Source organism: Melanostigma gelatinosum (assembly GCF_949748355.1).
Source record: "Melanostigma gelatinosum genome assembly, chromosome: 6".
Lineage (NCBI taxonomy): Eukaryota > Metazoa > Chordata > Actinopteri > Perciformes > Zoarcidae > Melanostigma > Melanostigma gelatinosum.
Genome location: NC_136639.1, coordinates 18028049 through 18096667, shown reverse-complemented (window position 1 = coordinate 18096667; position 68619 = coordinate 18028049). Strand labels below are relative to the sequence as shown.

At 42.5% G+C, this 68619-nt stretch overlaps 4 protein-coding genes across 6 annotated transcripts in view; all 4 read right to left on the bottom strand.

Moving 5' to 3' along the window:
* pdlim5a (PDZ and LIM domain 5a) overlaps positions 1–3861 on the bottom strand; it is a gene marked incomplete at its 5' end in the record, with an annotated part of 27480 nt that extends 23619 nt beyond the window's left edge. Inside the window, 2 exons of the mRNA XM_079270785.1 lie at positions 2989–3178; positions 3602–3861. Coding sequence (XP_079126911.1) covers positions 2989–3178; positions 3602–3861 — 450 coding nt within the window. The remainder of the gene's footprint in view (positions 1–2988; positions 3179–3601) is intronic.
* A 5710-nt stretch (positions 3862–9571) lies between these two features.
* On the bottom strand, positions 9572–39940 carry LOC306778663 (PDZ and LIM domain protein 5-like). 2 transcript variants are annotated; one of them, XM_079270277.1, is made up of 4 exons: positions 39831–39940; positions 32446–32703; positions 21152–21303; positions 9572–10842 (listed from the first exon to the last, which is right to left on the bottom strand). In XM_079270277.1, exons 2-4 carry the CDS (start codon positions 32542–32544, stop codon positions 10824–10826), a joined length of 270 nt encoding a protein of 89 aa, XP_079126403.1. In that variant the 5' UTR covers positions 32545–32703; positions 39831–39940; the 3' UTR covers positions 9572–10823. The 2 variants fall into 2 exon arrangements, with proteins under 2 accessions (XP_079126403.1, XP_079126402.1); XM_079270276.1 differs by lacking the exon at positions 39831–39940 and adding an exon at positions 32895–33044.
* Positions 39941–41087: 1147 nt separating this feature from the next.
* On the bottom strand, positions 41088–43917 carry opn4xb (opsin 4xb; the record flags this gene model as incomplete). The annotated part of the gene is made up of 7 exons (XM_079270784.1): positions 41088–41134; positions 41680–41941; positions 42029–42166; positions 42430–42592; positions 42733–42840; positions 43517–43678; positions 43820–43917. 7 exons carry the CDS (start codon positions 43915–43917, stop codon positions 41088–41090), a joined length of 978 nt encoding a protein of 325 aa, XP_079126910.1.
* A 1149-nt stretch (positions 43918–45066) lies between these two features.
* egflam (EGF-like, fibronectin type III and laminin G domains) lies at positions 45067–67871 on the bottom strand (the record flags this gene model as incomplete). 2 transcript variants are annotated; one of them, XM_079270067.1, is made up of 26 exons in its annotated part: positions 45067–46169; positions 46275–46378; positions 47020–47103; positions 47500–47643; positions 47784–47862; positions 47976–47999; positions 48690–48870; positions 49147–49263; positions 50131–50242; positions 50346–50589; positions 50994–51119; positions 51443–51632; positions 53400–53544; positions 53758–53858; positions 53944–54044; positions 54280–54467; positions 54905–55152; positions 55242–55354; positions 55952–56017; positions 58133–58299; positions 60376–60511; positions 60624–60741; positions 60992–61018; positions 61670–61756; positions 63053–63162; positions 67766–67871. In XM_079270067.1, 26 exons carry the CDS (start codon positions 67869–67871, stop codon positions 46018–46020), a joined length of 3270 nt encoding a protein of 1089 aa, XP_079126193.1. In that variant the 3' UTR covers positions 45067–46017. The 2 variants fall into 2 exon arrangements, with proteins under 2 accessions (XP_079126193.1, XP_079126194.1); XM_079270068.1 differs by lacking the exon at positions 55952–56017.
* Positions 67872–68619: the final 748 nt, after the last annotated feature.

Sequence of the window (68619 nt, the reverse complement as noted above, 5' to 3'; positions counted from 1 at the left end):
GTTCCTGTTGTCATTTAATTCAATACACTTCATCTGTTTTTTGTCTGAGTAGATGCGATGGGGTCATATGGTTAGAGGGATGAAAATAAAATGTACTCAGAGGCTTTCAAACCTTTTGTCTTGGGATTTGCATATTTCAAAAGGTCATTTTAGGCTTTCAAAATGCAACCATACTGTTAAAATGACCTTTATGTTCGCGGGACTTGGCAAGTAGTCTGTTACAAATGAGCCTTAGACAACATGATTTGATAAAAGTGCTGACGCAGCATTGTTTGTGCACTGTGCACATTAAAGCAGCAGTGTCCAAATTCGTTTTTTCAATTCATTTTTTTAATTGTCCAAAATAAAGATATGTGCATATGGGGCTTCTGCTGGGTGCTGATATTCCTTATAGAAGAGGAGCAACAGGACCTAGCACCGCTTCAAACACTTTGCCACAGGAATGTCTGTTTTTCTTGAACTATGTTTCCTGGTCGTGGAAGTTTTATATCATATATAACAAAGTGATTGGTCTGTTAAAGTTTTTCCCCAGCAATTCTTTAAGGCGACAGACATTCAGATTTTGCTTTGATACCTCACCACATCCGAGTGCATGTTGTAGCTACAGTGGTGGAGCTTAAAGATATCCCCAGATTATGTCAAGTATAAGCAAGGACGTACTGGGACTGAAATTCGGCCCGGGGATGGGGAGGCCTTTTATGCGAGTGCCTGCAGGCACGAGCAGAACATTTTCCTTCAGTAGTGTCAACACTAACACAGCACATCACCATCGCACTGAATCAAAACATGACCAGCAAATAAGCCGAGGTGAGCTGGAACACCAGTCACAGGTCGACACGTTCACGATGAAAATGACTGAGCCAATCAGATTTCAACAAAAACGTCAATCAGTCCAAATTGGACTCAACATTGAAAGTATTAGATTGCCCCCTTTCTTACATACAGTAACTACTGACATATAAAACTTAAAAATAAAAACTCGATGACCATCGACCGGTTCAGCCTCGATTGGATCAGCCATTCGGGAGTCTTCCCAAAATTCCTGATGGCCAGTCTGCCCCTGAGTATTTGTCATTTACGGTGATATTTATTCTTTCCTTTGAATATTGCACAACAGGATTTGTGCGGGCATACGTATTTTGTATGCTCTTTTAGTGTCTTGATTTTTTATGTTTTACAAACAAATAGTTTCATGGGAAATACATAAGCTTTTACATAGCCCTGACAGCATGCTTTTATGGGGTATTACAATTGCTCAGTTCTGTTTCCACTCATTTGTAATTTGAAGGGAATGAACAAAGCAGCAGGATATCTTACAACAAAATGCCCTCCAGCCCTGCAGTAAAGACTGTATGATGTAAAACGGTTGAGTATGTGAGAAAACAGCATTTAATATTTGACCGCATTTTGTGTGGTCTTGAATTGCATTTTATTGTAGAGTGTATCTGTTATTTTCTCAGGAAACTGTCACGTCCAACTTGAAGGTACTGAGTGTAGATACAAAACGCCGAGTTCAGGAGCCAAAAAGAGGTAGACTTTAATAAGATATCCCACAGAGGGAAAACACAGGAACAGACGTGTCAAGAAAACATGAGGCTCGAACGAAGGGCAAGGTACAGACACGCCTTAAATACACTTGAGGCAATTACACAGGTGAACCCACTTAAGGTGAGCCAAGTCCAATCAGTCCACAAAACCTAATTAAGGCGCACTCTGCCACCATCTGCTGGATGTCCTGGGGTCCTACGGCGCAGTCCTGACAGTACCCCCCACCCGACGGCCACCTCCAGGTGGGCCAGGCTGGAGAGGGTGTGCACGGTGAAAGGCACGGATGAGGGCAGGATCCAGGACGTGCCGTGAGGGCACCCATGAGCGTTCCTCTGGGCCGTAGCCCTCCCAGTCAATCAGGTACTGAAGGCCTCGCCCCCTCCGCCGGGAATCCAGCAGCCTCCGGACGGTGTAGACAGGACCACCAGCGACGACCCGCGGAGGCGGCGGCAGTGGGGCAGGCCTGGACAAGGGCGAGGAGAAGAGAGGTTTCAGCAAAGAGACATGAAACACTGGTCTCACCCGGAGAGTCCTAGGAAGTCTGAGTTTGTAAGCCACCGGGTTGATCCTCCTCTCCACAGGAAACGGACCGATGAACCGGGGAGTGAATTTGGAGTCCGTGCGCAGAGGCAGGTTCTTGGTGGAGAGCCATACTCTCTGTCCAGGGCGGAACGTCGGGGCGCGCCGTCTCCTGCGATTGGCCTGGATACGATGGGTTTCGGTGGCGCGCGTAAGCGCAGCACGGGCCTTCTTCCAGGCCTGGCGGCATCTGGCCACCGCAGCATCCGCAGAGGGGACCGCAGACTCGGACTGCTGAGAGGGAAAAAATGGCGGGACATATCCGTACTGAACCTCAAAAGGCGACATACCGGTGGAGGACCCACTCAGTTGGTTGTGGGCGATCTCAGCCCACACCAGCTTTCGACTCCAGGCACCCGGATTGGATGATACCATGCAGCGTAGGTATTTCTCCAGCTCCTGGTTCACGCGTTCCGTCTGTCCATTACTCTCCGGATGGTAGCCTGATGAAAGACTGACAGACGTTTCAAACAAGGACCAAAATGCACTCCAGTACTTGGACATGAATTGGGGCCCTCTATCAGAGACAATGTCACTAGGGATGCCATGGTGACGCACCACCTCTCGGACCACCAAATCAGCGGTTTCCTTCGCAGACGGCAGCTTAGGTAGTGGGACAAAGTGGCTTGCTTTGGAAAAACGGTCCACAATTACAAAAATCACTGTGTTACCGTCAGAAGGTGGTAGGCCAGTGATGAAGTCCATTGAGATGTGGGACCATGGCCGATAAGGAACCGGCAGGGGGTGGAGCAGGCCCGCCGGGGCTTGGTTTCCTGACTTCTGTGTAGCACAAACAGAACATGCGTGAACATACTCCTCAATGTCAGTTCTCATGCGTGGCCACCAAAAGCGGCGGCTGACTAGCTCCATCGTGCGGGCAGCCCCAGGATGGCCCGTCACTGGTGAGTCATGCCCCCATTGTAGAACCTCAGAGCGGGCGTTGAGCGGGACATACAGACGGCCCGGGGGTACTCCACTAGGACCTGGATCCTCCTCTTGCGCACGCAGGACGGCGTCCTCCAGGGCAAGCGTCACCTGTCCCACCACGCAGCTGGGGGGAATGATGCACTCAGGGACAGGGTCAGTAACGTTGGCGTCATACTGGCGCGATAAGGCATCAGCCTTGGCATTCTTGGTGCCGGGGCGAAACGTGATGATAAACCTGAATCTGGTGAAAAACAGGGCCCACCTGGCTTGTCGGGGGTTCAGGCGCTTGGCCTCACGGATGTACTGGAGGTTCTTATGATCCGTGATGACTGTGAATGGGTGGCGCGCTCCTTCCAGCCAGTGTCTCCATTCTTCAAGTGCCCTTAGGATGGCCAACAGCTCCCTGTCCCCGGCGTCATAGTTCCTCTCAGCGTCACTAAGCTTGCGAGAGAAAAAGGCACATGGGTGCGTCTTGTTGTCCATACCTGATTTCTGGGACAGCACAGCTCCAACACCAGACCTGGATGCATCCACCTCCAACACAAACGGAAGGGCAGGGTCCGGGTGCCTCAGCAGTGGGGCTGACGTGAACTGAGCCTTGAGATGCTCGAACGCCGCTTGCGCCTCCGGGGTCCATCTGAGTTTGGTTGGGGCTCCCCGGGCCACTGCTGTGATAGGTGCCACTATGGAGCTGAAGCCTCGAATGAAACGGCGATAAAAGTTAGCAAACCCCACAAAACGCTGTACTTGCTTGAGAGTGGCGGGAACCGGCCAGTCCAGTACAGCCTGCACCCTGGATTCGTCCATGATTACTCCATCGGGGGAGATGACATACCCCAAAAAGGAGGTGCGGGTAACGTGGAACTCACACTTCTCCAGTTTGACGAAGAGCTGGTTGTCCAGCAACCGCTGGAGGACCTGCCGGACGTGCTGGCGATGTTCTGTGAGGGACTTGGAAAAAATTAGCACATCATCGAGGTAAACGAACACACTGCGGTTGAGGAACTCCCTGAGCACTTCATTTACAAAGGCTTGGAACACAGCAGGAGCATTGGTCAGACCAAATGGCATTACCCGGTATTCATAATGTCCACTGGGGGTGCTAAAAGCAGTCTTCCACTCATCATTCTCTCTGATGCGGACCAGATGGTAAGCATTCCGCAGGTCTAGTTTAGTGAACACTGTAGCTCCTCCAAGAAGATCAAAAGCGGAAGACATGAGTGGCAACGGATATTTGTTCTTTACTGTGATGTTGTTCAGTGCTCGGTAATCTATGCATGGTCGTAGACCACCATCTTTCTTGGGTACAAAAAAGAATCCTGCTGACACTGGTGAAGTTGAAGGGGTAATAAGCCCGTTCTTAAGAGACTCGCTAATGTAGTCCTCCATGGCCTGAGTCTCGGGCCTGGAGAGAGGGTATAGTCGTCCCCGGGGGGGAATAGTGTTAGGCAACAGGTCAATGGCACAGTCAAAAGGTCTGTGAGGAGGAAGTGCTGTAGCTCTAGTCTTACTAAATACTTCAGCTAGGTCATGATACTCTGCAGGGACTGAAGAGAGCTCAGAGGATGAACAGGCAACAGAACACTTCATCACAGGGGTAACATGTTTGGCTGAGATACACTCTGGGCTCCATGATAAAAGTTCGCCAGTGGACCAGTTGAACTGGGGATTGTGTTTCTGAAGCCAGGGAAACCCTAGTACTACTCTATCATGTTGGGATTGGACTAAAGCCAAAGAAACAGTCTCTGTATGTGACCCAATCTGCAGTAGTAAGGGGTGTGTCATGAAGTCAATTTTACCGGAGCCTAGGGGTCGTCCGTCGAGCGCCTGGATTCTCACAGGATTGGGAAGGGCCTTGGTAGGTAGACCGAGGCGTGTGGCCAGAGCAGAGTCCATCAGGTTTTCCTCTGAGCCTGAATCGATCAGCACCGTGATAGGGATGTTCTCCGGGTTCTCTGGGGTCCAGGTGAGTCGAGCCCTCAGGCAGAGGCGCTTAACTGGGTTGGGGTACTGAGAGTGGACAAAATTGCTCACTACGCTGTCCCCTCCTCCTAATGAGCATCCTCGTTCTGCAGGTGTAATGCGGTACCTGCCTACCTCCATTGCCTCCGCTTGAGCGGGCTGAGCAGTGGGGCCCGACGCGCCCAGTGGTGAATGCGCTTGGGGAGGTGCCGAATTGGGAAGCCTGCGCTCACGCCTCCTTTCGCGTATGCGCTGATCGAGGCAGATAGAGGTGGTTATGAGCTCATCTACAGTGACCCCCCACTCCCGACTAGCCAAATCATCTTTGACCGCCTCCGACAGGCCATTGTAAAAAGTGGTCAAAAGTGCTTCATTGTTCCATTTGCACTCAGCTGCCAAGGTGCGGAATTCTATGGCATATTCAGACACAGGTCTAGCTCCTTGGCGGAGCGAGCTGATGCGGCGTGCTGCTTCTCTGCCACTCACTGGGTGGTTAAAAACCTGGCGTAGTGTCTTGGAGAACTCTACTGCATTAGCACAAAGTGGGGAATTTGCCTCCCATAGGGCAGTAGCCCATACTAGAGCTCTACTGGTTAGCAGCGAAATCATAAAAGCGACCTTAGCTTTTTCTGAGGGGAACTGATCAGGCTGCATGACAAAACACAGGTCACACTGTGTCAAAAATCCCTGACAGGTCTCTGGAGTGCCGGCATACCGCTCTGGTTTCTGTAGGAACGTCTTGGCAGCCGGGGGGTTCGGCTGGTGCATTTGCTGGGTTATCCAGGCTTGGATCTGCTGGATCGAGGTTCCCTGGGATTCCACAGCGCCGAGCACCTGGGCTAGGCTGACGTCTCCTCCTTCGGCGCCTGTTACACTCATGTTGGTGGTTCGAGCCTACTGTCACGTCCAACTTGAAGGTACTGAGTGTAGATACAAAACGCCGAGTTCAGGAGCCAAAAAGAGGTAGACTTTAATAAGATATCCCACAGAGGGAAAACACAGGAACAGACGTGTCAAGAAAACATGAGGCTCGAACGAAGGGCAAGGTACAGACACGCCTTAAATACACTTGAGGCAATTACACAGGTGAACCCACTTAAGGTGAGCCAAGTCCAATCAGTCCACAAAACCTAATTAAGGCGCACTCTGCCACCATCTGCTGGATGTCCTGGGGTCCTACGGCGCAGTCCTGACAGAAACATTTCGTCTCCTCATCGGATATTATTGTATAATGCACTGCATCATTAAAGACAGCTAGAGGGTTATGAAATGTATCATTTTCTTGTCATAGCTTTCTAATAGCAGTTTTTAATGCGCACCCATGTGTTGCTTATGCTGCTTGGAGTCTCTTTACAGTTTTTTTCTTATACTTTTCAGTAAATAAAGAGGATGCGGCCTCTTGCTCATCTCCTCTCAAACACCCCGTACTCTAGCGGCTGTTCTCTGTCCTCAGTTGTGCATTTGTCTTTAATCTCTCGGGTCTATTCATACTGGAGTGAGATCATTGACCGATGTTTCCAGGGCTGTGCCCTGACATGCCATCAGCTTCACCAGCGAGCAGCCAACCAGAATGAATCAATAAGAGATTGTTGCACATTCGTGTGCGTGCGTGCGTGTGTGTGTCATTTTATGTCTAAAAAGGAAATAGGTCAACAACAAGAGGCTGTTTATGGGAAGGTGACACTGACTGGGATCTGTTAGTAACACCAGTACAAGCCAAACACACATACCAAACTCCACAAACACAGATATATGCATGCACATATAGCTCCTCTCAATCCTATCTGTCGGCCTCGTTTACACAGCTGAACACATCATTGTATTTCAGCATAAAACAGGCCTTTAATGAATTGTGCTGCCAATTGGATGACAGAATTGTTAAAAAGTAGTGATGGAACAATGGCCCAGTTGACATACACCCACACAAATATACACACACACACACACACACACACACACACACACACAATGTTGTATTATGCAGGGGGTGGTGACGGTGATTTAGGGCATGTGGTTTGTCCCAGGAAATGTTACCGGGGTATTGCAATAACACAAGGACCAGTTCATGCTCTCTGCAGCATCTGCACCTGCACACAGGCTCTAAATTAATTCACACACATGTAGACACGCAGCATGTGTGTCCAGATCTATTTTTAGATTTACTGCACCATGGGCATTTCCAAATATTTATATGTGTGAAAAACTTGATCGAGATCCGTTTTCAATGGCTTGGTTTTCTTTCACAGAGCTGGTCCCGTTTACCTCAAATCCTGTCTGGTTCTTTATAATCCGTGATCTTATCTTCGATTTGCACCTAATTTGAATAAATCAATCCAATATTTTAAAAAAGAAAAAAGAAAAATGCACGGGTTACATGCCTGTGCATCCATGTGTGCAATAAGATCAAACTTTTCTCGTCTTTCCCAAGGGATCCAGCAACAGATGAAACACATGATTCAGAGCGGGGGAGACAGGAGAGAGACTTCCTCCCTCACTGTAAATTAGGGACTTTAGCAGTTTGGTCATTTATGTGCAGGTATATGTGCCCCAGGGTCATTAACGTAAAACACTTTGTTTTTTCAGTCTTAACTAAATAAAAGTAATTACCCTAACTGTTGTTCCCATTTCTTTCTCTCTTCTCACTTCTTGTTTCCTTTTTCGTTCACTTTTCCATCCTTCTCTGTTGTGTTTTGATTATCTCCTCTTCTTACTTACTTCTTCCTGCCTTTCATGCTTTTGGCTGCTTTTTTCTTTTCCCTGAGAATGAGGTCACTCTTCTTCAAACAAAAGTGACGATGCTTATTGAAACAAAGCCCTCTAAAATATATGCAGTCGTCATTCCAGAAGGTGGGACACACTCACTGAGCCTTTGTCTATTTCTTTCTTTTTCTCTGCCTTATTAGGAAGAAAGGCTGGTTTGGTTTCAATTTTTTTTTTTGTAATTTCACCTTAAACTGAAGCAGACAGACCAACATGACGGGGAGAGAATGCCAGGGCACCAATAAGAGCAGAGTGACTGTCAGGAGTATTGCCACGTGTGGTTCAGCATTTGAGTGTCAACAGTGTGTACGTGTGTAGTGTGGTGGTGGTGGTGGTGGTGGTGGTGGTGTGGGGGTATAGCGGCAGAAGGAGTCAGTGTACAGTGGGTGTGATGTAGCTATGAGTATATGAGACAGAGAAAGATGATGACTGAACAGAGACTATAACTCCTGATTTCACTAGCTGGTGAAACATTCTTTTGCTGGTGTGATTAAATCCAAAAACAACTGTGATATTTCTCTGCTATTTCAAGACAGTGTGAGTTTATCGAGAGCTGGCCCTTTAAATAGATCTGGACCCTGAGTCTGCCCGACTTTATCAGTCCTCACACTGGGCAAGTCCATAGGAGACGTGTGTGTGTGTGTGTGTGTGTGTGTGTGTGTGTGTGTGTGTGTGTGTGTGTGTGTGTGTGTGTGTGTGTGTGTATCTGTGGGTTTGATCCTCCTCATTCCTTATCCACTACCTCCCACCACTATCTCCATCGAGGCCTCGACAGGCCATTCAGCTGAGTATGACGTCACACAAGATCCTAAAAGAAGCTTTGACATTGACCAGACCAGAGGAACAAAATATGTTAAAAGTAGCACAGTTTCACTACTATACCATAAGTCAATACAAATCAACTTTGAGAAGATTTCAAGTGTGTCAGAATGATCTGCGATTGTTTCAAAGATTGTGTTTCCATCAGTTTTTCTCATTCAAGACAGACTACACATCATACAGCCTGTGTTGGAATTCAGGTGTTTTAAATAGTTTCTGTGATGTTTTTGCTTCTTCATCTTCTGCCATAGATCAATATGGCTCGACAAAAAGCCTGAGGGCACAAGTCAACTGTTGTTTTTATGAAAGAGGCTCTAACACTAGATGCCAGTTGTCTGTACTCAATGCAGACTTGACCAGACCCTCACATTTAGGTCAACATCTCTTAGTGTTTAACATGGATATTCTGGTGCTATAATGTGCTCATAAAGACACACTTTCTATCACTTTCATTTGGCTAAATCTGTGAAAATCCGTTGATAAAGGCAGGAGATTTGATAACAACTACACAGAATGTCCTTTTTTGAAATGTAGATTACCACAGAAGAAAATGTCTTTACATGCAACACAGCCACTGTGTTTCCTGTGGTAACATAGCAACAAACAAGCACATTTTATAGTACCGGTAGTTCACTTTCTAACCAAAACACACAGCAGTGGACCGGTACCCTAAGGAGACCATGAGAGGAAACAGGCACATTATTAAGTCCCCACCAGAGCAGGAGAAAAGAGGCAATGTCTCCAACAGCCTGAAGGTCAACAGTACTGCATCCAAACCCCAACAGAGCACAGCAGCAGGGGGAGCAGCCCTCCTCTGACTAACGTGCACCACTCCACAGTACGAGGAGGAAGTCACACATCACGCATGACTAAATAAAGGTTGGAAAACAAAAACAATTGGATGAAAGTAGATTAAGTGTGAGTGTAAAAGTGTAAAAATAAAAATGATGAGGCACAGAAACTGGGAAGACACAGCTGCTGTACATATTTTTTACTGGGTTTGGGCATGACAAACATTATACAGGAGAAGACATCAATTTAAGACAAAAAGCTGTAAAATCTTAAACGATATATGGACATTTTTAAGAAGGCAAAGAAGAAGGGTTACAGCTCTAACATATGTATCTAGTCGCAAACCAAAATTCCCATCATTTCAACAGATAAACTGTCTACGTGCTTTTACAGCATACAATTCTTCTTTGATGTTTTCCAAAGATCATAAAAGTAATTTTACGTCATATTAAAGGCAGCTGGAGGATATAACTCTTGACCTGATAATGTCCAGCCATACCTCTGTGAACGCGTCAAGGCAACGCCCACACTTAAGTTTGCTAATGTTGTTCCAAATATTTCAAAGTGTAATTGAATAAACTAATGACTCAATGGACCTAAATCGGAATGTGTGGCCAGCCTGTTTGTTTTGAAAGACGTACTAAACATTTCCGCACTGCAACCAATATAGACATCTCAAAACTGAGCTTTCTCTCTCTCCCTGCAGCTGATTGACAAACAATCTTGACCAGAACCATACAACCAGAGGAGCGGAGAAACATCGCACAGATCTCCAGGGCAAATCTGGGTTTATCAAAGGCATGTCGGTGCTGTCAAACTCATTTAAAGTACATCCTAAAGAGTGTTCCGGAAGTTACACGGGTCAAACCCAACACGACCAAAGCCCTGGTGTCATTTCATGAGAATCGGATGAAGATTGCATTGGTGGGTCCTGGACAGAGGAAGTTTAGGAATCACTGCCTCGGAGGCAAACTCGGTACATGCTGAGGCTCCGTAAGGGAAAGCAGTGGTACAGGGGGGCCCAGACTGGATGAGGAAATCCATGTGATAGGGGGCCCCACATGGGAAGATTTAAAGCAGAGATTGAAGATTGAAGATTAATGAGTCTTTGTGCTGCGGTTTTGTTAGCTCGGGCCCTGTATATGGTCTCAAATGATGTGATGTCGTGCTACATCCACCATGTGTGTATCCGGCAGAAGAATAAAGAGTAACATGTGTATTTTATGTGAGCGAGAGAGGCAGATAGTGAGTTTTATTTTCTGCTGTCTACTTTACAGTTTATAGTCCGCTCTCTGGAAGCTCACAGTTATTTTTCAAGGCAGCAGAAACAGAAACAACGCAGTACATCAGAGAGACAGCGCTCCAGCTGGGTCCAGTGCTCAGACTGCCTGCCCGGCAAAATCATCCGCAGCTGGATCAGGTAGTGCTTTCCATAGTCAGCCTCTGGCCGTAGGTCTGTTGAGAGGGTTGTGAATATCAACGTGCGTCAGTATCACTTCCCTCAAGTTGTTCTCTGAGTGATGCTGAGAGTCTCATTAACTTGGTCGGTTGTGACAGTGATCATAAAATGATCCTGGCTCTGACATTGAACAAATACTCTATAAAGTTATGGAATTCCTTCAGCTGCTTTTTTTCTTCTCTATAAAATCACAGTATTTTCAACAGATGAGCCTGAAGAGGATGATGGTGGAAAGTGGTCGGGGATGGACGAGAGTGCACGAGGTACACGCCTCATGCATCAGTATGTGCATCTATATTCGTTCATGCATATAGATGCATAAATATATAATTATGCAACGAGCATACAGTAGATTGTGTTAAAAAGTAACACAGCCTAATAGGCACATACTCATGCTCCTAGGATTACACTCTGCCTCAGCTGAACATGCAGGTCATCTGATAATGTAAATCCATCTGGTCAAAAACAAATACAGTCATGAGTCAATTGATAAAATGTATATATATCCCAGGTCAATCTGAACTGATAACACAGTAGATTAACGCTCAATGTGAGAACTCCAAGAGAAGATGGTGAATTGCGTACGGGCCATGAGTGTATTTTCTTTCAAAAGATGTTGATTACAATGTATTATTGAGTCATTTGTAACTCTGCTGAGTGTACAGCATATGTTCCGACTGACAGTCATGTATAGTGATTACTCAGCGCTTATGAAATCTAGCTTTGTGTTTTTCCTCTTCTAATTAGTCCAGATGATTCCTTGCACTGTTCCCGCGGTCCGTTTCGGGTATCATTCAACGATTGCTGGCTGTTCTAAAGATGAGTGTTCTTGGCGCCTTACACTAAGATATATTTGGCAAATAGCAGAGCGGAATTTTTAAAAAACAACACAGAGACAGATGAGTTTAACACAGTGTTCTTGGCCTCAGAATATCCGTGGGCTACCTTCACAGACCCCTAATGTTCTTGGGATTTGTATTTCCTTTGGCGAAAACAACAGACTAGCAAGAGACAGTCAGAGACAGGTGTGTCTCGCTGTAGCTGCATTGTCTTGGTATTAGGATATTACAGGCAAATACTAAAAGCCGAGCCAAAGATGACGGTCATCAGTTTTAAATGATCTTTGGCAAATACTACTGACCAGTGAAAGACAGAGACAGGTGGGCCCAGTTTAGCACTCTTGGCTTTGGAACATCTTTGGCAAGTATCAGAGCCGAGTAAAGTGACAATGGCAGCTGTGTAGGGGGACTATGACAACGTAGTTGATTTTTGGAAAGAAGTGAGAGCTCATAACTGTAAAACATCTTTACCATGCACTATAGATGGAATCTCAGGAACAGACAACATTGCTGAGTTATGGCGACAGCATTATAGCACCTTATTTAACTGCATCAAAAGTGATTTGTACAGCGTGGACAGTTCTGAGAGTAATGAGTGAATGGCACTTACATCATATGAGCTGCATCAAGCTATCAATAAACTGTCTGAAGGCAAAGCAAGTGGCTTAGACCAGGGGTTCTTAACCTTTTTGACCTCGGGGCCCAACTTTTCAAGTACAAAGTGTCCCGGGGCCCATTCTGACTATATGCATCAAAAGTGTCAGACAACCTGCAGGTCATACAGAAACAGAGCAGTGGGCCTTTGGAGTCAGTAAAAATTTAAGATTTTTGTCCGCATAAAATAAAAAAGTATGTTTCAGTATAAATAACTGCCGGTGGCTGTATCTGTACAGGTAAAGGACAGTATAGGGCTGTAACTACACTATCAGTGAACAACTGGCTCACATTTGAAGAAGATTGGACAAAGTATGACCATTCTACAGAGTTTCTTCATGAAGAGATCCAGGCGGAGCTCTAAAAGGACATTTGGAGACCCAAATGGACACATGGTAACCACATGATATTCTGACACACTAAAGGTGTTTCTCCCTTTATATTTTGATATTATATTATTTTCCTTTTATTATTAGCCTTTGCAAATTGCAAAAACTATGTATATATGGTCGAAGACATGGTGTGTGAGTAGCGGACTTGCTGTGCTTAATGGCTGCGACCGAGCGCACGATCGAGTATGAGAGTAGCTCAGTTACGCAAACGTTGGTTGACGGTTTATGGAAGAGGAGGATAATGTTTGTACTATAAGTACTAGCGTTTTCTGAAGCCAGTAGCTCCATGGTAACATCCGCTAGCACGTTGTCGGGACTGTAATGTGTCTTTTTCCGTCGAAATGCTGCAAGATACGACTTGCAGCGGTTATGGCGACTTTGGACAGTGTGTGTGTGGGCTCCTTTTGTGGAGAAACCATAAGAAATGAAAGAAAATCGATGATGTTTTTGCAAAGATGAGGATTTTGGGCATGCTGGGATACCAAACACGAACATGTTTTGTGACGTGCTTGCGCAAACAAGCCGTAGGAACGGAAGGGGAGGGGATCGAGGATGCCGGTGTTGAACAGGCAAAACCCTTGTTAAATAAATGAGATGATAGAATGTGATGATCACAAAGACATTTATTATCATGTGTATGTAAACCTGCATACACAACAAGAAGCCCAACAGGCTTTCCCACGAGCGTTGGATGTTTCGTCGCTACGTGTCGCTTTATTTTTGAAGGCTCCAGTGCTTCGTTTGATAGCATTAGCCCACATTCCACACACTGAGCCTTCGGCTCTGCCTCGTTGCCTCCGTTCACAAAGCCGTACTTAAGAAAGCCAGGGTTGTACTTGCGCACACATTTAGACTTTTGGGGGGTATGGCACCACTGTCGTCTTCATTTTTTCTTTTTAATAACTTATCCATAACTTTCGCTACAGGCTAGCGGCTAGCTGAGTGTCTTCTTCTGCTTATTGCAGCTTGTTAAACAACTGACTGACGCATTACCGCCACCAGGTGGTGGGAAGCTATATTGTAACTGAGCGTCTCATGGATAACAGTAATATCTCTGGTGTCTTCAATTGATAACCTATGCGGTCCCGCGGCCCTCGCGGCCCACAGGTGCAAAACTGAAAGTTTTTCGCGGCCCTCTAGGTGGCGCTCGCGGCCCAATCATGGGCCGCGGCCCAATGGTTAAGAATCACTGGCTTAGACCATATTACTGCTGAACACCTTAAATATGCTAGTCCGAGGTTAGCTCCTCTCCTCGGTATTTGTTTTACTGGCTTCATGATTCACGGCTTGTTACCAGACTCAATGCTGTCTGTTCTCTTAGTGCCAGTCATTAAAAACAAAGCTGGTGAAGTATGTAGCCTAGAGAATTACAGGCCCATTGCTTTGGCCAGCGTCCTGTCAAAAGTCCTAGAAAGAATTCTGCTGGACAGAATACAGGACTTCATCACCTCCACAGATAACCAGTTTGGCTTCAAAGCCAAACATGGCACTGACTTGTGTATATATGCCTTAAAGGACATTGTAAACAAATACAGAGGTCAAAACTCATCAGTGTTGATGTGTTTCATTGATGCCGCCAAAGCTTTTGATCGTGTTAATCATAGTAAATTATTTTTTAAACTGAGCCAAAGAGGTGTCCCCACATATATAGTGAGAATTCTGGCTTACTGGTATGCGCAGCAGAGTATGAGAGTAAAATGGGGTAAAAGTGTGTCAGCCCCATTTGGGGTTAGCAATGGTGTCAGACAAGTTCTGTTTAATCTGTATATTGATGATCTGTCCAAGCAACTGAAAGCCTGTAATACTGGGTGCATGATGGGAAATACTCTGGTTAATCACATCATGTATGCAGATGATCTGGTGATCTTTAGTCCTTCTAGCGCTGGTCTTCAGCAGCTCCTCACTATATGTACTGTGTACGGTGTGGAACATGACATCAAATACAACGCCAGTAAGAGTGCTATCCTGATCTGTCCAACTAAAGAGGACAAATGTCTAAACTTCCCTGACTTCAAATTGTCTGACAATAATCTTGGTGTCTGTAGTGAAGTCAAATATCTTGGTCATTTTTTAACAGAACACATGATGATAACGACATTTCCAGGCAATGTCGTATGATGTATGCACAAGCAAACAGTCTCTCACGTTAGTCTGGTCTGTGTACAGATGGAGTGAAGATGTCTCTGTTCAGAGCATATTGTACTCCACTCTACTGCACACTTGTGGTCAAACTACAAAAAAAACACGCTGTTCTTGTTACACGTGGGCCAGTTCCAAGTAGGCATGCCTTCCATTCTGGGTTTCGTTTCAAAGTGAAGCTAAAAAAAGGCAATAGATTAAAGTATCAGTATAGTCTAAAAATACGTGACTGGCACATAAAACAAATGACTTATTTTGTGATTCTGATACAATGAGAGGCCATTAGTCATGTATTTCAGATGTGAGGATAACTACATTTCAGAAAATGACATAATTACATTACACATGAACCTCTGTGCTAGAAGTAGCCAGTGACCAGGCGAATGTATCACTGTTTGTTGGGCACGTGGCTGTGCACAAGCATCAGCATATCCACGTACATCTCGTTGACCTCTATTCAGAGAACACAATGTAAACAAAATGAAAACGTATACCCCGACCCAGCATGTTATTCTCTCACTCAACGCTTTGCCCAAGCACCCAGAGCCAACTTCTAGACTCAAAATAACTCCAGCAGCTGCCATGGGATCTGTGTGTGTGTGTGTGTGTGTGTGTGTGTGTGTGTGTGTATGTGTGTGTGTGTCAGGGTTTCTGTGCATGTCTTCTTTGGGCACATTAAAGTGTACCATGCCATATAGTCTGTAGGTCCTCAGATTCATTTTGCATGTACTGTAACATGTAAATGAAAGTGATTGGGTGTGCAATAGTGCTGAGGTAAGCTAAACTTCCTTGCTGACTGATGTGATGTATGCATGTGTGTGAGTGTTTATAAATCAGTGCCACCACAGCCAAACAACAACACCAGTGTTGCAATTCCGCTTTTCATGCTCAATAAATCTAAAAGCTGATTGTGTTTGTCCATGACTTATTATGTCCTGTCCCCGTGGCTTTCTGCATGAGTACACATACGACTTCACTATTATAAGTGTGACGCCTCCACCACTGAGACTCTCAGTCACAGACAATGGGCCTGTCAAACACTGTGATTATCCTCCTTGAGATCTTTTAAACAGGGTTTGATCTCCACTGTGATGAAAAGAGAAGTGGAGCACAACAAAAGCTGCTTCAGAAACTTTTCTTCTTTGTGCAATCACTTGTTTATTCAAATTGTGCATTCATTTGCAGCACTCCGTGATGTGCCTACAGTACGTACTTCATATGTGGGTAAGTGCATCAGGTCAACTGCATTTCAGTTTGGACCTTTTAGCTCCCTCGAACACATCGACATCTTGAGACTGTGCCATCACTGGTGAAAAGCATTCAAACACACACACATGCACACAGGCTCATTAAAATAGCTTAACTGTTGGGAATAAAGCCTAAAACCAGACACTGGCAGCTCAGGGGCATAGCAGTGAAATACAAAGGTGGTTTTGCTGAGGCACGGGTTGATTGGTTGTAATGGATAGCTTAATACTTTGGTGTACCTCTAAAGAGAATAATGACATCGCTTAAGAGGCTCGTTTAAGTGTTGAGACTTTGTGATTGCACTATAGTGGGACTGCTTAATGACAGTCATCGGCTTGGAGAAACAACTTCCCTCTGAGGTTGTAATTCCTCAGCAATTTACCTTAAAGTTGAAGTTCTAATCCTATTCTTCAACAACATCCTCAATGTCAGCTTTTCACTCTCCCTTTTTGTCCCTTTCCTGCCTTCTTTCTCTCCCTTCTTTTTCCTTGTAAACCTTCTCTCTGCCAATCTTTAATTATCTTCTCCACCACACCTCCCTCTGCTCTACCTCACAGTTCATCTAACCTAATCCTGCTCTGCTGACAAATTAGGTTTATGCAACTAAAGCACTTTTGGCTGATGTGGCTAACAATGGTTTGGTTTGATTAAACGTTAATACATCGATTGTTTAAACATAACCATAAAAAAAATGAGTCGTGCTTTAGTTAATAGGATATTCAGGTATGGTAGAAGATCTGAATATTTTCATAATCAACATTTTGTATCACGAGGGTTTCTTTATTTTGTTACCAAGAAACATATTTGCTGTTGCAAGTTAGTAGTATATAAACATTGTTATTAATTATTGTTCAATATAGGTTCAATGTTATGTACTAAAACATTACCTGATAGTCTTTTTGTGTGTGTCCATTGTGTGTGTGTGTGTGTTAAGAACACATGCTCCACACGTGTCTACATCCCCCTCACAGTAAAACCATCCGTCTAGCCAACATTATATTTGTTTTTTTATATGGTTCTCATCTAAATTAATTCAGTTTCAGCTGAAGAAAAAAATGATTCACCAACAAAAGAAATTCCCAGAAACTCAAGAGCACTTTTTCCACAGTCATGCACAAGTACTCACAGTCAAATAGTATGGATATCTATGAATCTAAACATGGAGCAGTGATGTTTTAACGTTCTCACCTGGTGCCATCGAGCAGGGTGATCCATGGTTTACAGAAACTGCAGATGTTAACCGAGTTTGTCGGCCTTAGAGAATCCATCTCCACCATTGTTTATGTGTCTCTTTCATCTCTTTGCCATGCTGCGTTACTTCCACTGGCCTCCCTTGACTTCTTTTAGCTTTTTTCCATCTTTCTGTCTTTCCGGTTTCTTTCAATATTTAACCCTCTCAGCAGGAGAGGTGGAGACACAAACACTGATTTAGTTTGACAGAAAGCTCTGAAGGCTGAACAATACAGAGTGCATTCCTAGACAGAAGAAAAACCCAGGCAATGATTGAAATGACAAGTAAAACAACCAACACATTTCAGATTAGTAACTATTTATTCCCTTACCGCTATTCCAGTTATGCAGGAAATGTATCTAATCTAATGTAAGAGAAATCGCCTTCAATACAATTTACACAGATTTGTAAATAATAAGAAGCTGGTAGACAGTTTCAAACAATTAACTGAATCATCGTATGTGACACTGATGATACTAATCTGTGAAAGCCTACAGAACCTCTTCCTCAGTCACACTGTGATAAAGCGACACACTTACAGCCCTGTAATTCAATTTACACTCTGCATTGCCAGCAACTTGCTGCTGTAGCCAAACGCTGAGATGTAGAAGTGAAACTCACGCAGATCTAGAAAATGTTGTCTGTGCACTCTGCACATACAATAATCATTGAAACAAACAGTGAAGCCAGTGAGATGGAATCTTTGTAAGTAAAAAAAACGAAAGAGAAATCAATAAAAGAGGGATCATTCCTGGATGGAAGAAGCTGATAAAACAGCCTTTCGCGTATGTGAGATCTGGTTTTTAAACCTGTGTGATGTAAAAATCCTGCTGTTTTAACAGGGAAACCAGTTGATAGAGTGACTGCCAAAGCCTATATAGTGCATCAAGAGTTTGCAAAATGAGCAGCAGAAAATCAGCTGGATAAACTGGAATGAGTGGGACAACAACAAACTTACCCTGATGTGATTTTGGCACCTGCTACTAGCAGTTTCAGCGCTGGTTGCTTTACTGCGATGGGTTTTCCACTGTAGACATCAGTCTCACAGATGGCTAAATGAATGCTGGTGAGTGTTAATTACACTGGTAACCATGGTATTTGCATTCATGCATTTACCTGGCTTCACCTTTCAGGCAATGAATCCCAGTTCTGTTCCAGTCAGTGACAGGATAATTTGGCCCTCTTTACATCTGCCATGTCATCCTTAAAAAAATAATTAGAACCTGGACAAATTTAACTTTGTACGAGTTTAGGTTTTTCCTGGAGAAACAACTTTATTCTCCTTGTCTTGTCCACACATCTGCTGTCCATCTCTCCTCCCCATCACTCGTTTATTTGGAAAAGGAATAAACACCTGTCTCCTTTTAAAATACACACATGCAGACACCGCATGAATTGTTAACATTTCTCCGTATCTTCTCGCTATTATCATTCCTGTTGCTATCTGACCCAGTGACAAACCCAATCAAAATGTGCAGAGAAGAAAAACTAAAAGAGAAGCCAACGACGCCTATAAAAACTAACAGAAATGAGGGACGAGATTGTTTCTTTCCATTACGCACGTAAACCTATTAAAGTCCAGATGTTGACCTAGGCATGCCGCTTTTTGAATATACAGCACTGTGTGTCTAACTCACAGTGCCAAAGAGTGCCAAGCAACAAACAGAATGAAACCTTAAAACTCTGATCTTCTTTCTTATTGTTAATGGAGTCTGGAGAAGGCCCAGGGATTACACGGTCAATCTCCTGGACCCTAAAGTATCCCAGTAAAGCAGAACCTGGAGCCAGCTATCCCCAAAGCGGCTGCCATGGTCACAAACAATATAATACTGCCACTTGATGAAAAAAGCTGTTCCATGTGTTTCCAATAGGGCATGAATCAGCCCTTGAAGGGCTGCTGTCTGCCACAGACAGAGCGATGCAGAACAGATAACCCTTTAACTGGTCCCCAAACAAGCGCACCCTTACATGAGATGTGTTCAGTTACACTGGGACTTGGCAACTCTTTAGGAACCTAATTGGAAATAAAAGTATTCGGGGGAAGATGCTTAATCGCTTTCTTGTTGATAGTTAGATGATGAGACAAGATTGTTTTAAATCCACCAACCATCTCTAAAGCTGACTAAATAATATATAAAATCACATTTGTTTGATTTGTACGAACAATGAAGTGTAAAAACAACAGGTTGTGGTTTTTACGGAAGGTTGGGTGCGGGACTATTTCTTGGCGAGCTTCTTGTAGTGCAGCAGTTTGTTTTGTTGTACCTTTGGACTGTAGCTTTATATTAAACAGACTGGAGAGTGGTTTCAATCCTCTGATCTAATTCATGCAGAGAAAGCAAACAAGCATATTTCCCAAACTATTCCTTTAAGAGAATGGTGTGCCAGACAGGCATAATAATAAATCAAATGTTTGGCAGGTTTGAGTTTTGAGTCTTGCAAAGCGCCATGCTCACGTCGGCCTCTTTCGCTATGTGCCAAACGTTAGATGAAGCACAGAAATGTTGAATCCATTAGTCGTCTCATCCCCATCTTTAATGCAGCTTTAGGGAGGACAAACTATCAAATCAGATGCATGTGCAGAAGTATTGTTCCACTGTGTAAACCATGAGGCAAACTACACTTTGCTTAAAACTAATCATTGTAATAAGCAATCAGTAAGAAACCTTTATCTTGATGTTTTTGCAATATGCTGAGAAAGGCTGTCCGGTGTAATTGAAACAGCTTAAAGGGTATAAATGAAACGACTGCCGGACGGATGGGTTGTATATCTTCCACATTGTTGTCAGCCAAACCTGGTTAACTTTCTTCAGAATAAAAAACCTTTGTAATCTTTGTGATCTTTAGCCAAATGTGATTGTAAGACCCGCTTCACTCATAAAGAGGAGAGTTTGATCCTGGTCTCTCTTTCACAGGAACCCACACACTAAATTACTATAAAACCTGTGGTATTACAGGATGTGTTCTCTGCCTCTCAACCAACAGCAAACATCTTTGGTCTGTCATCATTTGGACACAAATTAGAAGACATGCTCAAAGAAGGGGAGTGGTGAAAGAAAGATGCAAGTCATGGAGGGAGGACAGAATGTGAAATCCAGACACCGACGAAGAGACAAATCAAAACTCACAGAAGTAAAAGAAAACGGAGTATTTCAATACTTCAATTAAGTTCATTTTGATTTCAAGAACCGTAACAAAATCGATTCATTTTACCTCTGTGTGTACTACTGTAAATCTACAAGTGTAGGAGCCTTGAACATTTGTGTTTAAATGAAAACACACGCTTGCCTACAGGTGCTGCCAAGGAACCGGACAATTCAAACCACATGAGAACCAATATAAAGCCACACACACACACACACTGCAACACAAGTGCTTGCGAAAAATCAGCTCCACTGTACAACAGGATTCCAGCAAACAGAGAGGAGTAGGCCTTGGGGAAGAGGGGGTGGTCCACATGTGTGATGCTCTAGCTGGGAGTTGAGTTATTCCTCTTTCCTTCAGGGAATGGGACTTCAGGCAGAACTAATGGTGTTGCTGTGTTAGAGCGAAGATTAACTTCTACAACAACAGTGAACATCTGCCTGTATGCGGGATGTCGAGGTTCAAAGGGGAAGCATGGACTTTAAATGTGCAGAGACGGGTTGTTTGGGAGTGTTTGAAAGGGAATATATGGCTCATGTGCTGTCATGGAGATAAATGGCTTCCCACTTAACTTCGGATATTAAATCATTCTAAAGTGAAGTGCATTTACAACTACTACACACACACACACACACACACACGTGAGCTCATGGCTTACTTCTGCAGGTTGAGGCGGAGGTTGCCAGTGCAGCACTTGATCTTGTTCTGGGCCTCCAGGTGGTTCATGCCCTCCGTGGCGATGCCGTCAATAGACAGAACAATGTCTCCGATACCAATGCCACCTTTAGCCGCCTTTCCACCGTCCGTCAGCTGCAGAGACACAAGAACCACAACCGGCTTGAATTATCTACGTAACCAACAGCATCACAGTCAGGATTATTAAGCAGGAGGGTGGGAAGAACACATTCACCCTGTATTCATCACGAGATTTATGGATCCATTCCGTTCCAGAAGTATTTGGGCAAAGCGAATGAAAGACCTGGTCCTCTACCGCATGATGACGGTTCTACTGTACGTTCACTGATGTGTGTCTAATGGCAGAAGCCTTCATCTTTGAGTTACCTTTGTTTCTTCTTTATGACTCGCTGTCTACTGGGCTGACAGCTTGTTAAGAGAAAGGTTCAAAGTGACTCTTAACCACAGCATGTGTGGGAAGAAAGATCACAGCCATAATGCAATCCTTGTGTCCAAATTCTCCTCTATGTAGCCATTTTTTATTGATAGGTTGTTGAATGAAAATCCAGACTTAGAGATTGCTTAATCAGTATACAAGTACTAAACATGTATCAGAAAGCTAAATGGCCAAACATGTTTTGTTGAACATTGAAAGTTAAGTTATATTACAAAGAGCAAAGGGCAACATCAGCAGTGTAACCAAGAGGTTGGAGTTGTGTCATGTCTGCTTCTATAAACAAAAACAAACGAAGCGTATCTTGACGCACACTTAACATCAACTAAAGTGAATCTAGTGCCAGTAAAAAGCAATCATGTCATTATACTCGGAACAAAATGCTGTTAAAAAAGTTGACAAATAGCTAAAGGTGCGACGCTGCACGTTGCAGACACATACCAGTTTTATTGGCTTCCAGGTAACAGCAATTAGAAGCCAGACATCTCTTAGTTTGCACGCATCATAAAATATGCTCTCCACTTGTCTCTGGTTTTCAGTGTGTCCCAGGATTTTTGAGGTATGCTTCAAATATCTGCCTCCAAACAAAGTTTAATTGCTGCACTTCCACTCTGGGGGAAGCTGGTTAATTTGACCCAGACTCAAGCCACACGGAGGAACTCATGTTGAACAACAGGGCTTGTATTAACACCAACCTTGTTGGTCAATACGGCTCCAACGTGCACAAATGCTGTACTGTATCAATTCAGCTCTCGACAGAAATGTTAAATATATAACTATAATTATGCTGGGAACAAAAATAACATTCCATCACTGCTGTTGTAGTCCATCTATTTGTGAGCAATGCTGAACAGATTTAGTAAACAAGTGTTTGAGAACAGTTGCGAGGCAACTAACCGCTTAACAGGCACACAAGTGGAGCCCACACCCAAATAAAATCCAATTCGATTAAATGTGTAATTGTGTTCTATATTTATGTGTTGTAACTCACCCCGTTTCCTTTTTGGAAAGTTAAAGTATGTGAAGTGCATTTATACAGGTGAGGCAGATTGTTTCTAAATGATTAAAGTGATGGTGACACAAATATAACGTTGTCATTGATAGAAAAACAGGAGAGAGTTTAATTGTGTTTCATTATATAATATAACACCATGTAAGGAGACCTTTTTGTTTGTGTCTGATAGTTGACTTTCTGAACTGAAATATTGTTTTAGCATCCGTCAATTTTTCTTTTTTTATTACCGTCTTGAACTCAAAGTCGCCGTCACCAACGAACATGGCGATACATTGGTGGCAGCATGTGTCATATCAACCAGAGACGTTCTTATCAGGAGGCTGAGGGAGGACGGGGACACATTTGAAAATGTCGGTAGGATGTTAAACTCAGTATCTCTCGTCTTTTTCCCACGATGCCAAAGCACTGTATCCAAGTCCCATGTGAGGGTATCACTGCAAAATGTCTTTAACAAATATCGATATCATATTGATTTTTCTAAGAATTTGGTAAAGTGTGTTTATTATACTGCTGACAAAAAGGTGCTTAGATATTACTGAAGCCCTTGGAGAACAAAAAAACGCAGCTGCCGCTGTGATTCTGACCATTCTTGGTCCGACAGAAGGTCCACCTGTGACCAAAGGGGACTGAGGTCATTTGTTTCTTTTGACACGGTGGAAAAAAAGACCCCACACACACCACTCCACCGAACACACACACACACACACACAGCCCACTTTCTGTGGTTGTTCTATATAAAGTGGCTCTTACTCTTACCCACCATACATCACGTGCAGCTATTGTATTTGGAGCTTCTACAAGAAAATCTGTTTCAGCTGAATGAGAAGCGACAGTCCAGGATGAGGAGGTGTAATGTGGGTTCAGTGGTCTTTGGTGCGTTACATCCCCCTCTGTGTCCCTTTCCTCTGCCTCTATTTGTCTCCCGCTCACACTCAAAGACAGACAGACACAGGCAGGGCTAATAAAAGAGACTCTGCACCCGGATTAGTGTTAAGGCTCTGCGGCCCCAACCTTTTATAGTCATATTATCCCAACGCACGCAACATCACTCACCACCACTCACAACCACGGAGGGCAGGAAGAACAGAGTAATGAGGGATCGACTTGACACTGATTAGAATTGCGTGGATGGAAAGGAAGGCAGAAACAGAGGGGAAGGAGAAAAGAAACTGCTGAATCTGTGGGCTCTTTCTTCTCTGTGCGTTTTGACCCATCTCAAGGGATGTGTTCATGCTAACCACTCTGGCACCGTCAGGGACCAAATGCTCACCACAAAATGTTCAATTACATGTTTTCCCCCAATTAGTGCTCGGTTCCTGCCCGCTGTACAGGAACACTCAACCTAACTTTGCACAGTAACCTGCATCCATACCAGAGAGTTCAGCGAATTCTGAACAACGGTCCATACGACAAACTGAATAAAAAGGTTGCATTGGTGTTGAAATGAATCTGTATGTCCACATTCCAAATAAGTCTGAAGAAATGGGTCGTGCTGGCAGGATGTCCGTTTCCAAAAGGAAACATTTGGTTTCAATCACTATGATTTAAAAAAAGGTTTCTGAGCTCACAGTAGTTTCAATTTGCATATCAAAGACAGTGCAGCAAATCATTGAGACAATCAGAAACAAAAAAAATGCAAATAATCTGTCTATGCAAAAAGCCAAGCACTTCAAGTTTCCCGGGGTATTTGATTTACAGCTCTGTTGCTGTGGCCATGACATGAAAACAGCAGCTTTAACACTACGCACAAATCCACTGGAGACCGTAATACAGTACAAGATATATCCATGCGCTCCGACAGCAGCTGAGCTCTGCTCCCAATGTGCAGGGACATCAGTCAACACTTGACCATGACTTATATGAATAACCCTCTGAATACAAACACCCCAACACTGAGACAACTAAACCAGATGAGAAAAGGGAATTACCGTAACAGTGTTGGAATTTTCTAATTTCCTGTCAGGCTGGGACTTGTTGATCTCACTATGACAAAAAGGTGACTTCAGTTGCCATAGAAGCCTGCATTAAAATCCTTCTCATAAAAAGCTCACTGTTATGCCCTGATAAAGATTTTCTCCATTAACAGTGGAGCATCAAGGTAGTTAAAGACTACCTGATATTCTGCCTTTTCAACATACACTACCTTTGTGTAGAAGTCCCCTGCCTTATTATATATTAGTTCAAAAGCGAAAGGGTCAATATTTGTGTCAAAACACTCAAAAGAATGAGAAAAACACATGCGGCGTGTTAAAGCTTTCTCAGATGAATTTGCCATTATGCTTCCAGCAACGTCAGTTTTCAACACATACGCACGTCTGATTTAAGTGCTCTGAAAAAGTAAGCTGGTTCCAACACATAGCAATAAGGGCTAGCCGTGGTGCTGAAACACTGTCTGGTTTGAACATACGCTGACCAGTTAGAGTGCTCTGAACAATGGCTGCTTTCAGCACAAGGAGTGACAGATTGACTCACCCTATGATCGAAACACTCAGAGCAGGAGACACTAACACCCAGATTGCTCCTCATAACTCAGAAATCGACAGAAGACGCAACCAGATGCCAGCTTTTGGAAATACTTATTCCTCTCAGGCCGGATATTTTCTTTTACTGTGATCATACATGACAGGAAATGTTCCTTTATTGTAAGTAGGAACAGAAAAATGTAATCAGGAAAAATGGTAAAATATTTCCATTTCCTTCATGAAACATTTTTTGTTTATGGGCCAGCTCGTTATTTATGACCAGAGTATTGATATCGGAATGAAACGTGTGCGGGGGAAATAGAATTCGGTGCTCTGCTAAGTAAACAGTAAACTAACGACAAAACATTACATGAATAAACTTAAATGGATTTGAAGGGTATGAGACAGTGGAAGAAATATAGTGGTGAGTGACATTTATGAAGGAGACATAGAGATAGAGATGGAAAAAGTTAAAAGAGAGGGAAGGGAAGATTTAGAAAGTGCAGGAGACAGAAGCTGAGGCAGACATCACCTCAACGAAGCGGGATCCATCAGTAACACATATTAAACTGTGTCAGGCAACGTTTGATTCATAATGTATGCTCCTGAATGAGGTTAATCATGCAGTAATATCAAGTGCATCATGGGAATACCTGAAACAGGATATATTTTTATCCAACAAAATCCACTGCTCTTTTTCAGCTGTTATAAGGAGTCTGACGCTGGCAGATTGTTTGCTTCGGGGTTAAAAGTCGAGTTTTTGAAAATGATCATCAGTTGAAAGAATCTAAAAGAGACCATTGCATTACTAATAAATAGAAACATACATCAAACATGACTGCTGGCTAGTCATATGTCACCACAAAATGCCTGAAGTATGAGTATGCCATACACGTCACATGGAGAAAAGAATAGAGACTCTGGGTGTCTAATAATCACTTCCTGACTTGTATGTGAATGTGAGACCCTATTAAGGAAAGGCCATTTGACATGATAGCTTACTGCAGCAACAGCTGCCAAAACCACAAAAACACATTGTGTACATTAAACAAAGCTTTGTACAACGGACAGAGAGAGACAGAGAGAGATCTGTCATTCTTACAAGAAGGCCCCATTCAAGATTATGCTTGAATGGGGCCTTCTTGTAAGAATGGCAGATCTCTGCCCCATTCAAGCATAATCCACCTCTGATACGATCTGATAAACCGTATTAAGATGAAGCTGCTTTCTCTTGATATTATTAGATACAATGATTCCTCTGATATGGGATTTCAAATAATTGTTTCACTAAAAAGGTTACAGATAATGTCCATCAAGGTGCTGTAAGTCTATTAAGCTGAGAGTGCATGCTTAAAGGTGCCCTGTGGACTTTTCTTGTGGACAAAGTTTCTGTTTACATTCAGTGTTACTCACCTAAGCACATCGTGTATCTGTGCGGTCTAACAAATGTTTCGAATGGATTTACTTCCTCATAAAACCGTTGCAGAAATAACTTTTTGAAAAGTTTGAAAGCTGCATTGTTTACATGCACATTTAGTCTTCTTCTTCCCTGCTTTTGCTGGGAAGTTATTGCATTTCTTGACACTTTACTGCCACCTGTAGATAAGTGGAATTGTGTGACACAGCTGGCAGGAATGCGTATGTATGTCTAACACAGCAGGGAGCCACTCTTAACAACATTGCTTCATAGCAATAAGGATCAACAACTCCACAGGGTACCAATGAATCAATACATTTTGGGAAAAATAAGATATAATTGACTCTATGAGTAGTTGTAGACAAGGCAGATCAAGCAGAAGTTGACGGCTGGATGTCTCCTTCACATGTAGATGAAGTGAGGGAGTTACAGTAACAGTGTAACATATGTAACAGAGGGCTATATTATTATACCACACACAGGACCAGAATCAACAAATCCACATGACATTATTTCACGTTGTAAAAAACGAACTTCACTTTGTAAACTAGAAGCGAACGAGCCAGTCTTCATGGCCAGACTCAATGAGGTGATCGTCATGGCGCTGCGGGACTTAGCAATTGGCAAGGCTGGTGAACACACACTCAGGAATACAGCCATAATAACGCGAGACTGGATTGTTGTTATTCCATATTCCATACCCAGAGTGTGCGTCATCAGCGGCACACACTTACAGAGGCTGTAATTAATCGTGGTTTTAAGTTACAGGTTCAATCATGTTGAACTTGTTTGTAATATGTTCTAATTGGAACGCTATTAGTCAACATCTGAAAAGAAAAACCTTGCCAAAGAACATTAAAATGATATAGGGTAACAATTATTTTCCGATATTTTGAGTGTTATTACGCAGTGTGTTTGAAATCAAGTTGTAGCTCAGGGGGTGAGAAATCCATTCAGAGACTGTGGGAATGAAAACTGCTTGAATGTTTAGTAAGGTGTGAAAATCAAGGGGTTTCTGGTCAATGAGGCAGTTGAACAATATCTTAAGATTGCGTATTTAGAGAAGCCTCATTGCAAACACAGCAGTGCATGCATGTTCCCTTACATAAGCCATTCATTGGAGAACCAAATGGCCAACTTTGTCTTCTATTCTACTACTACTTCAATTCTTCTCTATTCTGCCAGTAGGATTTGAGACTTCAGGGTCTAGAGTCCACTGAACAACGTCCAAACAAAGCATCAAGAGAAAATACCTAAAAGCCAAAGAGGAAAGGGGATAGCTCCAGCTGTTTCCCTTCTGCTGAACCCCTAGCCCACAGCCATTAACAGTTGTCTATCAGATCTTGTGGTCAACCAATATTATAATGAATGAACATGATACCAGACATGAGGCCGGTATCCTGAGAGGAAGGCAGAGGAGACACGGCCAGATTAGCTACTGTGGAAAATACATTATAACCACATTAAACAACATGGTATTCAAGTCTCTTCAATGTGAATTCACTGCAGTGGATGTTATGACCTGGCTGTGCTTGTCCGTCACTGTTAGGAACGTTTTCTGGCCTCTTGTATTTCTGTTCACTCCAGTTACGGCACACTAAAGCAGCACCCTTCAAAAAACATCCTTTAAAGGATGATTCTTTCAGTATATGTTTTTGCCATGTCCTTCAATTGACCGCTATAGTAAGGTTTGTTCACTTACATGAGTCATTTCAACGAGTGTAAGACAGTGTGACCCTGAATGAAAAACTGTATCAACTCCTGAGAGGATTCACGGCGTGATTTTAACTTCAGCACGGTGTCTGTATTGGCACGCGTGACACCGATGGGGCTTTTTACGATGGATTCGTCAGCACCATTACCGGTGAAGACAGAAATGTCCTGGTGAGGTCACCAGTAGGACCAGATAACAGTCAACATACAATCTGAAGGTATGAGCGTGTTTTCATAAAGTAATCCTCTTTTCTCTCAACTCATCACAGCTATAATGATGCCAACCAACCTCACAAATGCTGATAGATAACTAGTAATAATAAAATATTCGTGGCATAAAAAGAAAAGCCACAAAAACTGAACACCAAATCTTGGAATGCAACATCAGGGCTCACAAATGTTAAGGCGTGTAAGATTCAGTATCGCGCTGCAGTGAAGGCAGAAAAGTCCAGTCTGTTACATTCTCCAAATATAACAAATGTGTGCCAACAAGTACACACATCAGCACTGACAGGTTGATTTGTGGGAGAGGAAATGATAAGTTGTTGATTCTGGCTCTGGCTCTATTTTACGACGATAGATAGATACTCGGAGGGAAGCACAGGACTTGTTTGATTAAGATAGATTGAGGTATTATAAGTCACATGGAGGAGCGGTCATCTGGCTCTGGTGGTCTGGTATGAAAGGTTAAGGCACAAAGACCTGGACAGTGATGCCATGCGAGTGCAATAGCAGGTATTGTAAGAGGGGGAAATAGAGGCAGGGAGGCAGTAATACAGAGAGAAAATACAGAGACTATGTATAGAACTGAACACTCTTTGAAATAGACCCATCACTGTGGTCAGTTGTTATCATCGCCTGTTGAAGCATTGGAGGCAGGAGGCAGCCATAGCTGAGTTCCAAGAACTGCATTCTTCCATGAAAAGGTATTAATATAGATTAGCGGGAGCTCGTAACACAGGGGTACAGATCCAAGTTCAATTTGTCTCATGAGTGGGAGCTGACCTGAGTAACGACGCGTCTATTTTCAGAGTCTTAATGCACTTTCTCCCCTGGGTTTCCTTCCCTTAATAAATTATTTTAGCTGGGATCCTGTAAGTGGGCAGAAAGGTTTAAATATTGATTCACCGTGTTATAAATTGAACTGTGAATCGAAGGCAGCTATTTTCTGCCTCCCCACATGAGAGACCTTGCTCTTGAAAGTCCTTTGAAGTGTTAAACAAGTAAACGGATTGCAAGATAAATGGTTTTAATGAGGATTTACAGGAGTACTTCTGCAGGCCATTTTCTACTCAATCTTTTCAGCAGCATATCCATTAAAAGGTTGCTTCACAAAAAGGCAAGGTATTAAGTCTGCCGCCTATTGAGGCAATTGTGTATCTAAACTATTACAGCTTACACATCTATTGCTCTCTTTAAGTCCATCATCAGCCACTTGTCTCTGAACAAGACTCTTACTTGTTTTGCACCAGTACGTCCAGCTGTTCTGCTGAACAGTACCTGCATTACAATGTACAGTATTGTAAATAGATTCATGTGGAAAACTCTGCCTTCAGGGTGATGCAGGCCATCAATAAATATGTTAAAGGACAACTTAGCAACCCCACTCCCTCACTCAGCCTGCTTTTGCTGAAATGTTTTCCTTTCTTCTCCAAATATCTCCTTTCATGGACAATGTCAAACTATGTTGCCGTGTTAAAACGTTTCATTGGCACTTTGAGAAGCAGTATTGTCAATCTTGGCCAGTTAGACTGTAAAAAGACACTCAGGACGTACAGTTGTGGCTTCACTCGACCCTCTGATGCAGTACCGGTACAATGTGGTTATACCATGGCTATGACATATGCCGTAAACAGCACACACCGTATATCCACATACGTACAGAGCTTAGCAACAGCAGCTGTGAGGCTAAGTGTGGTTTGGCAGGAGTGCAGCGTTCCCGTATTACCCCTTCGTGGAACCAACTCCATGGTTGGACTGGCAGAGAGCAATGTGTGTGAAACACAGAGCAGAAACAGACAGTGTTTATGGGTGATCAGCAGTCAGAAGCACTGCCCTTCATCGACCATAAAAAGGATTTAACACGATTAGGTTTGGTTTGATTATTGAATAGACTGAAAACTGTATTGTTTGTCAGAAGTGAGTCATATCTTACATTAGATCTAATGAAAAAGAGAGAGACAGAAACAAATAGGAGGGGATGAAGGATTGATAAGAATGAAGGGGGAAAATCTCGATCGATGACCGGTTGAGTGTCACATAGATTGGCTGTCGTCAGCCCTCAATACCCTTAACGCTTTGTATACAATGTGTAGATGCATTTCCATACACTGCCTATCAATATAACCTTGCATTTAGTCACATGCTCGCCTTATACTCTACTAGTATACATTTCTCTCCTCTTAAAGATCCAAAGTTAAATAATGGCCACACTTCATTCAGGTGGTCTCCCCAAACCAGATGCACCGCTGTAGGGTTTTCCAATATTCTTTATTTTAAACTTGAAAAAATATATATATTGTGCTTCAAGAAATAGCCACATGTTACAATGCGTTTGATATAATTGGCCTTTATTTCACAAAGACTCAATCAAATAGCATATTGGGACTTTTAAATTCAAAACAAGACGGTGAGTTAGAATGTAAATAAGGTCTTCATAACTGTGAACCAATGGGATGTCAGTTGGCTAAAGATGAGGGCAGAATTTGTCCGTTGGTTTCATTAGCTGAAGCTTTTGTTTACACCTTTTGATGCATACAATGAAGTAAACAGTTACAGAGATTGTTCTTTAATTCTCATTTCACTTTTGGAACTTTCATGGAAAGAAACTGGAGCTGGAATTTTTAGACATGACGTGATTCTGATCGGGAATTACCTTTAAGTATTAAGGCATACTCACAAGTCACACAATCCACTTACGGTGCACTTTACAGTCTTAAGCCTGCTGAACAAACTTTTATTTGAACTGCACCAGCGCTTGCTCACACTGCCAATGTCTTGAAACCTCAAACCATATAACGGTCATTGTGATACTGCAGTAAAGGTCAGAGTGGGATGCTGAGACAATTATAGTTTAGTTACAGCTAACTTCTTGGGAATAAGAAAACCTTGACTGACCAATGTCAACATCGCCATTTATTTCCATTTATCATCTATTTTGTATCCGTTTTATCAACATGATTTCTTCAGAATAATTTTTTTTGCGATGCTGAATATTTTTATCAGAATTAATCTCCTTTGTTTCCTTTGTTTCATTTTAGTTTTTGCTGCCTTCTGTCTATCGTTTTTTTCTCTCTCTGTTACTCAGATAGCCTCTTCCATCATTTTGAGTCCAGGCACACACTCCCGTAGACAAACACACACAAACACACAACTGTGGTATGAATCCACATGGCTTCAGTTAGTGGGAAAAGTATCACATCCAAAGTAATAAAACAAACATGGCAACCCCAAGCGGCCCCAAGCACACGACCTGGCAAGCCATTCATCATCAGTCTCATGTTGTCATCAGTCTGTGCACTGCCAGTTCTCGTGATTTGTGAGTGTGTGCGTGGGAATGCACTAGAATGGTGTATGTGGGCGCAGCGCATGCATGCTCCACTGTACTTTGTGTGTGCCAGTGACGCTGCACTGTCCAAGCAGAACGGAACAGAAGCCCGAGCGGGATTATCCGTTTCAGGATCATTAGTTAAAGTGATGGGGGAAACATATTTGTGTGAACTTTAATGTGTGAATGAACCGCAGACTGGGAGGGCAACGAGAGGTAACGTTGGGAGTAGACACCGAAAGGCACAGAAACCAAGGGACCATCAAGTTACTTGTTGGAGCAGAGGGGCTGAAGCCAAGATTTGATTGCGGCACTTTTGCCACAGACACTCCAAAGTGAAGTGGAATGCGTAGCGAGAAAAGGTTTCCTGTGTGGTCGATACATGACGGATGGCGAATGATTCGGCTGAGCTTTGACAAGTGGGGTGGGGGGGGGAGGTGGTGAAAAGAAGGAAAGGAGAGGGGCGGGGGGGGGCTGCTCACCAGTGTTCATCTTTTTAATCACTTATAGGCCATGTGGCATTGCTGGGATGTCATTCTGCAGCTGCACTATGATGAAAGAGTTTGGAGATAAAACAGGACATGCGCTTTTATCGCATAGCAGATAGCGTGTTGGAGCAGACGTATAATCACGGGTGTGTGCGTCAAAGTGTGCGTGTTTTCGTCTTACCCTGGAGATGGTGAGGGGCATGTTGAAGTCCTTCCCTCCCTGCAGCCTGAAGCCCCAGGGGGCCGGGCCAAAGAGCGTGACGCTGGAGTTGCTGCTCATGGTCTCCTTGGGCGATGTCAAATTAGCTCGCCGTCGACGTCACTGACAAGCGATGATGGTGACGGCAGGAAAATGTGTTGCAGATCAGGTGATAGTGGTAATGTCAGAGGGTGTTGATGATTGGTAAGAATATGGCCGTTTAGGGTGTTGTTGCAAGATCTGAGGGAAGATAGGAAGGAAAAGCATACATCGGATTTGTCATTGTATGGCTTACAGTTCAGGAGCATAAAATACTTACAACACCCCCCAGGAATACCTCACAAGAGCACAATTACACAGCTAACATTCATTTAATTGCATAACAGTTCCTACTATTTGGTGTTGTTAAATTGTTAATGGAAATGCTGTACCTTTTTAATGGATATTCCAGAGAGGAAAATAATTCCTTCACAGGCAGGTAGACAACGTAATCTCTAGTTTCCCCTTGACTATCCCCTTCCCGGCAGACACACTGTATGTGTGTGAGAGAGGCAGAGAAGGATGCAATGCTCTTATATACCAGCTAATGACAGAGGAGAGGGGAAAGGTGGAGGAGGGGAGAGAAGAAGAGGGAGGCGAGAGGAAGAATGGGTAGAGGTTAGTTTGGGAGGAGAGAGGGAGGAGATAGAGGAGGGGAATCAACCGTGGGTGGAGTGAGTGGGACACAGAAGAGGAGGAGAACTGAGGGAGATGATATGAAGTGGGGAGATTAGGGGATGGGAGGAGACACTTTGAAAAAAATGAAGGGGGGAGACGAAAAAGGGGGGGGGAGTTAAGGAAAAGAGCGTGGGAGCACTTCACACAGAGAAAATCACAAGGGGAGGGAGAGAGGGGCAAAGGAGAGGACAGTTTATCTTTCGTCCAGATATTTTGGGAACATTGACTCAATGCTGCAGGCTGCTTCATTTGAGGTGGAACCAGATCGTGACCCGAGGACACATCCAAAGGCTTTGATCCAAATGTCTCTCAAAGGTTATCCTTAAATGATACACCGGGGTGATGGTGACTTGATACAAACTCAGGATCACCTTGTTCAACTCCTATTACATGGTCGTTTCACTACTGCTGCGCCGATGCCCCAGTATGAATAAGACAAGGATGAAACTCTTCTTCAGTTGATGTCACACTGACTTTTTAAACATTTGGCATTAAATTGACTGTCACCTTATTTTTTTAGATGCTGCTTTCTATACCATAGCTCCTTTGTCCTAAACTAACCAGCTTGAGTTGCTTGATACTAGATACATCTGTTTTATGTGGTATGCCTCTACCGCTCCCTCTTTAAAAATCTAAGTGGCAAGGATAACCCATCTCTTCCTCAATATCTGTACATTTTGCTACAGAGAAGTAAGCAATCAAATGCCTATATGTGCAGCACCATCATTTCCATCTTGTTTATCAGTTTCCTCATTATTTGTGTCGAGACAGCTGGCAGTTCTTCTCCTTCTGCACTTCACTGGCTTTTGTCCATTCCCGCTTTTGGAGCCCAGACAGATCAATATTGACTTTAGACTGTAGTGGCTCAATCAAACACTTATCCCATTCCTTTCTTGGCCCTGACCAAACTCTCTCTCACACACACACACACACACACGCACACACACACACACACACACAGTGCCTCTAGACAAGTCACAGCTCCGCACTGTGTTCACTGCACTGCTAGATCGAAATACTTGTTCAGCAAATATCAAAGAGGAGATGGATAGCTTGAAAAATAAGTTGCACATGAGCTTAGAGGAGGTGGCTGGACAGAGACTGGACGGTCTTCCAGACAGAAGAGAGAGAAAGTGCACACAGAACTAAGACGGAGAGACAAGAGGGAGAAGCAAGCAGGCTAACTATCACATGGAACTTGCCTCTAACACTCTTCATAAGGCAACATCATGACGGATACACAGTGTGAGAAGATTAAATACACAAAGTCACACGCATAAACACAGGATGCTCTTCATTAACCTGCTAATGGACGTTCCCACAGTGAGTCTAACACAGACAGTGCACACTTCTCCAGCACGGCCAGGTTTAACAACAGCAGAGCAATAGGAAGGAGCAGAGACGGTGGAGTCATTAACACCGTTTCCTCTACCGAGCTGAGGGGGTTGACTTCAATTTTACAGCTTATGCAATTACAAAAGGCAGTGTTTATTGAAAGCTATAGCACAGATAGTTGCTCATGCCTGTTGTAAAAAGGACGAACCACATCTTTATACATGGAGGTGACTTGGATAACGAGTGAGCCCTGGTTATCCTCGGTTGATGCTATGGTGAACACCATGGGAGCTAGCCTTTAACTGTAGTAACCAGATTAATGGCAGCAGTCTATCCTGTTAAATTAATCAAAAACACACTGCTGATTCGTCACAACAGCAGTTGCTATAACATCCTGTCCTTTCCTCTCTAGATGAGGTCCCACATTTTAACATTGTACGCCCTAAGGTCAGGGGTATCCAAGGTAAACAGAGAACAACAGGAAACCAGAGGGGCGTACCACAAAGCGAGATTAGTGGGTTAGCAAGGTATGTTCAAGCCAGAGTTTTCCGTTTACGAAGGTGGCTCTCTTTTAACCTGGCTAGATCACTCGATAGCCTGCTGGAGAAATGACAATCTGGGAGGCGAATGGTCGAAGAATGAAACTGTTTGAAATTGATTCAATTGTGTAACAAAAGTCCAAACATGAACTCTGAGATTAATATGAACATTTTTACAGTGTCATCGGGAATTATATTTCCTTGTATATTTAATTATTAAACAACACTTGCATGTTATGTATTCCCCAAATAATAAATACATTTCAGCCAAACACTGTTGCCCAACACCAGAGTATGGATGCGATGCGTCGTTTGTAAAAACATAATTCCTTCATACCATACCACTTTTAATTTGCTGAAGTCTGCTGGTATTGCAGCGAATGCATCAATTCTTTATGAGAATGCGCTCGGAGCTTGAAGAAGAAACCCCCCTTTAACAAAAACAGCTGATAACCACCATCATGGTACCCGCCATCTCTAGCTGATGGAACTACAGCAATCAAAGCACGGCTATGTTAAAGGAAACCAACATTGGCTTCTCGAAAGGCATCCAAGTTCCTCTACTTTGTCCTTTTATTTTAGGCTGTGTAGGACAGCTACTGGTACTGAGTATAAAAGTTTTGACCAGTGACATCAAGCTAGAAAAGCAACAAGTCTCCACAGACGAACACCTGTATCAAGGTGCTTTGTCATTCTTTTTGTGGATTAATCATACAAAATGCCCCTTTAGGGTAACATTCAGCTGCTTTAGTCACTATAGGGACTAATGTTGTGGATTTAGCGCTAATTGTACCCGTTTACACTCACTTTTATAACAGTACTATACTACTACTGTTGGGTCATGTTTCAATGTCCATTCCCATGTGACAAGAGCACTGGTTTTGAGTCTCAAGAAGATAACATTTCTAAAATATGGGCCCTCCCAGGGGCCCACCAGTCTATTTCACTGTCTCAAAACATTTGATCAATTGCTTGTATTGTCACAAGTGGCCAATGGCCAAAAACTGCAACAGAGACAAGAAAGGAGATTTGTGGTCCACAGGATAATGATATCAAACACTAACAATAGAGAGTGCGCTCTAGCTCAAAACCTCAGACACCCTGCCAGTCCTTTGTTCTGTCAAATGGTCTATTCCAGTCCCCATATGCTCACCTCTCCACATGCTTAATGATCACAGCTTAGCCCCGTAGGGAAAACACACACACTCACACGCACACATGCACACGTTGAGACAAGCCCCACCCCTTAATGCTTTGACAATCTGCCCGTCTGAATGACATTTAATGCATCATCCACGTGAATAAAAAGGGGGCCCCCGCCACCCGCATATTCTGCCAGCTGCCCAGACACACACACACACACACACACACATGGGCTAAAAGGTCCCAGCATACAACCAATCTCTCTTGTGTATAAATCATATGTTTCAGGTCAAAGCGGAAGACAACAGCTGTGGTCTGAATAGCAAATATTCTAAATTAGTTTAAATCCTTTCAGTCAAATTCAAAATATAAATGATCGACTGTGATAATTTGTCACTCCCAGGTGTGAAGTGGCCATGCTTGATGCTGAAAAAGGTTATGATTATGCTGTAAACCATCTTGCATACTACAGTTTAAAAATGTACTGAAAAATAACAGGTGTTTTTGCAATATAATCTACCAATGGAACAAAATGCAAATTCGGTAAGATTTCTTGAAATACGATGATATTTAGTGATATATTGTTTATTTTAAAATAAAAAGAGATCTATAAATGTGCTAGAAAAACTTGTTTCAAGCTATATTTCACCAGTATTAGGAAGTGTTGTAATACGCCTGTAATGCTCAAAAGTAGAATCACTTAAGATAATACATTGTCTAAAAACAAGTCCCTGTATATCTCACAGAAATGTTACTCGTTCGGTGATTATGTCTCATATTAGGTGAGATATCTTGACTAATAATTAGACAAATGTAATTTGTAAGAATTTGCATTTTTGCAGTGTAATTCTGCCTTCTGCAAGATGACAAAGCAAACATACACGAATATAAATAACTGGCTTTAGAAGACCTTAAGGCATGTTTGTTTAATGTGCTATTTTTCTGTCTCCTCCAGTTAGACTGATGAACTTGGAGGAAATGGGCAGCATGCCAGACCTAAATAACCAACAGTGAGAGGACTCACAGACATTACAGAAGAACAAAACAAACATCATAATCGTGTGCATTATTCTGTATACCAGCCTTACTTTCACACACACAAACATGTGTACGGTTGTTTATATTCTGGAGAGTATTTGTCTGCCAGCCATCTGATCAGTCTGACCCCTCCAGACTGATAAGCTGAACTAATCCCACAACCCATCCCTGTAAATACCGCACAGTTAGGGGTACAGAGTCAGGGCAGCAGCCTCGTCTTTCTCAAGGTTTCAGCTCGGGATTTAGTTGAATTCACTGCCAAACCAATCCATGAACAATCCCAAAATGTAATTTGGTCTTGATTTAATGCATCCAAGATACAACTATCTCTCCATAATTGAGTGTACGGGACTATATAATAATACTACTGAAGGCCAGTCTGGAATCCAAAGATGGGCTTACTGTCCTGTATCTCGTGTCTGACCTCACTCACCATTTATAACTTTCACAGTGGAACATTTTCCTCCCTGCCTACCAGCCCACCAGACAGACAGACAGACAGCTCACAACAAACAAGTGTTCACCCTAAGAGAGATAAACTGACAGAAATATGACTTCAGCTGCACAGAGACATGAGCACACACACAACTGCTTAATGTGTGAGTCAAGTCTGGGTCAGTCAAAGGGAGGCCAAATGCCAAGTTTCCTCTGATAGATGCAGTACACAAATGTCACAGAGACCATCCACTACTTAAGATCAGCTGTTCTTCGTCGTTCCTCCCACCTACTATTTGAAAGCAGATAAACACTCGAGTCACTGCGCTCTCCTTTTCTTTTTGTAGCACCACCCTCAGGCATACATTTCCCAATCAAATGAGCAGGTTGTCATGAACTTTACTGACCACATTCATGCTCCCCAGAGGATGAACTTTGAGATTTAATGTCACACCAGACTGAGGACAAACATTGATCACAGCCCACCACTGGTAAGGCAGTGAGATAACCATGAAACTGTGAGTTGTGGGAAACAATGTCAACAAACACTTGCAGGTCCCAGTCCCACACTGCAGTACACTATCTATCCACCTATATCTATTAGTGTTGTGAGCTTGTAGGGTGTGACAGTAGGACTGCCCTCTAAAAGTAAATGACTCGAGTCAAGACCTGCAGTACACTTTGTGTCACTCAATTGATTTCTGTTCTGGCGCTCTCAGCTCCGGTGAGACTGAGTGAATTTGGCTGAACTACTTTTGAACCAGACGCTGGGACAACCTCCTCTGCTATAGTCCAGGCTGCCAGCAGCCCAACAGGAGGGAAGCTTCAGTCCTGGTTGAGATTGGAAAAATGACAAACATGCTTAAGTTGCGGAAAGATGGCACCATGGGCTGCTGCTAAGGTTTTCAGTCCAGTGTTGATGGACATGGTTTCCCCACAGTGCAATGCATAACAGAAATGGAGCAGCTACTTGCAGCTGGAAAAATTAAAACAAACTGTGCAGAGTGGTTAGCCAGTTCCAGGAACATCTTGGAAAACAAAAAATGAATCATGAAACGTTTTGGAAATTGTGGCAGTATAGTTGCTTTAGCTTTCCACAATTGTGGTATGATTGGTCCATGTTATCATTTCCTGCATAAGGTCTATATTGTTGTGTGCATGCGATATTGCTGACAGTCTTTCAACTTTAACCGTATGTCATAACTTTTCATGTTGTGCCTTCATCAGACTGCAGCCATCACAAAAGCTTCAGTGTCATGTCACTGGCTTTAGTGGATAATGACTGGTGCACTTCCTGACACTTTGCACAAATTTGCCTCCATAAACATAAATAAGACAAAGAAACACACATCCATACATCTGAACCTCAACCTATGTTTAATCAAGTGCTGTGGAGTGTGTGTGTGTGTGTGTGTGTGTGTGTGTGTGTGTGTGTGTGTGTGTGTGTGTGTGTGTGTGTGTGTGTGTGTGTGTGTGTGTGTGTGTGTGTGTGTGTGTGTGTGTGGTTGTGTGTGTGTGTGTGTATGTATGTATGTGTGTACTTGTCATTGCTACCCATATATCAGCTGACCAGAGGTCAGTATTAGACCAGTATTTAGTGTTTGCAGAGTCTCAAGGGGAGGTCAAAGCATCTGCTCCATTCAGCACAAACTAAAGCAGGACCCAACGTCAATACTTCCCTGCCCCCCCCACACACACGCACTTCCTACACTTCTGTCCCTCTTTCTGTCTCTGTCAATACACTATATCTTCCACTGTTACTTTTTTTCTGCTGTATTTCACTCAATCTGCTTACTTGCAATGAGGTTACCTCAAGATGTACTCTGATGTCGTTCCAGCATCACAAATCAAATATGTGTAACAGCAGTTTTTAAAACAATACACTGATACCTACCATAACAAACCACTAACACCACCAGGACTGGGTGACAGTGTTTGCCTCTTGAAATCCAAAAATCTGGGTTTATGGCTTCTAGAAGAAACAACCTATAGCTCTTACAGTCAATCTATTTCTTTTTGCACTGACATTTACAAACCAATTACAATAGCATCCAAAGCGTGATAGCCCTGTGTAAAAAAAAAAGAAGAAGAAATAATAAAAGACTGAAGTATAGAAGGCAGAAAGAGCATTCCCCGTGAGCTGAGCAGGTGTTTACTCACCGTGTCTCGCTCCTGCGCCTGCGCTACTATCACTCTCCGGTGTCCTGGGACAATATACAGTTTATTATAGCGCCGCCGCCACTTATTGAGCTCTTTGTGCGATAGGTCCCGTCAGTAATGAGGCAACGTCATCACGCACTCAGTCGCAGAGTTGGTTCAACACGTTCGCGACATTCATTTCTCCTGAGTGCAAAGGGTTTCTTTGCGTTTAAAAGACATTTGTACATATCACGGGGGAGGCAGAAACTCTTCTAATCAAGTGACACATTGTGACCGTGTTAATGTCCGTTTTAAAGAAACTGTAGACGCAATAACTTTATCATTTTTTAAATGAATGTATTTCCTGTGATTTCCTGGCAGCCTTGCTTCATCCATCGTCTTCAGTCTCACAAATACCAGCTGCAATTTTTCATGCAATAAGCCAAAAACATTTAAAACTCTGATCCAAATAGGAATGAATGCGGTGTCAGGTGCATATCTAATGAGAAACACACAGTACCTACTCCACAACCGTGGGCTATTGTGACATTTTTGCTATTTTCTTTGACTTTCTTTTGTATATGAGTTATATGATTCACCATCTCTCTCTAGTGGCCATTTGCTGCCATTACATTTAAAGTAACTCCCACACACAAATATTGTGCTTCTCACTCCAAATTTGGCTGCCTGCTATAGTTAACTTTTCAAATGAACCTTCCTGTCCAGTAAAATCCATGTCATTTGTTCAGTTTGTGTTACTTTTTGGATTTATCCTACTTAAGATGCAATTGCAATGAAAATGCCTCGTCTCAAAGCTGAAAACAGGGTCGTTTTTTTCTAAGCTCATAAGAGGTTGACGGTTTAGACTCTTTAAACATATGATGATCTTTGTCAGGTAGGTGATTATGAGGCCCGGATACTGACAGGCAGACAGGATAAGTTCAATGATTTATTGAAAGGTGAGGACACAAAGCTTACTGCCGCTGATGGCAAGTCCAAACAGAAGTAACAGAAAATCCTGGGTGAACAGGAACGGGGCAGGAGATGTACAGAGAGGTACCCAAAAAAGGATTCATGTTCCAGATTGCATCGTACAGTGCCACTGCGCTCAGAGTCTGAACAGCAGAGAGCAAACTGGAGATGGGCTGGTATAAATACTGTGATAATTGGGGATTGAGGAACAGGTGAACAAGTGGACGTAAGCGTCATGTGACTGAGACGAGTGAAAAAGTCTGATGGCATCTGGTGGATGGATGAAGAATGGCAAGTCTGGAGAGTTCAGGACTGGGCCAGGGGAAAGAAAGCTGAAGGGAAAGACGGGGAGGCTGCATGAGCAAACATATACAAAAGAGGCACACAGTCAGGCGTGACGTTTATTAAAGTACATTTGTCTTAGGCATTATCACAGTAACAGGAAAAGAAAAGCAGTTCATGAAACAACATCTTGAGGTGAAATATATCACATCAAATAACATAAACATCACTGTGCAGTGGCATGAAATACACATACAATCCAGACAGACACGGCTCTGTAGAAGAGACACTGTTCCTATTGGTTCGCTCCAAAGGCCCTGAGACATCAACCATCTGCTCAATAGTGTATTTGTATTCAGTGAGCACAGGAAGGTGGTCCCTCTGTGGTGTTGGGATCTCTGGGAAATCACAAATGCTGAAACCGAACAGGCTTATTTCTGTTGGTGAGCTATAATCTGGAAAAGGTCAATCCAGTGAAGGGGATGAGGAAGAGTTATTCATGGCAGTACTCCCCCAGTGTTACCTCTCTCTTCTCTGTTTAACGTATTCAAAAAATATCAAATTAACAAAAATAATACAGTATGTGGTATGATATTGGAGTAATTATGTATGGGACTGATGACGATTATGCGGGGGACACCCTGAGGCGAGCTGGGATCAGTGAATGGGGCTTTTCCAAAATTCGGGGAATCAAAAGAGTCGCTCTTGTTGAGATCGCTGACGCTGCCTTTCTTCTCGCCAGCATCTGAAATGTCATCGGTCATACTCTGGCTGCGCCTCCTTGTAAGAACCAGTAAGGGGAGAGAGGCGACGTTGAGAGAGCTGGAAACCAGTTCATGCTCACGGGTGTTAGATGGTTCCCTCATGGTAGATGGGTGCTGGCAATGTGAAGGGGAAAAAAAACAGTTTTCTCAATAACTCAAAACAAATTGAAGCTGAAATCACAGTTTTGACACGTTTCTCACCTTCTCCGTTGCTTGGTTCTTCCGCTCTAATTGTTTCTTATAGGACCTGCCTCTGGACGATTGTCTGTATGATGGTATGCTTCTGAAGGAATCCCCTGACTTCCTTCCCAAAGGCTCCATCTCTACATCCTTTAACACCTGCGGGACAGAGCAGAGTTACTGAGAGCGGAACTGAACTAAACTGAAACAAAATACTACAAGAGAAATTCCCCTCAAATGCATACAGCATGCAATTTAACTTCAACTCAAAACATGAACATGAACATGAGTAAAACTCAAAATGTGTCAAGAAACATTTAAACATTAACCTGCAGTGAAAAATATATATATTTTTTAATGAAAAAATAAAGAAAAAGTGGATCTTATAGAACAACAAAATACAGGTAAAAAAAAAGGTTGACCATGTCAGAGCAGGGTGTTGTAAAGTGAGTCCTTGATGCTGTAGACTGCCTGCTAATGATGGAGTTCCTGTAAGAGGACTCACTGATGGAGGAGGAGATGCATTCCTTTCGACAAGTGGGAGCCAGAAACCTCGGGCAGGGAAACGTCTCTGCCAGAGTCGTCCTAATAAAATACAGACAAACAATTTGTTTCATCTGCTTTTAAAGATGGATATGATGAACTATGACTTCCAAAACAAGATATGCGCAATAAGATAAAGAGCGAAGGTAAAACAGAAAACATGACTCGGATTCATCATTTACCTGTATTTGTTGTGCATGATAGCGTAGATGAAAGGATTGTAGATGGCAGAGGCTTTTGCTATGATAGCAGGGACAGCCTTGGAGTAGGGCGACAGGATGTTGGCATGACTGAATGAGACAGAACAGCAGGAGTTAGAATAAAACTGGTGTGGCAACACCACAACTCAAAGGTCCCTTCTTCTTTCTATATCTGGTATCATAATGGAGAGGGATACTCGATCAGGGAATAACCAAAATGTGCCAGCTGCCACTGAGGGGTGGTTCAGTCCATCTGATCCGTGTGTGTGTGTGTGTGTGTGTGTGTGTTTTGAATTACACCTCATCCTTCTGTTTGTCCCAAGAGAGACGTGGTTTCGTGAATATTGTGATGGGTTGGATAAGCACAGGACTTATGAGCAACTTCACCGTATGTCACTCATCCAGGGTACTTGACCCCCAGCTGACACAACATTACATAATGACACATTCGACACCATTTTGGAGAGGTTTTTACCCAAATTGCTAGTAACTAGCGGTTTAGACCGTAAACTCATGTCTGTTTAAGCTTTATAACTTCTGCATGTCCAACTTATTGAGCAACATGTTTAGCATGTTAACACTCGGAGCACACTACACACAGTGCCACTGGTGGACTTAGGCACTCCGCCCTTCAATGCATTCAAAAGTAAATGGTTGGAATCCTCAGAGAACGCTGACATGTATAAGATAAAGTATCTAGAAATGTACAAGCTCACTAAAAGCATTGCAGCAGAAAATAAAATCGCATTTATGAAAGAAGTCTTACCCGGCCCAGGAAATCAGGGTGACACAGGCGTACGGTAACCAGGAGAGGACATCAACCACAATGACGACAAAGGCGATCTTTGCCAACTTCCACTCGCTCTTCATGGACTTCTGCTTGATCAGAGTGGATTTCCTCACCTGAGTCCCCAGACGCTCCACCTCCCTATTGGGAGGATTATCATTGTGGATTATTCAACAGTGGTATTTTGTCCACACTCATATTTATTGCCTTTATCTCCACCTGCAGTCCACAAGCAAAACACACATAATGTTCACGTACTCTCTGATATAAGAGTTACAATACCTGGTAGTCTTCCGTATCGCCAGAAACATAAAGAGATAGCAGTACAAGATGATTCCCAGTGGGATGAAGAAAGATAGTAAGATATCAGGAGAAAACATCAATGCTTCTGTGTTTTGTTTGACTTCAGAAAATGTGCCAGCTGGTTTGCACTTGGTTTATAAAAATACAGCCTTCAAACTAAGTGACAGATAAGATATACATAATAATGAGGATATACACTAAAATAATAATATTTGCAGACCAGCAATGGTGTCACAAACAAATGCATACACAGAAAAGGTCAAAGGAAAATTGTTTTCACTTTGCCTCATTTTAGGAACATAACATTGGTCTCATGGCAGCTTTAACATTAATATATATAAGTGAGCACAGAGTAGAGTAGAGGATGTCAGGACGTCATGCTTTTTTAATAAGCAGGCTATTTGGTTAGCATTTATTGCAGAGTCAAATTTTTCACAATACAATTTACCAACACGGTGAACATTTCTTGTTGATCTAAAGACAATGTAAATGGTCTTAATGTTAACTCACTTAATGAATTTGTTTCACCGTGGAATGTAAATGTATGCTTTCAAACTCTCCTGTAATCATCTTTTCATCATATAACAAATGGTGACACGAGTTCCTCGCACCTGTAAATGGTTCCTGCTTGTCCAGCTTAAGGTCAGTTCCTTTGCAGAAATCTGGATGATCTGTCATCACTATCTAACACAGTTGTCAGCGAGCATAGATGGATCTTCAGACACATATGGCGACATCACACAGACGCTGCACCAACATCTGCCTGCCGTCTACGGTTAACAGCTGTTTGATGAACAAGTTTCAACACACGTGCTACATTTTGTACAGTGGATGCTCAAACCCATGTCACTCATGCTCATTCACGTCACACATTCACATGGTGGTTTCCATCTGACACGCCTTTCAGACTTGACAAACTTGTTGAAATGCCACGACCACTGACTTTCTTTCATTCTCCTCAAAATAAATTCAAGAAGTAAAATTTGTGTAATAACTGACAATTTATTACGGGACTTGTTCTGAGCTAAAACTTACAACCAAGGTGTATGTGCCTCGTCTTATTTTGACATTGTCGTCACTTGTTTTTTTTGGGGGGGGGGGGGGGGACAACAATTAAGTTAAGCAAGATGAATTAGAAGAAATGCACAATAGCTGGAACATTTGCAGAATGTTCATTTCAAGTAGTACAGCTTAGGCATTGAAACTAATTAGACAATATTGCACCGCAAATGCTGGAATAAGAGATGATCTATTTTCTCTGACAACAAAAGCTCAACTTGAAGACTGACGTCCACAGGGCGGTGGTTTGTGTCAGATGATTTAACAGTCATGCACAATTTCTCCAGGATTTTGGCTGCCTCCCTGCGTCAACATCAGGCTTTCATGTGACTAGTGTCTGAGAGTTCCTAACAAAGGAGCATGTCAACTAAAACAAGAGTGTATACAGAAACAAATGTTGTGTGCAGCTCACATCTCTTCACTCTTCAAAACTAGCAACCTTTAAAAAACAAAAAAATCAATCAGACTTTACAGAACAACATGTAGTCTACAGACTGATAAATACATCACGAATAACAATACGAGTGCAACAAAAACAACAGATACTCAAATCCTCTCGGGCCAAAAAACGAAATCCTCTACAAAGAAGTTTATCTCTGCTAGCTGCTCTAGGTCAGGTTCATGAAAAACTTGTGATGACTCCTGATCCCTCGGATCACTTGGCAATCAAATAAGGATTTACAGTAGAAAACACATAAACATACGATTAGAATCATCCCATGAAACAAAAAAAAAATTGTCCTTCAAAGACCTTCATTACCGATTATGCTAAAGCTCACAGAGTTTGTGCTTGTGCTTTACTTCTGGTGTTATTTATTTTTATTTTGCGGTTGCCATGTTTCAAAAGAGCTATTCATCAATAAAAACGTACAACATGGCAGGTTTAAGTTGGTTTGAAAACTTTGCACACAGGAGCCACTTTAATCTTCTTGTGAGTCAAAGTAACCTTGTTGTTCGTCTTCTTCGCACTTTGACTTTGTACCACATCAGCCCTGAATAGGAAGGCCGATATGTTATTGTTTTAGTCAGTTTCAAGATGACAAATCAGCCGGTGGAGGAGTTCGCTCCAGCTGAAAATGTCGCTGAAAGCGCACTTTTTTACGTGTTTACGCCATGGGTTAGTTGGAGCAGGTGTTGATGTTCTTGCCGTCAGCAGCGTCCTCCACCAGTGCCAAGTGATAATCGGTGGAGAGTGTGAAGTGGGACACGCAGCCCACCAAGCCTCCCATGTACTGTCTGTTTGTGTGAAGAGCTATCTCTTTCATGCCACCTTCAGGGAGAGAACATACAAATGCAGATGTAAAAATCACTGATGAATTCATATACAGTCCATATACAGCACTTTATGGGATTGTGAGTGGTAAGCACCACATACCAACATATAAGGGTCCGTTGATATTGAGTTGTCTCATCTTTCCAGGTGACCTGCCTGTTTTTGCTCCATAGTCATCCACTGTCAGCTTCCCTGACTGTCCATCCCTGAACAGATAATGAGAAAACGTATTAGTAGACAAATGGGATGGCACTTTCACCTTTGCTTTTTTTTACATCCCCGAAGTATGTAATACAAGGAACTAAATCTGAAATCCTTAAAAGGACATCCTTGGGTTTGCCATTTTCCACATGGATTGAAAGTTAACTTGTCTCTGAATGTGCTGGACAGGACAGCAGGTTACCACATTACTTCTACAAAAAAGTGCAATCATCCATATTTGTATATCAACGGAGGATCAAATGAGATACAGTTTTTGTGATATGTGTAAGGCGTTGATCATTGGGAGGAAAACAATCAGCAATCCCGCAACTCTGCAGTTGTCCGCAGGGAGCATTTTAGTATATTTCAGCTCATTGTATTGATCCAAGACTCTCGCAACTCTACATAAACACTAATGCTGCCCATGTCTGCTGGATGTGTAAAACAGTAACTGTTTGCTAACTTCTTTGCACAATACATACCGTATATATCAAATCGACAAGGAGATAATATGTCAGCTTGTTCTGCTGCCCCCAAGTGGACAAATAAAGCAATTGGTGCAGCTTTACTGTCGGAGTTGCCAAGTGACCCAGATGTTGTGATTACCGCAGTGTCTATTTGATGGGATTTTTTTTATAGAGCTTACCTCACAGCTTTGACTCTGTGCCACTTTCCATCGGTGAAGGTCCCGTTGACAGCGATGTTAGCCGTACCGCTGCCCAGGTTATAACTACAACAACATGGAAACACAGGCGAGGAGTTGAAAAGGGTGCAGTGGGTTCACATTTGCATGGTACTGTCCAGATACATTCTGGTTCTTTTCCAGGTCACGGTCCTGCCCCAGACTCCAGATCTTTTTTTAGCTCTGCCTCTACCGGGTGCTTAGCTCTCCCTGCCGTTGGGTGGGATCAGCGTCTCTCCCCATCATCCTCATCCTCTTCTTACACTAAACGTTCTTCTCTTGCTAAAATCGGACCTTTTCCTGCTTGCCCGTGTTGTCAACAAGACAGGGAAGTGCAACCATGTGGTAAACAATATTTCTCTCTGATAATATATTTCAGCAAGAATAAGATACACTTACACAGGTGTTTTTATAGTTTTCCTACCGTTTTATGCAAACACTTACCTGAAGATTAGTGCACCATCCTGAAGCCCCATCGACAGGAAGTCACTGTTGGGTCTCATTGGACTGTCTCCTCGCCATAGCAGCAGGCCATCCTTGGCTGTGCTCTTAAAACGCATGAAAAGATTGGTCCTCGAGCCGGACGCCCTAAAAAATAATGACAAATTGACTTGCAAGCGTGATTACAACTTTTGACGTGATAGTAACGAACATTATTAAAACAGCATAACAACTTTAAGGGGGGAAATTGTATCTGAACATATCACAAACCCCATTTCAAGACCAACCTTTTCAGGATATCTCTGTTGTCATATGTCAGGTAACTTCGGCCAATGAACTGCGGGATCTCAATGGCTTCAGTCACAGCTGGGCAGAGAAAACATTGTATTTACTTCATAGCGTCACAAGGTGGCAGCGTCTGCATGTATCTACTGAAAAACTAGATGTCTAGTTTTTGAATTCCAATTAAGAAAACTTACTGTTCAAACAGTAATTCCCACACTCTGATCAGTGCAAGCATTAACAACAGAGAAGGTATAGATAAGCTGAAGGGATTAGGTTGTCCAATATATCGTTTTTTATGCAATTACATGATTACAGAAAACACATTTAATCCCTGAGAAGAGGAAAGATCACGCCACATGGTTAAAGCCACATTTACACACAAACAAAAACATTGTCATCATTCATTTATTTACAGTCGGTTTTCTTTTTTTAAACAATGTTTAATTGCAATTTCTGTTCCTTGTCTTACTGAGTTTGACGTCTAGTTCTTTGGGTTTCATTCCACTAAAGACAACCAGACATGCCAAAACTGATTTTATATTTACTCCTCGTCCTCAAAAGCACATTGCAACAGCTCAAAACACATCTTTTGCAGTGTGTAAACCACACATTGATATTTCAGTTATATGTATCATCTGATACCTTTTTATGTCTGTCGCTCTCGACTCACAACACACCAAACTGTGAATTGGAAGTTCTTACACGTATCATCAGAGCAGTGTCCTGTCAACCTTTAGGATGTGCTGGCATTTGTTTGAACTCAACAAAACACTGCACTTATTTTATAACTGTCCTGTACTCACAGGATGTATAGTTTGTGTACAAAATAAATAAAAAAGACCCCTAACATGTCACTGTGCTGAAAAAGAAAATAGCCAGTCCCGTAAACAGACTGCCGACCAACTGACCTTTCTGGCAGTGCCTCCCATCATACCCTAGTGGGCAGTCACACTCATAGCTGTCCCACTTTGGCCTGCAGGACCCTCTGTTGGCACAGGGACTTTCCACACACGGGTGAGCTGAATTTGCTACATTAACTCCACCAGCAGAGCCAGTTGTTATTGGGATGGTGCGGTCGTTGAGTATCAGCTGTGGATGTAAAAAAGAAAAGCAACCAACAAAGACGAAGAGGACGAGGAAGAAAGAAAAGGTATAAAAAAATCAGACATAGTTGGTTTTATTTCGTTGAAGATGAATATGCATCATGTTTTTTGCAACAGAACCAAAGTGTTGTGACTTAAATAGATATTGTTGTGTTGTTTACTCACTAGCAGTGTGATGGATTTTGAATGACAAACTATTTGCATTGCCAAATAAAACAAGAAAGTTGAAGTACAAGTGTCACAGATGTAGATGTGGTAATACCTTCTGAATAATGCCCGTGAAGGGCTTTATCACACCTGCTGTCCTCTTGGTTTCATCAGATTCTGGTACTCCGCCGATATAAAGAGGTGAGCTGCAGTTGATCTGAGTGAAAGCTCCCTAAAGAGTACATCAAACAGAATTTGAGTTAATTATTAGTTAATTATGTCAGTGGCATGGACAAAAGAAACAAAGCCTTTCCTATTTCAGCTAGAGGCCATCATCAGAGTAATCATACAACAGAAATTCAACCACCAAACAGGAAATAGAATACATAATTGGATAATAGGATTCAATTATGTATGTGTACAACTCCTGATGAAGGAGGTATGAGCGTAACAGTCAGAAACAACAAGGACTGTCTCAAGGTGAAAGATAATATGTAAAAGTGAGTGCCCAAGACCGGAAACATATGAAAACAGTGATGAAGGCTACCATACAGATTAATAAATGAAGAACCCCACCTGTGTATTTATATTGTCATTTCTGCTCGTTGGATTATGCCGATTGATAACTTTAAACTGAAACATATTTGTTTTTGCCAGCAATAAATAAAAAAATAAGACCGTTTATCTGTGAGTTTCTTGGATCACATACATGCCCTCATGTGGACGAAGGAATAGTCAAAGTTTTCCCTTGATCTGTCTTCATAACCTGTAAAAACTGTGTTTTGTTTTGTTCTATGTGGTAACATGTTGGTATAATAGCAAGACATGTGTTTAAAGTGACATCTTTGCAAATGAACGGATGAAAAGATTAAAGCAGGTATCAGAGGTCACAATTAGTTGAACCAGACATTTTGCTGAGGTGTTGGAGGACAATATGAGTCACTAATATTCAACAGGTGTCGCCAATGAGACAGCTATGTTGCTTTGCATCTGCCGAATTTGTAATCACACAGCCCCGCAGAACTTAATAGTGTACAAAGACACCGTTAGTGAGATTGTTGTGAGAAGTTTCTTGAGACATAATGCTAAAACTAAATACCTCAGCGATTCCTTCCACTGGCCTCTGACTATCCACCTGAAGGATTCCACTCTTTGCTGTGCGAGACACCCTCAGCTCATGCCATGTGTCCAGACTGATCTTCTCATCACTCCTGGAGTACAGATCATCACACACATTATAGGCCAATTAGTTAAACTACAAATTGAGAAAGTTAAGGAGACAGAAAAAAGCATGAGAGTGCATCTATTTAACACCTGATTGTAGCTCCTCCAGAGCCACAGTCAAAGCGGAACTCTACGTATCCGTCCACGAGGTTGATAGCCAGGAAGTCTCCGCTGCCTGCGTCATCACTGTACAGCAGCGTCCCGTCGGGCGTCAGCGGCCGAAACGTCAGCTCAAACTCCATGAAGGACAGATAGCTCTGAGAGGACTGAGGCCAAGGGATGACAGCGTACGAGAACACAGTCTCATTGAAGAGAGGCGAGGACAGGGAGAAAGCTGAAGAGTTGGGAGAGAAGCCATGGAGAGAAAAAAGAGCAAGGTGAATGACAGAAGAAGGATTTGGGCCAAGCGGGAAGAGGAGATGTGAGCATTAAGATGATTAAGAGTGAAGAGGAGGAAGAGGAAGACGTTGATGAGAAGAGAAAGGAAATGGAAGGAGGACAGAGAAAGTGAAAGTTACAGCGTGTGAAAGCTGGTCTGACATGCAATTACTCCCTCTGCCTCATAATGATCCTCATTCCCTTAATGTTGCATTTAACTGGTCAGTAATTACCTTCAATCTGAGACCATTAAGTAAAAATGAACCACAAAAGGGATTTTCTGTTCTACATTCACGGAAACGTTTACTCCTGTAAAGAAGACAAGAGAAAGTTATTTTTTAAAAAGTAGAGTTGACTTACTCTCTTCACAAAGTGCTCCCCTGAAGCCGAGCTGGCACAGACAGATGAAGCCATCGGCACGGTTTGCAAAGCAGACTCCGCCATTGGTGCAGCTGACCAGGTCACAGGCGCTGTCACTGCACTCACCTTGTGGCGAGGAGATATGAGGGGATTAAGGCCGACTCAGCGTATCTATCTGTTTCAGTGCTTTCATTATTTCTAGTAACATTCTTACGCCATAACATTAAAAAAAATGGTTATGTGCATTCTGCTATAGAAAGTATACATTACAAAATCCAAAAAGGTTTGCTATTTTATATGGTACATTTTCATAGTTGCCTTCTGCGGTGGCTTAGCTACTCCTAAACTACTTGTCTGAGCACCAAAATCTGAGAGGAGAACCGGTGCATTATGGGTAAAATGGGTAAGGATCACATACCGCTGGCAGCAGATTCTGTATGCTTGCTCACCTATATCAGCTCCACTCAGAGCTCTGCCCAGAGGCCACGGTCTGATGTCAGTTGCCTTGTTGTTGATGGTCAGACTCTGAATGCAGCCAAGAAAGCCACGATTTGTCCCTGTGGCCCTGACCAGCCAATAAGCACTCGGGGATCCACCCACATACAGCGGCGAGCGGAAAGTGATCTTACTGTACTGGCCCTGGAAGAGTGAAGAGAACAACATGTGCTTGAACCTTTTTTTTTTTTTTTCTTATTTCCTTTTCCTTGATCATTTATTCTACAAAAATTTGCAAACAATGGAATCGGCATCCAAAATGTTTTCAAGTTGCCACAAGTGTACCAATGTTGGGAAATAAATGGAGGCTCAACATGCTATACATATTAAGCTGTCGCGCGAGTGAATCATGGCTTCAGTTCCACTGAGGAGCACAGAGTTTAATGTTTTTTTTAACAGGATCTGTTGAGAGTAAATGGTTAATTTGGGGGAAAATATGAAATGAGAAATGTAGAATAAAATGTTGTTGATGAAATATCACAATTTTAAGCGTTTTGATTTTTTTTTTATACTTAAATAGTTTATTAAGGTTTTTTTTGTTGCAAAGAAAAACAAAAAACTAATCCTAAACAATTAAGCAATAATACTAGCAATTCATGCACCTGGCAAAAGGCCAGGACGAAATACATTTAAACAAATAGTTCAATGAAACAACAACAAAATACATCAAAACAACCATGCAGCATGCCAACAACATTGTCTGTCACTCGTGTCAACCATAACTTCAGGACCAGATATCAAAATTGTGTATTGGAAGAGTTCTATACACAGCAATATTTATGTTAAGATCTAGATTTGCACAGATGAAGTAGCATCCTGTTTGAAGAGAGTACCTGTCTTCTTAAAAGATAATGAGCTTCAGCAATGAACAGAGTGAAAAAAAAAGAACCCTGTGTGAGGTTAGGGAGGGCAAGTCACCAGCCAAGTTCTTATTCTGACAAATATTTGGTCCATTTTGTCCATCTTGCTATGTATGCGTCTTTCCTTAATCTCAGTAGGAAAGTCAGTCTTTCCATATCGTGAATTTCTTTCATGATTTCAATACAATTTTCGACTGAGAGCCAATGTAGCCACTTACAAGTAATAGCTTTTTTTGCTGCTACCGTTAATATTTCCAGGAGGTATCTGTCATTTCCTGTTATTCCTTCTGGTAGATCACCCAAATAAAGTACTATTCATTTTATTATTTCATTCGGTTCCATATTTACCTCATGTCTCTTCATTTCTTTTGAAAAGTACTGCCGTAACTGTAAATATCTGAAGAAATCATAATTTTCTAAATTGTATTTTTCCTTCAATATCTGGAAGCTGTGTAATGTGTTTTTCTCCATTATTGTACAGAAAGCAGTAATACCTTGTTTGGTCCAGTACCTGAATCTAGAATCTATACTATTTGGTGTAAATTCTGTGTCATATGCAAGCCATCTAAGTTTTCTTAACTGGGTCCACAAATTTAGGCAGGGTGAATGAGACAATGGGGTTCAGATGGGCGCGATAAGTTAACATTCATTTGTGGTCTGCGATCATTGCTTGTACTGGAATACCTTTGCATTCATTTTCCATCTCCTTCCACTTAGCCTCGTAACCATTATCACACCAAAGAACGATTATTTTTAATTGGGCTTGAACCTTTATTACTCAAAATCACTTTGGGTTTTGGTCAACTGCCAGAATGGACTGAAAGGCAATGACGTCAGCAATGCCTCATTCAAAATCCATCGAAGCCACAACATTGAAATGAATTAAATGGCAAAAAAACGTTTTTCAATTTTTTAAAGGTGTACTGTACTTTGACAAGCCGCATTCATGCACAACACCTCTCATGTATATGTCCTCAAGCTAACTGTGACATTGTGTAAAAACAGTACAAATACGAGCCGTTATCTTATCCGTTGTACGTGTTTTTGTTACCTGCGAGCGGCCAGATACGGGGGTGTCGTTGTCCATACGCAGCCAGCCGCTCATGCCGTCTCTGAAGACGGTGACCATGTGCCACTGACCGATAACAACGCGACTCTCACTGACTATCTGAGCTGCTCCTGTACCACAGTTAAACCTGAGGGGAAATCAGATCAAATATTAGGAACTAAGATTTTTTTTCCAGACGATACAACATATCTATTCTCTTTCTGCTTGTTCTAACACCTCACTGACGACATATTGTGCTTACATAGAGTGAAATATTCAACAAAAATGTCTGTGTGCTGCTTTTGTTACCAGCCAAACCGTTGAGTATGTAAACCTATAAGAGAGTCCCTGTTTTCTTCACCTGTAGTGAAGCTTGCCTCGCACCAGAGCCAAAGAGGTAAAGTCTCCGCGGCCGTGTTCGTTCTCTCCACAGTACAGCAACAAGCCGTCCTCAGAATCTGCCTGCACCACAGAGAAACTGTTTAAAACTCTTCACCTTTTTCAATGACAAAAATCATTGGGGGGGGAAAAAAACAAGGTGCTTTACCTTGAACTCGAAAGAGATCTGAAGGGTCTGGAAAGAGTTCTTCAAGGGTTCAAAGGTCATGTGCGAGTAGCCAAAGAACCTCGGAAAGTTCACAGATACCACTGAGGAAGGGATAACATCATGATACATTTTGAAGATGGCGGTACAAAAGTTTGAAGCATTACAACATTTAAGATTTTTTGGGGGACTTTTTGCCTTTATAGTGATCGTCATGAACGGGGTAGAGAGACGGGACAGCATGCAAAGTGGATTGGATTTGACAGCCGCTCTAGTTGGTCAGCTACCGTGGCACCCCACACTTTTACAAAAGCTTGTACCCAACAACACTTCTCTCACCCTCAGAGCAAGTGTCCCCTCTTCGTCCGAGGTTACAGTGGCAGCGTGAGCCTCTACCGTCGAAGTCGCTGAGACAGAAGCTGTCGGGGGGGCACACAGTATCATCGCAGATCAGGTCGTACACGCGAGGTACCTCGCCTTTCCAGGGGGACATGGTTGGCGTGGTAGTGGTGGTGGGCAAAGTGACGCTAAGGAGGATCAGAAGAGTTAGAAAGATAGGTTTAGTGAGTGCGTAGTCAGTGGTTTACCCGATAACTATGTTCCACTTTGAAATGCCTGTTTCAGGGAACTAATCAAAGAGCACAAAGCAAAAATATTCAGCGAAATGCAGGGGTAGTTAATGATGTGCAGTACATCACAACCAGAGTGACAGCTTAAATTGATGTGACATTTCGCTGCTACAGTCTCCATCTATAATCATACAATTAAGTGGAAGAGCATGAAAAAAAAATTGTTCGTGGCTTTGAGGAGAAAAGAGAAAGCCGGGAGGGAGAGCAACCTAGAAATCAATAACAATCACCATTTTCTTCTTGATGTCCCTGTTTTTTCCCTCTTCTGTAAATGTTCAACTCTAAATGAGAGGCCATAACTCTGGAGGGGGGTAAGAGTGAGAGGTACATCCTACCTGGTAGTGGTCAGTGGGGCAGTAGTTGTGGTATCAATCGTGGTACTGGGTTTTGAGCTGGTTGAGAAAATCGGATCTGTGAAATCTGGGAAGATGGACGAGGTGGTGGAGGAAGCCGGAGGGGCAGTCGCGTTGGGAGGAGCGATGGTGTTCATGCGGTAAACAACGTTGCGACCCGATGGCGGATCAGGGCGTGAACGGAGCTGGGACTTCCTGTTGTCCTGATTGATACCTGGGAATGGCTTCAACTAGAAAGAGGACGATGATTTTATTATAAGATTAAATAAGCCTAAAATGTTGAAGTATTCCTGTCCTGCCGTGGTATGTAATAACCCACCTCTTCAATAAAGACATCATAATCAGAGTCATCAATGTCGAAGCCATCTTCATCTTTGATCCTTGAATCTGTGATGTAACGGCCATAATCACCACTGCTAACGTCTGATGCACCTGTTCAGAATGTCAAGTCAGCATGTTAGTAAAAACGTTAAATTCAGATCAGGGATTCAGATCATCACAGCAGAGTGATCTCTACAGCTAAATAATCATTCTGAGAACAATAGCTATTGTTGCTTTAATTATTTATATGATGCCGCTGGTTACAATTTCAATGTGGAGGAATGTTTGAGAACTTCAACATAAAAGTGGACGCTTTTGTACGATCGTGAGTGAGAGTGGCCTCTGACACAGATGGTCCTTTGTTTAATGTATAAAACGTAACAGAACTTTAAATGTACCGAATGGATGAGCAGCCAAATTGTTATGTCGAAGATTATGTAGAAGTTCCTAGTTTCTGCTTGAAGAACAACACCCTCATGTGTGGGATATTTCTCATCATGAAATTACCGCAAAAATGACGATGACGATGAAAATGGCCCCGACAACAAACAACAAATGGGTGTCCAATTCATCGGAATAGACGCACAGATGAACGGACTGAAGGATGATGCCTGAGTCCTCTGTGGTTATGACAACAAGACAACATTTCACTGCTGCTAGGAGACAGACATTCAATAGAATTAGCAGCTTCTGGCCCAGCGGGTCTACCTGTCGGCCTGTACCCAGGCTGCTGAACCACGTACTGAAACGTGTCTCCTCGATACACAACGGCAGCTCATAATGTGCAAACACAAAGCCAGACAGTGAATACTGTGAGCATAGCAATGAAAACAAATATTCCTCTGAATAAACAGACACTTATATCTTAAGATCTTAATCAATGTCTTAAGATGCTCCAAAACTCCTTTCTACAAAATAAAGTTTCAAAAGATGGAAAAACCATTGCGTGCATGTTCCGTGTGTCACCTTCCTCGCCATCCACTCTACCTGCACAAAGCTTAATATTAGCTCGCATAGGAACAGCCCCTCCCTCTTGTCTCCTTGCTCCTCCACCGCCCCATCTGCAATATCAAATACTGCATGTTTACCATGCTCTGAGGCAAGTGAGGGAATTGAAATGTATGAAGTTGTTGATTGATATCAGACTACTTATACAACATAGCAAACCCTTCAAACAATAACAAGGATCTCATAGAAACCTGACTATTAAGTCTGAATGGATGCCAAGATGTAAAGTGCTAATCAACACACGCCTAATAACATTAAATCCTGAATACTGAGTGCTGGCGTACGGGGGGGGGGGCCTTCAGCAAACTAATCTTCTGTTGTGTAACAATCCCCCTCATTCCATACCACCCAGTGTCCAACTGCTAACACACACACACACACACACACACACACACACACAGAACAGTCACAGAGAGAACGACGAGAAAAGTAAGTATGTCAGTCAGTCAAGGCCACCCCTGCTGTTCACTCAAGCAGTGGTGCATTGGGGGCGTGCATGTGTGTGTGTGTGTGTGTGTGTGTGTGTGTGTGTGTGTGTGTGTGTGTGTGTGTGTGTGTGTGTGTGTGTGCGTGCATCCATCAGGGGTGTGGATGGGCAGAGTAGGGGTCTGGCATCCTGTCCTTAATCCTGTCTGATGAGACTCGGACGTAACCCGCTTTTATCCCCTGCTAAGAAACCACGCTTGTCTATCTCTTCGTTTCTGTCCGTCTGTCCGTCTGTCCGTCTGTCCGTCTGTCTGTGATTCTAACTGGCTCATTCGTTTGTGTTTCATGAATCTTTTACTGACGTTTTTTGTAACAATGTCTCCCAAACACTACCTCTCTTCCTGTCTGTATTTCTAGCTCCGTCCCTGAGCAGTCTAGCAGGACTGGACTTCATTCAATTGGAGCAGTTTACAACAGTTTGACAGCCAACATGGCGTGTGAAGCAGAAGCCGCCTGCCCACATGGCTTTCTAGAGTCATCAGTGTGGTCTGTAGGTCACAGAAATAAAAAAACATCTGGATCATGTGATTGTGTCTACATGGCTGTCTGATTTTAATAGTCATATCTAAGCCTGATATGCACAAGCATCCACTCACACACGAGCACAACATTATGTCCATAGGTAAATGAAATGGTGCCCGATCCATCAACACATTGCTATTACTGCATGTATGCACGTGTGTGTGTCTGTAGTACACACCTATGTGAAATAGTGTGTTTGTGTGTTTTAATATCAATCAGGCCTGATCATCTCCCTCCCCCAGCAGCCGACTACATCAAAAAATATGAAAGTAAATGATTCTGTTGCTCTACATCTCCATCATCCAAGGCTCCACCGACACACTGTCCTACATTCAAGCTCAGAGAGTCAAACTGTGCTTCTGTGTCAACATAAATGGAACAAATTGAATTTATTCCATGATGATGACACAGGAAATATTCCAAATGTTAAGAAATATGCCTAAATTATCGGCTAGATATTTTCATTTAAAAAGGTAGACATCTAGTAGGAAAGGAAAGTGAAACATGTTGATTCAGTCATCTTTACATATTGGTTCTCTCCTTAAACAATGCCTCTACTGTAATTGTTTAGAAACTTTGAAAATACAGTATCGCTGGTTCACAATGCTGGGAGAAGAATGTGAATGTTTCCGCAGTAACGTCATGTAAACATTGCGGTTGAACATGATCAATGTTTTACTGTGAGGATAACTTTGGCGCTGGAAAAAATATGCACAGTTTCTTTAGTTCTGTGTGGGCGTATTGTTGAAACTAAACTGAAAGTGACTTTGTTTTGAAATGTGGTTGAAACCAGACGAACAAGGGAGCTGAGAATCAGCTTTCCTGGCTGTCACATCACAGCTCGTCGGCACAGAGATCAACATTCAGCCTCACCGAGAGTGCGCACAGGGCTGTTGATGTGGCTGGGTGGGCTGACTCCGTGCATGTTGGCGGCCCTGACAACAAACTGGTACTCTGTTTCTGGTAATAACCCCTTCAAAACCATGGAGTTAGTCTCAATGGGCTCACGGATGTATGTCCACTCCGTGTCCATTTCTGGCCTGTGAAAAACAAGACATACAAAATATATTATTTACTTTTTTTTGTTTTTCAATATTACATTGCACAAAACAGGATTCTTTCTTCTTTTCTTTTTACAAAGATCATCATTCTCAAAACATCTTCAAAGTTATTGTTTTGAGGACGATGAATGTGTTTTAAGTTCTAAACATATCGAGTACAATTAGAGAGCTCTGCGTAATACAAAGTCACAAAAATGCAGAATAACTGACGAACAAGCCAAAACAATCGATTGAGAGGTTTTTCCCACCGTTTCTATGTTTCTGTTTTTGAGGCCCATTATGCCTTGAAAAAAATATTTTCTGCTTTAAGAGTGTTGAACTCTTGAACTTTATTTTTTTCTGCCTATCATCTTCGGCTTCCATCTCAAGCTGCCATATTTATGGGCTGATTCTGGACGCCTGGAGCCACAACTATGTTGAACAGAGTCATCTTCACCACCGATCAATGTCTCTCTTCAGCAAGGCCTCTTTTGATGTAAGGAGGAACATAGTTGCCTCTGAGATGACCCTTTTGTGTTGAAAATGCCCCTCCATGCAAAAACAGACTCCGATTCATGTCTACTCTGTCACAGTACGTGACAGTTTCTCTGCCTCCGTCTCTTTCTCTTTGTCTCTCTCTCTTTGCTCAGTCTCAGGATGTTAACTCCGCACCACGCAGCTTGTTTCCTCTCACATCTTTATAACTTACTTCATTTAAAACAATTCTTATGGTGTCATTTTTACATTCTATCTGCCTTATTTAATGTGTGTCAGACACATAATCAGAGGACTTCATGCAAATTAGTTCAGACTTTCTTGACATTGTAATAGGGACTCATCTAGACAATAGAGGTCCTTTGTATGTGTGTGTGTGGACGTGTGTGTGTGTGTGTGTGTATACGGTGTGTGTGTGTGTGTGTGTGTGTGTGTGTGTGTGTGTGTGTGTGTGTGTGTGTGTGTGTGTGTGTGTGTGTGTGTGTGTGTGTGTGTGAGGCCGGACACTAGACAGAGAATGAAATTCCTTCTTTCTCGTGTCTCCACTGATCCTCGTGTCAAAACACAAATGGTTAGATGAAGCAGATCAGCAAAGGCCTCACAACATCACGACGAGGGAGGCTGAATGTGTAGCTAAACATATCCATTCATGCACATATAAATGTGTGTAGCCATCATGTGTGTTATTGCTTCTGCTTATCAATTGAAATGTTCAAATGGAAAGATTTAGTTCAACATGTTGGGACATTTATTTGCTTTGTTGCTGAGCGTTAGATGGCTACCACTCTCATATTTGCCGAACTATTTTGGAGTTAAAGCCAGGAGTCATGTAGCTTAGCTTAACATAAACACTGTTCACAGTACACAACTCCTCATACAGTCACAACTTGCTGTTTCCATGTTTTAGTTTGAATATAGATCAAACAAACGAGGTACAAACTGTTAATTGGTGAGCTTTTAGGTGATGGTAGGCATATTTCCAAACCTTCGTACAAAGCCAGGCTAGCTGTTTCCCCTGCTTCCTGTTTTTATGCTAAGTTACGTGAACCAGTTGCTTCTCAGCTAACGCTCTGCAAGGAAGTGCACAAGTGTATTTCCCAAAATTGTAAACTATTTCTTTTACACCCTTATTTAAATGGGTGCAGCATTTGAAACTCTGCTTGTATTTTTGCATAATTTTTGCCAAATGTCTGAGCAAATTTCTTTCGAAATTCGAAAATCTGTCGAAACCTTGGCATGTCCGACCATAACCTGGGATTGATCTATGCTTGGCCCCACAACAACTATGGGTTAATTGTAAATTAAGAAAAATTAACCTTTTTTCACTTTTCACACCAGTAATGACACACTGTTCTTTCGCTCTATGATGTGGCCACTTCAGACCGCACCTGGTGAGTGTCTGGACTGGGTTGATGGTGTTTGTGTTCATGTGTGTCACCTGGGTGCAATTAAATGCAAATGTGAAGAAAAGTGTGTGTGAGTATTGGCAGCAGCACTGAGCTGGCGAGGGGGGCAAACAGGCCGGTTTCATAAACCTCAAGCTTCATCGAATGCCGTCTTGGGCTCGATCACTTCACTGACCTGATGTAAGCCACGAGGAAGTGAAGGACAGGTGCACTTCCCTCGCTCTCTCCTTGCTGCCATGACAACGCCAGCTCTGTGTCAGACACAGCCATGACAACAGGCTGAGTGGGGGGCGATGGGGGCATGCACAGGTCTAACGGCATACAGAGAGAAAGATGTAATTCAGTTGAAGATATTAACAAACGCCGCGTTAGAAATAGTAGCATCAGCCGTAAAATGGATTCCTACTACTCACGTATTCTTACCATGTGAGGCAGTGCCGATGTCTCTGGGCATGCTGGGTCTTCCCTCCCCTGCCCAGCCATACGCTCCAACGGTGACTCTGTACTTAGAGTTCACCTTGAGGTTACCAATGTCAACATCCTGGAAAACGGCATATAGGGGTTCGAGGTATACAAATGGATTTAAAAAAATAAAGAAACAATAAGCAAGAGCATATCAGCAAGAATGGTCGGAGGGAGAGAAAAAAGACAAGAGGCAATATGGAAAGAAGGAAAGATGGTGGGAGAAGAGTGGGCGATGACTAAAGTGGAAAGTAAATGCCTATAAATGTCAAGCATGATAGCGGTGACATGGTTTAATTCAGTAAACGGAAAGGCAAAATTATACTCACAAAGCTTGCTTGTCCATCAAATTGCCCCTTTTGAGAAAATAGCAACAGATGTATCCATAGATGTTAAATCAACAAAAGTAATATAGAAAGTAAAAAAGGATTTTTTTTTTAATCTTGCAAGATGTGATGATAGATTTATTGATCATTGTCACCAAATATTAAAGGTTCTTGGTATTCCGCATGTTCTTATTTTCCCATGAAAATATCAAAAGCAACAGTCTCTCGTGTCCATTTGTTTAAAAAGTAGATCTAATAAAAACAGGCTACAATTTTATATTTAGATTTTTTTAAAGCAATAATTCCCTATAACAGCTGGGCACTTTAGTTTGAATTTACATTACCAAAACAAAAGTCAATTGTTAATTTGCATAGAACTACTTTCAGCCGAGGATTAAAACACATTTGGTGCTCTAAGGCAGCAGGACGGTGCACGTGGGATCAACTTTAAATGAACTACAATGCCCAGGATCACCGTAATGAAACAATTTGTGTATTTTGGAGGAGGAATGGAGGAATTGAATGTATTAAATGTGGAGATTGCCAGCCTCATCTTTTTTGCCACATCTCAGATTTCCCTCATTCTCATAATTGGAGGTTAAAACGTTTAGGCGCTGATTATAATGGAAGTAGTCTAAGGATGTTCACCACTGATTTCAAACATGAAGTCAGTGTACTCACAGTGGTCAGCATGTCCAAGCTGAGAGGCACCTCCATCAAAGACGCTGTATCCATTGGACGGTCATTCCTCATCTCTGTGTAGAAAACCTATTTTGGCAAGCATTCATCAATCTCATGTTTCAATAAAATATATATATATATCCTTTTAGCGTTTAGCATCAACTATCAACTTAAGGCTGTGACAATGTAAACGCAGCTTAATTATGAGGAAATACTCTGAGGAAACAGGATTATTTATGAACTTCTAAAGTGATTGGCCAAATGAACGCACATGCTTATCAACAAGTCGCAGGGAGGCTAGGTAGCTGACTAATCCTCTTAGTGCAGACATATGGTCATAAGCAGAGTACACTCATACTGATCCACACTTTGTTAATGTTTGACTCAAAACAAACAAAAGAGAGGAAGGGAGGAAGGAAGGAAGGAGGGAGGGAAGGAAGAAAGTAAAGGAGGAAGCTGGGTTATGGTTTCATATCTCATTTCAAGCATATTTAATAAATAAATAAACATACAAGACAACAAACAAAAAGCATGGGCACTTAAACAGTATGATTTATATAAAGCAATAAGACTCCTTTTTGAATTCAGTGTTCAGTTCACTTCAACAGTACACAATATCTAAAGTACGAATCTGCTTTCGCATATCAATAAATGTACATCTATTATGTTTCAATCAAGATTAGCAAATCCTACTTTAGTACCCAAAGAACAGCGTGGAGGAAAACATGATACTCAAGACACTAAAATAAAGATTTGTGAGCTTCAGAACTTGCCCCATAAAAAGGTATACATTTGGCCGTGAAAGCTTTTCTCTCGAAACACCAGAAATTTAGTCGTGTCAATCTTGCCCTCAAGGCCATCTTGCTGGACAGGGGATTTGACGGGCACTTTAAACCGCAGGGGGAGACTGTGAGGACCAAACCACGCCAGCAGCTTGCAGAGTGCATCCGTTCACACAAAGTGAGAAGAAATATGATTTAGCATTTGCCTGAGCTTAGTGGTTTTTATGTTTCCCAGGTTGAAAAGCTTTCTATCCATTTTGAAAAAGAGAGAACTGTGTTATTTATTTTAAACCCGCTGTTTTTAGAATTGAATGTTCTCCTTTTCTTTGGATTTGAACCTGGTTTTTTTTCTGTGTCCACGCGGTAAGACTATCATGAACAAGATGTTAAATAATGGAGGAAATGGGAAATATATGCGCTTTAAGTAACCCATTCGATGTGTCACTGAAAGATCGTGTTAGTGAATGGTAACAGCCAACAGCTTTTCATCACAAATGTTTTCTCATCGCCAATTGAGCAGTAACATAGAAATGAAAATAATACTTATTGCTACTTCTGTGTTATCATCATATCAAGTAAAAGTCCCAGTCTGTGGCTATACCTTGTATCCAGTGATGGTGCTAACATGTCGGCGGGGCATCTTCCATCGTACACTAAAGGCGGTGCAGTTGACTGTCTCCAGCTGGATGTCTAGTGGAGGACTCAGACGATCTGGAAACACACACAGATATGATCAGTGAGGGCAACAGAAGACAGGCAGGGGAAATGTGTCACTGTGACTAGAGGCAGCCGTAAACTCTTTATTTGAATTCTTAGCGGTGATGAATTACAGAACCAGAGACGATGAATGTTAAATTTACATGGCAGCTTAGGACCAATATTTACAATATCATAAGATTCTTTAGCATATCAGCATTTTACATTTAGATCAGCATACAATTTAAGACTAATTGAACTGGATACAACTTAATAAACCTGTTCTAACTAAGATGTTTAAGTTACGTGGCTCAAATGTAAAGGTGTGGCTTGTGGTGATCGTGAACCCACAGAGAATTACCACCCAGCTCTACAGTATTTTAGCATCTTTGAGCTCTGTTTTGGTTTTCTTGCCCATAAGTGTTGTTCTCTATCATCCGCATAGTTTCTTAGCAGCAGAAGGGGACTCTGAAAAACCCACTCACACCACCAAACAAATTCTCACGCCTCATATGTCTGACACACACACACACACACACACACCTCTCAATCAAGTTTTGACATGCGTCCACAAGTGAGCACAGTGAAGCTAGATATTTCCCCTTAAGTGTTGGCGGGTTGCAAAACTGAGAGTGAACTAGACAAATATTAGATTCACCAGGTCCTAAACTCGAAACGATGTTACTCGGTATACGTTCATCAATGCATACATCAACGTCCTGTCCACAGCTTGTTCCTCGTCCTCACAAGTGGCTAAAATGTGTCAATGGAGGTTTAATAAAGACGGAACACTTTTTGAACACTTTACACCCTGATCCTTGTGAAGATTATTTTTAGATAAATTGAAAACCAATTATAGTTCAGAATACGTAAGGAAGAAAATTGCCTGCTTATTATATGTAAAAACTTTGTTAATAGCTCCATGAGGTTTCAACAAATATCCCAAATATCCAATGATAACATGAACACAACCTACTCTGTATTTCACCGTATAGTCTATTTGAAGAGTGACATGGGGACCATTTGAAATGGTATAACCTGCTGGCCTCTAATATCAACTGACTCTGACTTCAAATCTCATTATTTTCACTCTAAAAATCCTGGGGGCTTCTGTGACACTTCAAGAAATTGTGATTGCAACTCCAGTGTTGTAACTGTAGCCTGAAAAGCCTCTTATAGACGAAACAGAAAGAGCTCTGGAGGTGGAGCTCATCAACACGGCCTGCTGTGTAGTCGTTATGGCTTTAATGAAGAAAAATGAGCAGACGAGGACCCTTATAGAGTAATAGGCGTGCATCTTATGTCATAACATTTACATAAAGTAGAGGATTGTCACAACAAGATAAAGAAGCTCCTTAAAAATTGCTGCATAACAAAATACTGTAAATAAAGATTATGTAGTATAAATTCATATTGTTCATGACTTTACATGTGAGTAGATTTAGGAGTAGATTCTTACATGTCCTGATCTGGCCTAGGTGACAAAGGACAGATTTTTCTGGTATACACCGACATGGGCATTAAAGAAAAGGTTAATATAGCAAGGCAGACCTCTGCAAATTGACATCTCATGTAACTACAATGCTGCCCTTTTCAGCGTTCCTTTTTCTCTTGTGACTCACTTCTTCCACTTCCCACGCCGACCTCCTGAATCCTTTCAACATCTATTCTGCTTTTCTTTATTTTTTTTAAAACCCTTCTTCCTGCCCTACCCTTCCATCCAAGCGGGTAATTCAATATGTCAGCTGAATTCCCCGATCATCCATATCTCCCCAGGGGTGCGGGCCGGTGAAGGTACGGGTGAGCTGAACTCACAGATTCAGAGCAGATAGATAGGGAACTTCTGCTCAATCAATACAGTGCATGAGGGGACAGGTCAGGCCAGATTTCACAGGTCAGGCCCGGCGCAAACTTCTGTAATACAGTGGAGACCTAAAGAAAAAGGTCACAAGAGGCCCCAGTGTCAGGAAACCATGCACTTTCATGCCATCATGATAGAGAACAAAAGCTACACCTGCAGCAGCTCACACAGGAGGTAAAGAGCACTTATAGGCCTTTTCCAAAACCACCAAGCACAAGTACGGCAGATTAGCAAATTGCCATGATCACCCACTTCCACGGTTCTGTGATGGTTCCTTTGAAACGACTCATTACTCTCCAAATATGTCACGGTTAGGATGGCAGGCAGGAAGCATGGGAAGGACCTCAACACATGAGGACACGCAGACCGGTGCAGTTTTTATGATTTATTAGGAAATGCGGCTTACAGGCAGTGAGCGTAAAATAAGGTAAAAGTCTTAAAAGTTAAAGAAATTCAAACAGCAATGACGCAACAAAAACAAACTGAATCGGCGCTGGGCTGCTATAAATAGTGACTAACTCATGTGGAAGTGGGAACAGGTGAGCAGGAGGCCTGGTGAGTGCGGGGCTAACGAGGGACCAATCAGGGCAGGGCAGACAATCAAAACTGGCGAAGAAATAAACAAAGGCAGTAAAACAAGATGACTGTTAAAATAAAACAGCACACAAACCAAAGGGATAGAATCTAAGTTTGAATCCAAATAGAAGCTTGACTAACACCGGACCTTTGAGGCTCATACCAACAATTTGAAATATTGAAATCAAATTAAAAAAATCGAATGATGACATATTGGCTGATTTTGCAAACAACATCAACTTGTCAGTTCACTCTGAAGGACAGACTGTGTCATGGAGACTCTGCCACATACCCTCAAACATGTTTTCTTTTGCCATTCCTCTGCAGCAATTTCTGATTACTTATCGGCTGACATATAAACTGATACCAATGTATCTGCAAGAAGCTAATATCGGTCTAGTTTTAGTTCAAACTGTCCCACACGGCACCGATACGATTCAATATGTCAGTTTAAAACATGCAAGCATAGGGCCTTGTTTCAACTGTCACGGGGTGTTAACAAGAGCTTTCAAGCGCTTTCAGGCAGCTTTTCATTTTTGTTGCATGGGATTTAAAGACTCTGGACACTTATATACCACTCTGGCCAAAAATCAAAGGATGCTCTCACAAACCTTGCTCGCACTTGATCAACAATTAAGAACTTCTTTCAGACACACACCTGCTCTATTGCTCTGATTCATATTTCCACTTCCGGAGCCAGAAGCGCTGCTCTTTCCAGGTCTGAGTCATCCAAAAGTGACTGACCACTAAGACACATGCTGTTGTGCTGCTCTTCGGCATGGCTTAGGGGTTTACAAATAAACGCAGAATCTGAAGGGATAAACTGTGAAATGTTTCTCAAATTGGTTACATTTTCCTTGACTTTCACCAAACACTATTGTTTGCACTGAGTGACGTGATAGAAAAGGTTTACTTTAAAAGGCATGATTTTCATGACAAGTTAATACGTCTAGATCTACATTACAGTAGGTGGAAAGCTACTGAATGATTCTATAAATAATTCAACAGCTTATTGTAACCGGGGAGAAAGCTGTCAAAATCCTATAAAAAAAATAAGACCACCTTGGGGAGAGACGTCATTCAAACTTAACTCCTTCCTAGAACCTGCTTTGTTGTGTAAACGGCTGATGTGATTCATCTGGACATCGAGCCCTGTTGACATCTCCCCCTCCCTCTGCATGAAGCCTGAAAGACCTCAAAACTAAAAAAAAGTACAAATGTCCCTGGAAGTCATAAAGACAGAATTGCAGCCGTCTTCTGTGTGGCAGTCCCAACTGTGGTGAGTTTTCTGTGCTGACAGACAGACGTAATAGTCAGCCTGCTATAGCCCGAAAGAGTTTGGAAGATATTCGACAGACGGCCAGAGAGACTGACAGCGAGAGAAAAAGGAAGTGATGGAAAGGGGGAAAGAGGAGCGACAAGGAAGTAACTCAGACGGAAAAAGTGTTCAAGGTGACAGAATATCAAAGACAGGGGAGAGAGAAGACACTGTGGTGATGACAAAATCAACATCCAGGGATTTTTGCCCGAAGGAGCACACTGACAAGGTTGTTGATGAAGGTGCTGTTGGTTTGAAGTTGTATACATCCCTTCCTGACTTTTTATTTTCTTTTTTACAAATATTTACAGGTTGTTTTTGTCCACACAAACCTTTTTTCACCAAGTTATATTTGTGTCCTTTCCCTCTCAGCCATTACAGTCCTGTTGCTGTGGACAATTTGTAGCTCACCGATTATGTGCAGTAGCCTACTGTGCTGCTGATCGGTGACTAGAAAACTCCTTGCAGATTGCAGAGTGGTGGGGACCGTTTATAAATAGTAACATGGCTTTTGTTGAATAATCACTTCTACATAAAAAGGATATGGAGATTACATGATGATGACAATGGAGTGTTTTCCAATCACCAAAGTTCATATTTACCAGCATTTATCGCCATAAACTAGAAGGTAAAGGACTTTTAAAGTGACTTGGATTGTTGTGAGTACATGATAAAATATTATATGTGTTATTTGATGATTCAAATGTGACGCGACAAAGTTTAAAAGCTGGTGTAATCATACAAATAGAAAGATGAGCACTAATGCTGCCCCACTCACAACGATTCAATATAAAGTATAAGCATTGTTGCTATTATTCCACCTTTTACAATCTAGTAAAAAAGGTCAGTGGTTGTAAACTCACCAGATCTCCGAGCATTTGATCTTCTTGCACAAAAGCAAACGCTGGCTGTGCATATTGCAAAGAGAAGTAAGTATAAAAGACTCCTTTCTTTACAGGTAGATTCCATGTCTTCTTCTGGTCCAAAGTTTAAAGCAGTCAAATGATCATTCTATCAGACATTCAAACGCGCCAGTGACTGTAAATGTAGCTAACCCCTTGACAAAAAGTTTTCTCTGATAAAAAATATTCCAAATGGCATCCGAAGACAGGCAGGAACTGCCCGAGAGAAGAGGGCAGCTACGGGTTGACACTGATAAGATTACAGTCTGCAAAAGATCAGTGGGTTGGACACATAGACACATGAACGGACGGTCAGAGCGCCACTGCCTCCCAACAGGCGCGCTGACAGACGATGGAGGGGGATTCGCGCGTAATGCGCAACGACTAAAACAACTGAATGGTGGGCACGATCATTTTTACGCATGAATCTCGCTTTCGTGTCACGCCCCGGTCCGCGTCTTAGACGGCAGCGGAGCTCGAGAGCGAAGTGCAGGAACTTGGGGACATTTAGAGCTAAGAGGATAACGAGCCTCTAATCCGCACGCTGGACACAGATGGAGAGCATGTCTTGACGAGGAAGCAGGGGAGCTGCTCAGCCAACAGACTACTGTGTGCGTGCGAGTGAGTGAGCGCGCGCGCGCGCGGGTGTGTGTGCGTGTGTACAACAATAATCAGGAGACAAAACAATACATTAATTAATGTCCCAAAAAGCAGTTGCTGTGGTCATGAATATGTAATAAGTGCTCTGCTGTCTCAACATGACTCAAAGAAGCGACGGTTGAAGGAGGTCTGTGAGCGTGTGTCAACTCACAACA

Excerpts from the sequence above, each read along its gene's own strand:
- LOC306778663 (XM_079270277.1), bottom strand. The coding sequence starts at position 32,544 with ATGAGCAGCAACTCCAGCGTCACGCTCTTTGGCCCGGCCCCCTGGGGC. Across the intron at positions 21,304-32,445 it reads TGCCCCTCACCATCTCCAGG|CTGACGGACGGTGGAAAGGC; the intron begins GTAAGACGAAAA and ends GTGTCTCTGCAG.